Genomic DNA, 67,162 nt, shown 5'->3' with positions numbered 1-67,162 from the left:
AGGGTTATGTTTAGGGTTGTTAGGAAAGAGTGAAGACGCAGAGTCCTGTTGAGTGTGGGGTTGCGTAAAGGCTCCCCCAGGGAGTTCAGGTGTACCCAAAGGCTTCCGCTGAGAGTACTTTTTGATGGCAGAAAGTGGCACCGTACGTGTTTTTTCGGGTCTAACTCGGGTTCAGCTTCTTGTTGCGGTGAGGGTTATGTTTAGGGTTGTTAGGAAAGAGTGAAGACGCAGAGTCCTGTTGAGTGTGGGGATGAGTAAAGGCTCCCCCAGGGAGTTCAGGTGTACCCAAAGGCTTCCGCTGAGAGCACTTTTTGATGGCAGAAAGTGGCACCGTGCGTGTTTTTTCGGGTCTAACTCGGGTTCAGCTTCTTGTTCTGGTTAGGGTTATGTTTAGGGTTGTTAGGAAAGAGTGAAGACGCAGAGTCCTGTTGAGTGTGGGGTTGCGTAAAGGCTCCCCCAGGGAGTTCAGGTGTACCCAAAGGCTTCCGCTGAGAGCACTTTTTGATGGCAGAAAGTGGCACCGTACGTGTTTTTCCGGGTCTAACTCGGGTTCAGCTTCTTGTTCCGGTTAGGGTTATGTTTAGGGTTGTTAGGAAAGAGTGAAGACGCAGAGTCCTGTTGAGTGTGGGGTTGCGTAAAGGCTCCCCCAGGGAGTTCAGGTGTACCCGAAGGCTTCCGCTGAGAGCACTTTTTGATGGCAGAAAGTGGCACCGTACGTGTTTTTTCGGGTCTAACTCAGGTTCATTTTCCTGTTCCGGTTAGGGTTATGTTTAGGGTTGTTAGGAAAGAGTGAAGACGCAGAGTCCTGTTGAGTGTGGGGTTGCGTAAAGGCTCCCCCAGGGAGCTCAGGTGTATCCAAAGGCTTCCGCTGAGAGCACTTTTTGATGGCATAAAGTGGCACCGTGCGTGTTTTTTCGGGTCTAACTCGGGTTCAGCTTCTTGTTGCGGTTAGGGTTATGTTTAGGGTTGTTAGGAAAGAGTGAAGACGCAGAGTCCTGTTGAGTGTGGGGTTGCGTAAAGGCTCCCCCAGGGAATTCAGGTGTACCCGAAGGCTTCCTCTGAGAGCACTTTTTGATGGCAGAAAGTGGCACCGTGCGTGTTTTTCCGGGTCTAACTCGGGTTCAGCTTCTTGTTCCGGTTAGGGTTATGTTTAGGGTTGTTAGGAAAGAGTGAAGACGCAGAGTCCTGTTGAGTGTGGGGTTGCGTAAAGGCTCCCCCAGGGAGTTCAGGTGTACCCGAAGGCTTCCGCTGAGAGCACTTTTTGATGGCAGAAAGTGGCACCGTACGTGTTTTTTCGGGTCTAACTCGGGTTCAGCTTCTTGTTCCGGTTAGGGTTATGTTTAGGGTTGTTAGGAAAGAGTGAAGACGCAGAGTCCTGTTGAGTGTGGGGTTGCGTAAAGGCTCCCCCAGGGAGTTCAGGTGTACCCAAAGGCTTCCGCTGAGAGTACTTTTTGATGGCAGAAAGTGGCACCGTACGTGTTTTTTCGGGTCTAACTCGGGTTCAGCTTCTTGTTGCGGTGAGGGTTATGTTTAGGGTTGTTAGGAAAGAGTGAAGACGCAGAGTCCTGTTGAGTGTGGGGATGAGTAAAGGCTCCCCCAGGGAGTTCAGGTGTACCCAAAGGCTTCCGCTGAGAGCACTTTTTGATGGCAGAAAGTGGCACCGTGCGTGTTTTTTCGGGTCTAACTCGGGTTCAGCTTCTTGTTCTGGTTAGGGTTATGTTTAGGGTTGTTAGGAAAGAGTGAAGACGCAGAGTCCTGTTGAGTGTGGGGTTGCGTAAAGGCTCCCCCAGGGAGTTCAGGTGTACCCAAAGGCTTCCGCTGAGAGCACTTTTTGATGGCAGAAAGTGGCACCGTACGTGTTTTTCCGGGTCTAACTCGGGTTCAGCTTCTTGTTCCGGTTAGGGTTATGTTTAGGGTTGTTAGGAAAGAGTGAAGACGCAGAGTCCTGTTGAGTGTGGGGTTGCGTAAAGGCTCCCCCAGGGAGTTCAGGTGTACCCGAAGGCTTCCGCTGAGAGCACTTTTTGATGGCAGAAAGTGGCACCGTACGTGTTTTTTCGGGTCTAACTCAGGTTCATTTTCCTGTTCCGGTTAGGGTTATGTTTAGGGTTGTTAGGAAAGAGTGAAGACGCAGAGTCCTGTTGAGTGTGGGGTTGCGTAAAGGCTCCCCCAGGGAGCTCAGGTGTACCCAAAGGCTTCCGCTGAGAGCACTTTTTGATGGCATAAAGTGGCACCGTGCGTGTTTTTTCGGGTCTAACTCGGGTTCAGCTTCTTGTTGCGGTTAGGGTTATGTTTAGGGTTGTTAGGAAAGAGTGAAGACGCAGAGTCCTGTTGAGTGTGGGGTTGCGTAAAGGCTCCCCCAGGGAATTCAGGTGTACCCGAAGGCTTCCTCTGAGAGCACTTTTTGATGGCAGAAAGTGGCACCGTGCGTGTTTTTCCGGGTCTAACTCGGGTTCAGCTTCTTGTTCCGGTTAGGGTTATGTTTAGGGTTGTTAGGAAAGAGTGAAGAGACAGAGTCCTGTTGAGTGTGGGGTTGCGTAAAGGCTCCCCCAGGGAGTTCAGGTGTACCCAAAGGCTTCCGCTGAGAGCACTTTTTGATGGCAGAAAGTGGCACCGTACGTGTTTTTTCGGGTCTAACTCGGGTTCAGCTTCTTGTTCCGGTTAGGGTTATGTTTAGGGTTGTTAGGAAAGAGTGAAGACGCAGAGTCCTGTTGAGTGTGGGGTTGCGTAAAGGCTCCCCCAGGGAGTTCAGGTGTACCCGAAGGCTTCCGCTGAGAGCACTTTTTGATGGCAGAAAGTGGCACCGTACATGTTTTTTCGGGTCTAACTCGGGTTCAGCTTCTTGTTCCGGTTAGGGTTATGTTTAGGGTTGTTACGAAAGAGTGAAGACGCAGAGTCCTGTTGAGTGTGGGGTTGCGTAAAGGCTCCCCCAGGGAGTTCAGGTGTACCCAAAGGCTTCCGCTGAGAGCACTTTTTGATGGCAGAAAGTGGCACCGTACGTGTTTTTTCGGGTCTAACTCAGGTTCCTTGTCCTGTTCCGGTTAGGGTTATGTTTAGGGTTGTTAGGAAAGAGTGAAGACGCAGAGTCCTGTTGAGTGTGGGGTTGCGTAAAGGCTCCCCCAGGGAGTTCAGGTGTACCCAAAGGCTTCCGCTGAGAGCACTTTTTGATGGCAGAAAGTGGCACCGTACGTGTTTTTTCGGGTCTAACTCAGGTTCATTTTCCTGTTCCGGTTAGGGTTATGTTTAGGGTTGTTAGGAAAGAGTGAAGACGCAGAGTCCTGTTGAGTGTGGGGTTGCGTAAAGGCTCCCCCAGGGAGCTCAGGTGTACCCAAAGGCTTCCGCTGAGAGCACTTTTTGATGGCATAAAGTGGCACCGTACGTGTTTTTTCGGGTCTAACTCGGGTTCAGCTTCTTGTTCTGGTTAGGGTTATGTTTAGGGTTGTTAGGAAAGAGTGAAGAGGCAGTGTCCTGTTGAGTGTGGGGTTGCGTAAAGGCTCTCCCAGGGAGTTCAGGTGTACCCAAAGGCTTCCGCTGAGAGCACTTTTTGATGGCAGAAAGTGGCACCGTGCGTGTTTTTTCGGGTCTAACTCGGGTCCAGCTTTTTGTTCCGGTTAGGGTTATCTTTAGGGTTGTTAGGAAAGAGTGAAGACGCAGAGTCCTGTTGAGTGTGGGGTTGCGTAAAGGCTCCCCCAGGGAGTTCAGGTGTACCCAAAGGCTTCCGCTGAGAGCACTTTTTGATGGCAGAAAGTGGCACCGTACGTGTTTTTTCGGGTCTAACTCGGGTTCAGCTTCTTGTTCCGGTTAGGGTTATGTTTAGGGTTGTTAGGAAAGAGTGAAGACGCAGAGTCCTGTTGAGTGTGGGGTTGCGTAAAGGCTCCCCCAGGGAGTTCAGGTGTACCCAAAGGCTTCCGCTGAGAGCACTTTTTGATGGCAGAAAGTGGCACCGTGCGTGTTTTTTCGGGTCTAACTCGGGTTCAGCTTCTTGTTCCGGTTAGGGTTATGTTTAGGGTTGTTAGGAAAGAGTGAAGACGCAGAGTCCTGTTGAGTGTGGGGATGTGTAAAGGCTCCCCCAGGGAGTTCAGGTGTACCCAAAGGCTTCCGCTGAGAGCACTTTTTGATGGCAGAAAGTGGCACCGTACGTGATTTTTCGGGTCTAACTCGGGTTCAGCTTCTTGTTCCGGTTAGGGTTATGTTTAGGGTTGTTAGGAAAGAGTGAAGACGCAGAGTCCTGTTGAGTGTGGGGTTGCGTAAAGGCTCCCCCAGGGAGTTCAGGTGTACCCAAAGGCTTCCGCTGAGAGCACTTTTTGATGGCAGAAAGTGGCACCGTACGTGTTTTTTCGGGTCTAACTCGGGTTCAGCTTCTTGTTGCGGTTAGGGTTATGTTTAGGGTTGTTAGGAAAGAGTGAAGACACAGAGTCCTGTTGAGTGTGGGGTTGCGTAAAGGCTCCCCCAGGGAGTTCAGGTGTACCCAAAGGCTTCCGCTGAGAGCACTTTTTGATGGCAGAAAGTGGCACCGTGCGTGTTTTTTCGGGTCTAACTCGGGTTCAGCTTCTTGTTCCGGTTAGGGTTATGTTTAGGGTTGTTAGGAAAGAGTGAAGACGCAGACTCCTGTTGAGTGTGGGATTGCGTAAAGGCTCCCCCAGGGAGTTCAGGTGTACCCAAAGGCTTCCGCTGAGAGCACTTTTTGATGGCAGAAAGTGGCACCGTACGTGTTTTTTCGGGTCTAACTCGGGTTCAGCTTCTTGTTCCGGTTAGGGTTATGTTTCGGGTTGTTAGGAAAGAGTGAAGACGCAGAGTCCTGTTGAGTGTGGGGTTGCGTAAAGGCTCCCCCAGGGAGTTCAGGTGTACCCAAAGGCTTCCGCTGAGAGCACTTTTTGATGGCAGAAAGTGGCACCGTACGTGATTTTTCGGGTCTAACTCGGGTTCAGCTTCTTGTTGCGGTTAGGGTTATGTTTAGGGTTGTTCGGAAAGAGTGAAGACGCAGAGTCCTGTTGAGTGTGGGGTTGCGTAAAGGCTCCCCCAGGGAGTTCAGGTGTACCCAAAGGCTTCCGCTGAGAGCACTTTTTGATGGCAGAAAGTGGCACCGTACGTGTTTTTTCGGGTCTAACTCGGGTTCAGCTTCTTGTTGCGGTGAGGGTTATGTTTAGGGTTGTTAGGAAAGAGTGAAGACGCAGAGTCCTGTTGAGTGTGGGGTTGCGTAAAGGCTCCCCCAGGGAATTCAGGTGTACCCAAAGGCTTCCGCTGAGAGCACTTTTTGATGGCAGAAAGTGGCACCGTACGTATTTTTCCGGGTCTAACTCGGGTTCAGCTTCTCGTTCCGGTGAGGGTTATGTTTAGGGTTGTTAGGAAAGAGTGAAGACGCAGAGTCCTGTTGAGTGTGGGGTTGCGTAAAGGCTCCCCCAGGGAGTTCAGGTGTACCCAAAGGCTTCCGCTGAGAGCACTTTTTGATGGCAGAAAGTGGCACCGTACGTGATTTTTCGGGTCTAACTCGGGTTCAGCTTCTTGTTCCGGTTAGGGTTATGTTTAGGGTTGTTAGGAAAGAGTGAAGACGCAGAGTCCTGTTGAGTGTGGGGTTGCGTAAAGGCTCCCCCAGGGAGTTCAGGTGTACCCAAAGGCTTCCGCTGAGAGCACTTTTTGATGGCAGAAAGTGGCACCGTACGTGTTTTTTCGGGTCTAACTCGGGTTCAGCTTCTTGTTGCGGTTAGGGTTATGTTTAGGGTTGTTAGGAAAGAGTGAAGAGGCAGAGTCCTGTTGAGTGTGGGGTTGCGTAAAGGCTCCCCCATGGAGTTCAGGTGTACCCAAAGGCTTCCGCTGAGAGCACTTTTTGATGGCAGAAAGTGGCACCGTGCGTGTTTTTTCGGGTCTAACACGAATTCAGCTTCTTGTTGCGGTTAGGGTTATGTTTAGGGTTGTTAGGAAAGAGTGAAGACGCAGAGTCCTGTTGAGTGTGGGGTTGCGTAAAGGCTCCCCCAGGGAGTTCAGGTGTACCCAAAGGCTTCCGCTGAGAGCACTTTTTGATGGCAGAAAGTGGCACCGTGCGTGTTTTTTCGGGTCTAACTCGGGTTCAGCTTCTTGTTCCGGTTAGGGTTATGTTTAGGGTTGTTAGGAAAGAGTGAAGACGCAGAGTCCTGTTGAGTGTGGGGTTGCGTAAAGGCTCCCCCAGGGAGTTCAGGTGTACCCAAAGGCTTCCGCTGAGAGCACTTTTTGATGGCAGAAAGTGGCACCGTACGTGATTTTTCGGGTCTAACTCGGGTTCAGCTTCTTGTTCCGGTTAGGGTTATGTTTAGGGTTGTTAGGAAAGAGTGAAGACGCAGAGTCCTGTTGAGTGTGGGATTGCGTAAAGGCTCCCCCAGGGAGTTCAGGTGTACCCAAAGGCTTCCGCTGAGAGCACTTTTTGATGGCAGAAAGTGGCACCGTACGTGTTTTTTCGGGTCTAACTCGGGTTCAGCTTCTTGTTCCGGTTAGGGTTATGTTTAGGGTTGTTAGGAAAGAGTGAAGACGCAGAGTCATGTTGAGTGTGGGGTTGCGTAAAGGCTCCCCCAGGGAGTTCAGGTGTACCCAAAGGCTTCCGCTGAGAGCACTTTTTGATGGCAGAAAGTGGCACCGTGCGTGTTTTTCCGGGTCTAACTCGGGTTCAGCTTCTTGTTCCGGTTAGGGTTATGTTTAGGGTTGTTAGGAAAGAGTGAAGACGCAGACTCCTGTTGAGTGTGGGATTGCGTAAAGGCTCCCCCAGGGAGTTCAGGTGTACCCAAAGGCTTCCGCTGAGAGCACTTTTTGATGGCAGAAAGTGGCACCGTACGTGATTTTTCGGGTCTAACTCGGGTTCAGCTTCTTGTTCCGGTTAGGGTTATGTTTAGGGTTGTTAGGAAAGAGTGAAGACGCAGAGTCCTGTTGAGTGTGGGGTTGCGTAAAGGCTCCCCCAGGGAGTTCAGGTGTCCCCAAAGGCTTCCGCTGAGAGCACTTTTTGATGGCAGAAAGTGGCACCGTGCGTGTTTTTTTGGGTCTAACTCGGGTTCAGCTTCTTGTTCCGGTTAGGGTTATGTTTAGGGTTGTTAGGAAAGAGTGAAGACGCAGAGTCCTGTTGAGTGTGGGGTTGCGTAAAGGCTCCCCCAGGGAGTTCAGGTGTACCCAAAGGCTTCCGCTGAGAGCACTTTTTGATGGCAGAAAGTGGCACCGTACGTGTTTTTTCGGGTCTAACTCGGGTTCAGCTTCTTGTTCCGGTTAGGGTTATGTTTAGGGTTGTTAGGAAAGAGTGAAGACGCAGAGTCCTGTTGAGTGTGGGGTTGCGTAAAGGCTCCCCCAGGGAGTTCAGGTGTACCCAAAGGCTTCCGCTGAGAGCACTTTTTGATGGCAGAAAGTGGCACCGTGCGTGTTTTTTCGGGTCTAACTCGGGTTCAGCTTCTTGTTCCGGTTAGGGTTATGTTTAGGGTTGTTAGGAAAGAGTGAAGACGCAGACTCCTGTTGAGTGTGGGATTGCGTAAAGGCTCCCCCAGGGAGTTCAGGTGTACCCAAAGGCTTCCGCTGAGAGCACTTTTTGATGGCAGAAAGTGGCACCGTACGTGTTTTTTCGGGTCTAACTCGGGTTCAGCTTCTTGTTGCGGTTAGGGTTATGTTTAGGGTTGTTAGGAAAGAGTGAAGACGCAGAGTCCTGTTGAGTGTGGGGTTGCGTAAAGGCTCCCCCAGGGAGTTCAGGTGTACCCAAAGGCTTCCGCTGAGAGCACTTTTTGATGGCAGAAAGTGGCACCGTACGTGATTTTTCGGGTCTAACTCGGGTTCAGCTTCTTGTTGCGGTTAGGGTTATGTTTAGGGTTGTTCGGAAAGAGTGAAGACGCAGAGTCCTGTTGAGTGTGGGGTTGCGTAAAGGCTCCCCCAGGGAGTTCAGGTGTACCCAAAGGCTTCCGCTGAGAGCACTTTTTGATGGCAGAAAGTGGCACCGTACGTGTTTTTTCGGGTCTAACTCGGGTTCAGCTTCTTGTTGCGGTGAGGGTTATGTTTAGGGTTGTTAGGAAAGAGTGAAGACGCAGAGTCCTGTTGAGTGTGGGGTTGCGTAAAGGCTCCCCCAGGGAATTCAGGTGTACCCAAAGGCTTCCGCTGAGAGCACTTTTTGATGGCAGAAAGTGGCACCGTACGTGTTTTTCCGGGTCTAACTCGGGTTCAGCTTCTCGTTCCGGTGAGGGTTATGTTTAGGGTTGTTAGGAAAGAGTGAAGACGCAGAGTCCTGTTGAGTGTGGGGTTGCGTAAAGGCTCCCCCAGGGAGTTCAGGTGTACCCAAAGGCTTCCGCTGAGAGCACTTTTTGATGGCAGAAAGTGGCACCGTACGTGATTTTTCGGGTCTAACTCGGGTTCAGCTTCTTGTTGCGGTTAGGGTTATGTTTAGGGTTGTTAGGAAAGAGTGAAGACGCAGAGTCCTGTTGAGTGTGGGGTTGCGTAAAGGCTCCCCCAGGGAGTTCAGGTGTACCCAAAGGCTTCCGCTGAGAGCACTTTTTGATGGCAGAAAGTGGCACCGTACGTGTTTTTTCGGGTCTAACTCGGGTTCAGCTTCTTGTTCCGGTTAGGGTTATGTTTAGGGTTGTTAGGAAAGAGTGAAGAGGCAGAGTCCTGTTGAGTGTGGGGTTGCGTAAAGGCTCCCCCATGGAGTTCAGGTGTACCCAAAGGCTTCCGCTGAGAGCACTTTTTGATGGCAGAAAGTGGCACCGTGCGTGTTTTTCCGGGTCTAACACGAATTCAGCTTCTTGTTCCGGTTAGGGTTATGTTTAGGGTTGTTAGGAAAGAGTGAAGACGCAGAGTCCTGTTGAGTGTTGGGTTGCGTACAGGCTCCCCCAGGGAGTTCAGGTGTACCCAAAGGCTTCCGCTGAGAGCACTTTTTGATGGCAGAAAGTGGCACCGTACGTGATTTTTCGGGTCTAACTCGGGTTCAGCTTCTTGTTCCGGTTAGGGTTATGTTTAGGGTTGTTAGGAAAGAGTGAAGACGCAGAGTCCTGTTGAGTGTGGGGTTGCGTAAAGGCTCCCCCAGGGAGTTCAGGTGTACCCAAAGGCTTCCGCTGAGAGCACTTTTTGATGGCAGAAAGTGGCACCGTACATGATTTTTCGGGTCTAACTCGGGTTCAGCTTCCTGTTCCGGTTAGGGTTATGTTTAGGGTTGTTAGGAAAGAGTGAAGAGACAGAGTCCTGTTGAGTGTGGGGTTGCGTAAAGGCTCCCCCAGGGAGTTCAGGTGTACCCAAAGGCTTCCGCTGAGAGCACTTTTTGATGGCAGAAAGCGGCACCGTACGTGTTTTTTCGGGTCTAACTCGGGTTCAGCTTCTTGTTCCGGTTAGGGTTATGTTTAGGGTTGTTAGGAAAGAGTGAAGACGCAGAGTCCTGTTGAGTGTGGGGTTGCGTAAAGGCTCCCCCAGGGAGTTCAGGTGTACCCAAAGGCTTCCACTGAGAGCACTTTTTGATGGCAGAAAGTGGCACCGTACGTGATTTTTCGGGTCTAACTCGGGTTCAGCTTCTTGTTCCGGTTAGGGTTATGTTTAGGGTTGTTAGGAAAGAGTGAAGACGCAGAGTCCTGTTGAGTGTGGGGTTGCGTAAAGGCTCCCCCAGGGAGTTCAGGTGTACCCAAAGGCTTCCGCTGAGAGCACTTTTTGAACGCAGAAAGTGGCACCGTACGTGTTTTTTCGGGTCTAACTCGGGTTCAGCTTCTTGTTGCGGTTAGGGTTATGTTTAGGGTTGTTAGGAAAGAGTGAAGACGCAGAGTCCTGTTGAGTGTGGGGTTGCGTAAAGGCTCCCCCAGGGAGTTCAGGTGTACCCAAAGGCTTCCGCTGAGAGCACTTTTTGATGGCAGAAAGTGGCACCGTACGTGATTTTTCGGGTCTAACTCGGGTTCAGCTTCTTGTTCCCTTTAGGGTTATCTTTAGGGTTGTTAGGAAAGAGTGAAGACGCAGAGTCCTGTTGAGTGTGGGGTTGCGTAAAGGCTCCCCCAGGGAGTTCAGGTGTACCCAAAGGCTTCCGCTGAGAGCACTTTTTGATGGCAGAAAGTGGCACCGTACGTGTTTTTTCGGGTCTAACTCGGGTTCAGCTTCTTGTTCCGGTTAGGGTTATGTTTAGGGTTGTTAGGAAAGAGTGAAGAGGCAGAGTCCTGTTGAGTGTGGGGTTGCGTAAAGGCTCCCCCATGGAGTTCAGGTGTACCCAAAGGCTTCCGCTGAGAGCACTTTTTGATGGCAGAAAGTGGCACCGTGCGTGTTTTTTCGGGTCTAACACGAATTCAGCTTCTTGTTCCGGTTAGGGTTATGTTTAGGGTTGTTAGGAAAGAGTGAAGACGCAGAGTCCTGTTGAGTGTTGGGTTGCGTACAGGCTCCCCCAGGGAGTTCAGGTGTACCCAAAGGCTTCCGCTGAGAGCACTTTTTGATGGCAGAAAGTGGCACCGTACGTGATTTTTCGGGTCTAACTCGGGTTCAGCTTCTTGTTCCGGTTAGGGTTATGTTTAGGGTTGTTAGGAAAGAGTGAAGACGCAGAGTCCTGTTGAGTGTGGGGTTGCGTAAAGGCTCCCCCAGGGAGTTCAGGTGTACCCAAAGGCTTCCGCTGAGAGCACTTTTTGATGGCAGAAAGTGGCACCGTGCGTGTTTTTTCGGGTCTAACTCGGGTTCAGCTTCTTGTTCCGGTTAGGGTTATGTTTAGGGTTGTTAGGAAAGAGTGAAGACGCAGAGTCCTGTTGAGTGTGGGGATGTGTAAAGGCTCCCCCAGGGAGTTCAGGTGTACCCAAAGGCTTCCGCTGAGAGCACTTTTTGATGGCAGAAAGTGGCACCGTACGTGATTTTTCGGGTCTAACTCGGGTTCAGCTTCTTGTTCCGGTTAGGGTTATGTTTAGGGTTGTTAGGAAAGAGTGAAGACGCAGAGTCCTGTTGAGTGTGGGGTTGCGTAAAGGCTCCCCCAGGGAGTTCAGGTGTACCCAAAGGCTTCCGCTGAGAGCACTTTTTGATGGCAGAAAGTGGCACCGTACGTGTTTTTTCGGGTCTAACTCGGGTTCAGCTTCTTGTTCCTATGGGTTATGTTTAGGGTTGTTAGGAAAGAGTGAAGACGCAGAGTCATGTTGAGTGTGGGGTTGCGTAAAGGCTCCCCCAGGGAGTTCAGGTGTACCCAAAGGCTTCCGCTGAGAGCACTTTTTGATGGCAGAAAGTGGCACCGTGCGTGGTTTTTCGGGTCTAACTCGGGTTCAGCTTCTTGTTCCGGTTAGGGTTATGTTTAGGGTTGTTAGGAAAGAGTGAAGACGCAGACTCCTGTTGAGTGTGGGATTGCGTAAAGGCTCCCCCAGGGAGTTCAGGTGTACCCAAAGGCTTCCGCTGAGAGCACTTTTTGATGGCAGAAAGTGGCACCGTACGTGTTTTTTCGGGTCTAACTCGGGTTCAGCTTCTTGTTCCGGTTAGGGTTATGTTTAGGGTTGTTAGGAAAGAGTGAAGAGGCAGAGTCCTGTTGAGTGTGGGGTTGCGTAAAGGCTCCCCCAGGGAGTTCAGGTGTACCCAAAGGCTTCCGCTGAGAGCACTTTTTGATGGCAGAAAGTGGCACCGTACGTGATTTTTCGGGTCTAACTCGGGTTCAGCTTCTTGTTGCGGTTAGGGTTATGTTTAGGGTTGTTCGGAAAGAGTGAAGACGCAGAGTCCTGTTGAGTGTGGGGTTGCGTAAAGGCTCCCCCAGGGAGTTCAGGTGTACCCAAAGGCTTCCGCTGAGAGCACTTTTTGATGGCAGAAAGTGGCACCGTACGTGTTTTTTCGGGTCTAACTCGGGTTCAGCTTCTTGTTGCGGTGAGGGTTATGTTTAGGGTTGTTAGGAAAGAGTGAAGACGCAGAGTCCTGTTGAGTGTGGGGTTGCGTAAAGGCTCCCCCAGGGAATTCAGGTGTACCCAAAGGCTTCCGCTGAGAGCACTTTTTGATGGCAGAAAGTGGCACCGTACGTGTTTTTCCGGGTCTAACTCGGGTTCAGCTTCTCGTTCCGGTGAGGGTTATGTTTAGGGTTGTTAGGAAAGAGTTAAGACGCAGAGTCCTGTTGAGTGTGGGGTTGCGTAAAGGCTCCCCCAGGGAGTTCAGGTGTACCCAAAGGCTTCCGCTGAGAGCACTTTTTGATGGCAGAAAGTGGCACCGTACGTGATTTTTCGGGTCTAACTCGGGTTCAGCTTCTTGTTCCCTTTAGGGTTATCTTTAGGGTTGTTAGGAAAGAGTGAAGACGCAGAGTCCTGTTGAGTGTGGGGTTGCGTAAAGGCTCCCCCAGGGAGTTCAGGTGTACCCAAAGGCTTCCGCTGAGAGCACTTTTTGATGGCAGAAAGTGGCACCGTACGTGTTTTTTCGGGTCTAACTCAGGTTCAGCTTCTTGTTCCGGTTAGGGTTATGTTTAGGGTTGTTAGGAAAGAGTGAAGAGGCAGAGTCCTGTTGAGTGTGGGGTTGCGTAAAGACTCCCCCATGGAGTTCAGGTGTACCCAAAGGCTTCCGCTGAGAGCACTTTTTGATGGCAGAAAGTGGCACCGTGCGTGTTTTTCCGGGTCTAACACGAATTCAGCTTCTTGTTCCGGTTAGGGTTATGTTTAGGGTTGTTAGGAAAGAGTGAAGACGCAGAGTCCTGTTGAGTGTGTGGTTGCGTACAGGCTCCCCCAGGGAGTTCAGGTGTACCCAAAGGCTTCCGCTGAGAGCACTTTTTGATGGCAGAAAGTGGCACCGTACGTGTTTTTTCGGGTCTAACTCGGGTTCAGCTTCTTGTTCCGGTTAGGGTTATGTTTAGGGTTGTTAGGAAAGAGTGAAGACGCAGAGTCCTGTTGAGTGTGGGGTTGCGTAAAGGCTCCCCCAGGGAGTTCAGGAGTACCCAAAGGCTTCCGCTGAGAGCACTTTTTGATGGCAGAAAGTGGCACCGTACATGATTTTTCGGGTCTAACTCGGGTTCAGCTTCCTGTTCCGGTTAGGGTTATGTTTAGGGTTGTTAGGAAAGAGTGAAGAGACAGAGTCCTGTTGAGTGTGGGGTTGCGTAAAGGCTCCCCCAGGGAGTTCAGGTGTACCCAAAGGCTTCCGCTGAGAGCACTTTTTGATGGCAGAAAGCGGCACCGTACGTGTTTTTTCGGGTCTAACTCGGGTTCAGCTTCTTGTTCCGGTTAGGGTTATGTTTAGGGTTGTTAGGAAAGAGTGAAGACGCAGAGTCCTGTTGAGTGTGGGGTTGCGTAAAGGCTCCCCCAGGGAGTTCAGGTGTACCCAAAGGCTTCCACTGAGAGCACTTTTTGATGGCAGAAAGTGGCACCGTACGTGATTTTTCGGGTCTAACTCGGGTTCAGCTTCTTGTTCCGGTTAGGGTTATGTTTAGGGTTGTTAGGAAAGAGTGAAGACGCAGAGTCCTGTTGAGTGTGGGGTTGCGTAAAGGCTCCCCCAGGGAGTTCAGGTGTACCCAAAGGCTTCCGCTGAGAGCACTTTTTGAACGCAGAAAGTGGCACCGTACGTGTTTTTTCGGGTCTAACTCGGGTTCAGCTTCTTGTTGCGGTTAGGGTTATGTTTAGGGTTGTTAGGAAAGAGTGAAGACGCAGAGTCCTGTTGAGTGTGGGGTTGCGTAAAGGCTCCCCCAGGGAGTTCAGGTGTACCCGAAGGCTTCCGCTGAGAGCACTTTTTGATGGCAGAAAGTGACACCGTACGTGTTTTTTCGGGTCTAACTCGGGTTCAGCTTCTTGTTGCGGTTAGGGTTATGTTTAGGGTTGTTAGGAAAGAGTGAAGACGCAGAGTCCTGTTGAGTGTGGGGTTGCGTAAAGGCTCCCCCAGGGAGCTCAGGTGTACCCAAAGGCTTCCGCTGAGAGCACTTTTTGATGGCAGAAAGTGGCACCGTACGTGTTTTTTCGGGTCTAACTCGGGTTCAGCTTCTTGTTCCGGTTAGGGTTATGTTTAGGGTTGTTAGGAAAGAGTGAAGACGCAGAGTCCTGTTGAGTGTGGGGTTGCGTAAAGGCTCCCCCAGGGAGTTCAGGTGTACCCAAAGGCTTCCGCTGAGAGCACTTTTTGATGGCAGAAAGTGGCACCGTACGTGTTTTTTCGGGTCTAACTTGGGTTCAGCTTCTTGTTCCGGTTAGGGTTATGTTTAGGGTTGTTAGGAAAGAGTGAAGACGCAGAGTCCTGTTGAGTGTGGGGTTGCGTAAAGGCTCCCCCAGGGAATTCAGGTGTACCCGAAGGCTTCCGCTGAGAGCACTTTTTGATGGCAGAAAGTGGCACCGTGCGTGTTTTTTCGGGTCTAACTCGGGTTCAGCTTCTTGTTCCGGTTAGGGTTATGTTTAGGGTTGTTAGGAAAGAGTGAAGACGCAGAGTCCTGTTGAGTGTTGGGTTGCGTACAGGCTCCCCCAGGGAGTTCAGGTGTACCCAAAGGCTTCCGCTGAGAGCACTTTTTGATGGCAGAAAGTGGCACCGTACGTGATTTTTCGGGTCTAACTCGGGTTCAGCTTCTTGTTCCGGTTAGGGTTATGTTTAGGGTTGTTAGGAAAGAGTGAAGACGCAGAGTCCTGTTGAGTGTGGGGTTGCGTAAAGGCTCCCCCAGGGAGTTCAGGTGTACCCAAAGGCTTCTGCTGAGAGCACTTTTTGATGGCAGAAAGTGGCACCGTACGTGTTTTTTCGGGTCTAACTCGGGTTCAGCTTCTTGTTGCGGTTAGGGTTATGTTTAGGGTTGTTAGGAAAGAGTGAAGACGCAGAGTCCTGTTGAGTGTGGGGTTGCGTAAAGGCTCCCCCAGGGAGTTCAGGTGTACCCAAAGGCTTCCGCTGAGAGCACTTTTTGATGGCAGAAAGTGGCACCGTACGTGTTTTTTCGGGTCTAACTCGGGTTCAGCTTCTTGTTGCGGTTAGGGTTATGTTTAGGGTTGTTAGGAAAGAGTGAAGACGCAGAGTCCTGTTGAGTGTGGGGTTGCGTAAAGGCTCCCCCAGGGAGTTCAGGTGTACCCAAAGGCTTCCACTGAGAGCACTTTTTGATGGCAGAAAGTGGCACCGTACGTGATTTTTCGGGTCTAACTCGGGTTCAGCTTCTTGTTCCGGTTAGGGTTATGTTTAGGGTTGTTAGGAAAGAGTGAAGACGCAGAGTCCTGTTGAGTGTGGGGTTGCGTAAAGGCTCCCCCAGGGAGTTCAGGTGTACCCAAAGGCTTCCGCTGAGAGCACTTTTTGATGGCAGAAAGTGGCACCGTACGTGTTTTTTCGGGTCTAACTCGGGTTCAGCTTCTTGTTCCGGTTAGGGTTATGTTTAGGGTTGTTAGGAAAGAGTGAAGAGGCAGAGTCCTGCTGAGTGTGGGGTTGCGTAAAGGCTGCCCCAGGGAGTTCAGGTGTACCCAAAGGCTTCCACTGAGAGCACTTTTTGATGGCAGAAAGTGGCACCGTACGTGATTTTTCGGGTCTAACTCGGGTTCAGCTTCTTGTTGCGGTTAGGGTTATGTTTAGGGTTGTTAGGAAAGAGTGAAGACGCAGAGTCCTGTTGACTGTGGGGTTGCGTAAAGGCTCCCCCAGGGAGTTCAGGTGTACCCAAAGGCTTCCGCTGAGAGCACTTTTTGATGGCAGAAAGTGGCAACGTACGTGATTTTTCGGGTCTAACTCGGGTTCAGCTTCTTGTTCCGGTTAGGGTTATGTTTAGGGTTGTTAGGAAAGAGTGAAGACGCAGAGTCCTGTTGAGTGTGGGGTTGCGTAAAGGCTCCCCCAGGGAGTTCAGGAGTACCCAAAGGCTTCCGCTGAGAGCACTTTTTGATGGCAGAAAGTGGCACCGTACGTGATTTTTCGGGTCTAACTCGGGTTCAGCTTCTTGTTCCGGTTAGGGTTATGTTTAGGGTTGTTAGGAAAGAGTGAAGACGCAGAGTCCTGTTGAGTGTGGGGTTGCGTAAAGGCTCCCCCAGGGAGTTCAGGTGTACCCAAAGGCTTCTGCTGAGAGCACTTTTTGATGGCAGAAAGTGGCACCGTACGTGTTTTTTCGGGTCTAACTCGGGTTCAGCTTCTTGTTCCAGTTAGGGTTATGTTTAGGGTTGTTAGGAAAGAGTGAAGACGCAGAGTCCTGTTGAGTGTGGGGTTGCGTAAAGGCTCCCCCAGGGAATTCAGGTGTACCCGAAGGCTTCCGCTGAGAGCACTTTTTGATGGCAGAAAGTGGCACCATACGTGTTTTTCCGGGTCTAACTCGAGTTCAGCTTCTTGTTCCGGTGAGGGTTATGTTTAGGGTTGTTAGGAAAGAGTGAAGACGCAGAGTCCTGTTGAGTGTGGGGTTGCGTAAAGGCTCCCCTAGGGAGTTCAGGTGTACCCAAAGGCTTCCGCTGAGAGCACTTTTTGATGGCAGAAAGTGGCACCGTACGTGATTTTTCGGGTCTAACTCGGGTTCAGCTTCTTGTTGCGGTTAGGGTTATGTTTAGGGTTGTTAGGAAAGAGTGAAGACGCAGAGTCCTGTTGAGTGTGGGGTTGCGTAAAGGCTCCCCCAGGGAGTTCAGGTGTACCCAAAGGCTTCCGCTGAGAGCACTTTTTGATGGCAGAAAGTGGCAACGTACGTGATTTTTCGGGTCTAACTCGGGTTCAGCTTCTTGTTCCGGTTAGGGTTATGTTTAGGGTTGTTAGGAAAGAGTGAAGACGCAGAGTCCTGTTGAGTGTGGGGTTGCGTAAAGGCTCCCCCAGGGAGTTCAGGAGTACCCAAAGGCTTCCGCTGAGAGCACTTTTTGATGGCAGAAAGTGGCACCGTACGTGATTTTTCGGGTCTAACTCGGGTTCAGCTTCTTGTTCCGGTTAGGGTTATGTTTAGGGTTGTTAGGAAAGAGTGAAGACGCAGAGTCCTGTTGAGTGTGGGGTTGCGTAAAGGCTCCCCCAGGGAGTTCAGGTGTACCCAAAGGCTTCTGCTGAGAGCACTTTTTGATGGCAGAAAGTGGCACCGTACGTGTTTTTTCGGGTCTAACTCGGGTTCAGCTTCTTGTTCCGGTTAGGGTTATGTTTAGGGTTGTTAGGAAAGAGTGAAGACGCAGAGTCCTGTTGAGTGTGGGGTTGCGTAAAGGCTCCCCCAGGGAATTCAGGTGTACCCGAAGGCTTCCGCTGAGAGCACTTTTTGATGGCAGAAAGTGGCACCATACGTGTTTTTCCGGGTCTAACTCGAGTTCAGCTTCTTGTTCCGGTGAGGGTTATGTTTAGGGTTGTTAGGAAAGAGTGAAGACGCAGAGTCCTGTTGAGTGTGGGGTTGCGTAAAGGCTCCCCTAGGGAGTTCAGGTGTACCCAAAGGCTTCCGCTGAGAGCACTTTTTGAACGCAGAAAGTGGCACCGTACGTGATTTTTCGGGTCTAACTCGGGTTCAGCTTCTTGTTCCGGTTAGGGTTATGTTTAGGGTTGTTAGGAAAGAGTGAAGACGCAGAGTCCTGTTGAGTGTGGGGTTGCGTAAAGGCTCCCCCAGGGAGTTCAGGTGTACCCAAAGGCTTCCGCTGAGAGCACTTTTTGATGGCAGAAAGTGGCACCGTGCGTGTTTTTTCGGGTCTAACTCGGGTTCAGCTTCTTCTTGCGGTTAGGGTTATGTTTAGGGTTGTTAGGAAAGAGTGAAGACGCAGAGTCCTGTTGAGTGTGGGGTTGCGTACAGGCTCCCCCAGGGAGTTCAGGTGTACCCAAAGGCTTCTGCTGAGAGCACTTTTTGATGGCATAAATTGGCACCGTACGTGATTTTTCGGGTCTAACTCGGGTTCAGCTTCTTGTTCCGGTTAGGGTTATGTTTAGGGTTGTTAGGAAAGAGTGAAAACGCAGAGTCCTGTTGAGTGTGGGGTTGCGTAAAGGCTCCCCCAGGGAGTTCAGGTGTATCCAAAGGCTTCCGCTGAGAGCACTTTTTGATGGCAGAAAGTGGCACTGTACGTGTTTTTTCGGGTGTAACTCGGGTTCAGCTTCTTGTTCCGGTTAGGGATATGTTTAGGGTTGTTAGGAAAGAGTGAAGAGGCAGAGTCCTGTTGAGTGTGGGGTTGCGTAAAGGCTCCCCCAGGGAGTTCAGGTGTACCCAAAGGCTTCCGCTGAGAGCACTTTTTGATGGCAGAAAGTGGCACCGTACGTCTTTTTTCGGGTCTAACTCGGGTTCAGCTTCTTGTTGCGGTTAGGGTTATGTTTAGGGTTGTTAGGAAAGAGTGAAGACGCAGAGTCCTGTTGAGTGTGGGGTTGCGTAAAGGCTCCCCCAGGGAGTTCAGGTGTACCCAAAGGCTTCCACTGAGAGCACTTCTTGATGGCAGAAAGTGGCACCGTACGTGATTTTTCGGGTCTAACTCGGGTTCAGCTTCTTGTTGCGGTTAGGGTTATGTTTAGGGTTGTTAGGAAAGAGTGAAGAGACAGAGTCCTGTTGAGTGTGGGGTTGCATAAAGGCTCCCCCAGGGAGTTCAGGTGTACCCAAAGGCTTCCGCTGAGAGCACTTTTTGATGGCAGAAAGTGGCACCGTACGTGTTTTTTCGGGTCTAACTCGGGTTCAGCTTCTTGTTCCGGTTAGGGTTATGTTTAGGGTTGTTAGGAAAGAGTGAAGAGGCAGAGTCCTGTTGAGAGTGGGGTTGCGTAAAGGCTCCCCCAGGGAGTTCAGGTGTACCCAAAGGCTTTTGCTGAGAGCACTTTTTGATGGCAGAAAGTGGCACCGTGCGTGTTTTTTCGGGTCTAACTCGGGTTGAGCTTCTTGTTCCGGTTAGGGTTATGTTTAGGGTTGTTAGGAAAGAGTAAAGAGACAGAGTCCTGTTGAGTGTGGGGTTGCGTAAAGGATCCCCCAGGGAGTTCAGGAGTACCCAAAGGCTTCCGCTGAGAGCACTTTTTGATGGCAGAAAGTGGCACCGTACGTGTTTTTTCGGGTGTAACTCGGGTTCAGCTTCTTGTTGCGGTTAGGGTTATGTTTAGGGTTGTTAGGAAAGAGTGAAGACGCAGAGTCCTGTTGAGTGTGGGGTTGCGTAAAGGCTCCCCCAGGGAGTTCAGGTGTACCCAAAGGCTTCCGCTGAGAGCACTTTTTGATGGCAGAAAGCGGCACCGTGAGTGTTTTTTCGGGTCTAACTCGGGTTCAGCTTCTTGTTGCGGTTAGGGTTATCTTTAGGGTTGTTAGGAAAGAGTGAAGACGCAGAGTCCTGTTGAGTGTGGGGTTGCGTAAAGGCTCCCCCAGGGAGTTCAGGTGTACCCAAAGGCTTCCGCTGAGAGCACTTTTTGATGGCAGAAAGTGGCACCGTATGTGTTTTTTCGGGTCTAACTCGGGTTCAGCTTCTTGTTGCGGTTAGGGTTATGTTTAGGGTTGTTAGGAAAGAGTGAAGACGCAGAGTCCTGTTGAGTGTGGGGTTGCGTAAAGGCTCCCCCAGGGAGTTCAGGTGTACCCAAAGGCTTCCACTGAGAGCACTTCTTGATGGCAGAAAGTGGCACCGTACGTGATTTTTCGGGTCTAACTCGGGTTCAGCTTCTTGTTGCGGTTAGGGTTATGTTTAGGGTTGTTAGGAAAGAGTGAAGACGCAGAGTCCTGTTGAGTGTGGGGTTGCGTAAAGGCTCCCCCAGGGAGTTCAGGTGTACCCAAAGGCTTCCGCTGAGAGCACTTTTTGATGGCATAAAGTGGCACCGTACGTGATTTTTCGGGTCTAACTCGGCTTCAGCTTCTTGTTCCGGTTAGGGTTATGTTTAGGGTTGTTAGGAAAGAGTGAAGACGCAGAGTCCTGTTGAGTGTGGGGTTGCGTAAAGGCTCCCCCAGGGAGTTCAGGAGTACCCAAAGGCTTCCGCTGAGAGCACTTTTTGATGGCAGAAAGTGGCACCGTACGTGTTTTTTCGGGTCTAACTCGGGTTCAGCTTCCTGTTCCGGTTAGGGTTATGTTTAGGGTTGTTAGGAAAGAGTGAAGAGACAGAGTCCTGTTGAGTGTGGGGTTGCGTAAAGGCTCCCCCAGGGAGTTCAGGTATACCCAAAGGCTTCCGCTGAGAGCACTTTTTGATGGCAGAAAGTGGCACCGTGCGTGTTTTTTCGGGTCTAACTCGGGTTCAGCTTCTTGTTCCGGTTAGGGTTCTGTTTAGGGTTGTTAGGAAAGAGTGAAGACGCAGAGTCCTGTTGAGTGTGGGGTTGCGTAAAGGCTCCCCCAGGGAGTTCAGGTGTACCCAAAGGCTTCCGCTGAGAGCACTTTTTGATGGCAGAAAGTGGCACCGTACGTGTTTTTTCGGGTCTAACTCGGGTTCAGCTTCCTGTTCCAGTTAGGGTTATGTTTAGGGTTGTTAGGAAAGAGTGAAGACGCAGAGTCCTGTTGAGTGTGGGGTTGCGTAAAGGCTCCCCCAGGGAGTTCAGGTGTACCCAAAGGCTTCCGCTGAGAGCACTTTTTGATGGCAGAAAGTGGCACCGTACGTGTTTTTTCGGGTCTAACTCGGGTTCAGCTTCTTGTTCCGGTTAGGGTTATGTTTAGGGTTGTTAGGAAAGAGTGAAGAGACAGAGTCTTGTTGAGTGTGGGGTTGCGTAAAGGCTCCCCCAGGGAGTTCAGGTGTACCCAAAGGCTTCCGCTGAGAGCACTTTTTGATGGCAGAAAGTGGCACCGTACGTGTTTTTTCGGGTCTAACTCGGGTTCAGCTTCTTGTTGCGGTTAGGGTTATGTTTAGGGTTGTTAGGAAAGAGTGAAGACGCAGAGTCCTGTTGAGTGTGGGGTTGCGTAAAGGCTCCCCCAGGGAGTTCAGGTGTACCCAAAGGCTTCCACTGAGAGCACTTTTTGATGGCAGAAAGTGGCACCGTACGTGTTTTTTCGGGTCTAACTCGGGTTCAGCTTCTTGTTGCGGTTAGGGTTATGTTTAGGGTTGTTAGGAAAGAGTGAAGACGCAGAGTCCTGTTGAGTGTGGGGTTGCGTAAAGGCTCCCCCAGGGAGTTCAGGTGTAGCAAAAGGCTTCCGCTGAGAGCACTTTTTGATGGCAGAAAGTGGCACCGTACGTGTTTTTTCGGGTCTAACTCGGGTTCAGCTTCTTGTTCCGGTTAGGGTTATGTTTAGGGTTGTTAGGAAAGAGTGAAGACGCAGAGTCCTGTTGAGTGTGGGGTTGCGTAAAGGCTCCCCTAGGGAGTTCAGGTGTACCCAAAGGCTTCCGCTGAGAGCACTTTTTGATGGCAGAAAGTGGCACCGTACGTGATTTTTCGGGTCTAACTCGGGTTCAGCTTCTTGTTCCGGTTAGGGTTATGTTTAGGGTTGTTAGGAAAGAGTGAAGACGCAGAGTCCTGTTGAGTGTGGGGTTGCGTAAAGGCTCCCCCAGGGAGTTCAGGTGTACCCAAAGGCTTCCGCTGAGAGCACTTTTTGATGGCAGAAAGTGGCACCGTACGTGTTTTTTCGGGCCTAACTCGGGTTCAGCTTCTTGTTGCGGTTAGGGTTATGTTTAGGGTTGTTAGGAAAGAGTGAAGAGGCAGAGTCCTGTTGAGTGTGGGGTTGCGTAAAGGCTCCCCCAGGGAGTTCAGGTGTACCCAAAGGCTTCCGCTGAGAGCACTTTTTGATGGCAGAAAGTGGCACCGTGCGTGTTTTTTCGGGTCTAACTCGGGTTCAGCTTCTTGTTGCGGTTAGGGTTATGTTTAGGGTTGTTAGGAAAGAGTGAAGAGGCAGAGTCCTGTTGAGTGTGGGGTTGCGTAAAGGCTCCCCCAGGGAGTTCAGGTGTACCCAAAGGCTTCCGCTGAGAGCACTTTTTGATGGCAGAAAGTGGCACCGTGCGTGTTTTTTCGGGTCTAACTCGGGTTCAGCTTCTTGTTGCGGTTAGGGTTATGTTTAGGGTTGTTAGGAAAGAGTGAAGAGGCAGAGTCCTGTTGAGTGTGGGGTTGCGTAAAGGCTCCCCCAGGGAGTTCAGGTGTACCCAAAGGCTTCCGCTGAGAGCACTTTTTGATGGCAGAAAGTGGCACCGTACGTGTTTTTTCGGGTCTAACTCGGGTTCAGCTTCTTGTTGCGGTTAGGGTTATGTTTAGGGTTGTTAGGAAAGAGTGAAGAGGCAGAGTCCTGTTGAGTGTGGGGTTGCGTAAAGGCTCCCCCAGGGAGTTCAGGTGTACCCAAAGGCTTCCGCTGAGAGCACTTTTTGATGGCAGAAAGTGGCACCGTATGTGATTTTTCGGGTCTAACTCGGGTTCAGCTTCTTGTTGCGGTTAGGGTTATGTTTAGGGTTGTTAGGAAAGAGTGAAGACGCAGAGTCCTGTTGAGTGTGGGGTTGCGTAAAGGCTCCCCCAGGGAGTTCAGGAGTACCCAAAGGCTTCCGCTGAGAGCACTTTTTGATGGCAGAAAGTGGCACCGTACGTGATTATTCGGGTGTAACTCGGGTTCAGCTTCCTGTTCCGGTGAGGGTTATGTTTAGGGTTGTTAGGAAAGAGTGAAGAGAAAGAGTCCTGTTGAGTGTGGGGTTGCGTAAAGGCTCCCCCAGGGAGTTCAGGTGTACCCAAAGGCTTCCGCTGAGAGCACTTTTTGATGGCAGAAAGTGGCACCGTGCGTGTTTTTTCGGGTCTAACTCGGGTTCAGCTTCTTGTTCCGGTTAGGGTTATGTTTAGGGTTGTTAGGAAAGAGTGAAGAGGCAGAGTCCTGTTGAGTGTGGGGTTGCGTAAAGGCTCCCCCAGGGAGTTCAGGTGTACCCAAGGCTTCCGCTGAGAGCACTTTTTGATGGCAGAAAGTGGCACCGTGCGTGTTTTTCCGGGTCTAACTCGGGTTCAGCTTCTTGTTGCGGTTAGGGTTATGTTTAGGGTTGTTAGGAAAGAGTGAAGACGCAGAGTCCTGTTGAGTGTGGGGTTGCGTAAAGGCTCCCCCAGGGAGTTCAGGTGTACCCAAAGGCTTCTGCTGAGAGCACTTTTTGATGGCATAAATTGGCACCGTACGTGTTTTTTCGGGTCTAACTCGGGTTCAGCTTCTTGTTCCGGTTAGGGTTATGTTTAGGGTTGTTAGGAAAGAGTGAAGACGCAGAGTCCTGTTGAGTGTGGGGTTGCGTAAAGGCTCCCCCAGGGAGTTCAGGTGTACCCAAAGGCTTCCGCTGAGAGCACTTTTTGATGGCAGAAAGTGGCACTGTACGTGTTTTTTCGGGTGTAACTCGGGTTCAGCTTCTTGTTCCGGTTAGGGATATGTTTAGGGTTGTTAGGAAAGAGTGAAGACGCAGAGTCCTGTTGAGTGTGGGGTTGCGTAAAGGCTCCCCCAGGGAGTTCAGGTGTACCCAAAGGCTTCCGCTGAGAGCACTTTTTGATGGCAGAAAGTGGCACCGTACGTGTTTTTTCGGGTCTAACTCGGGTTCAGCTTCTTGTTGCGGTTAGGGTTATGTTTAGGGTTGTTAGGAAAGAGTGAAGACGCAGAGTCCTGTTGAGTGTGGGGTTGCGTAAAGGCTCCCCCAGGGAGTTCAGGTGTACCCAAAGGCTTCCACTGAGAGCACTTCTTGATGGCAGAAAGTGGCACCGTACGTGATTTTTCGGGTCTAACTCGGGTTCAGCTTCTTGTTGCGGTTAGGGTTATGTTTAGGGTTGTTAGGAAAGAGTGAAGAGACAGAGTCCTGTTGAGTGTGGGGTTGCATAAAGGCTCCCCCAGGGAGTTCAGGTGTACCCAAAGGCTTCCGCTGAGAGCACTTTTTGATGGCAGAAAGTGGCACCGTACGTGTTTTTTCGGGTCTAACTCGGGTTCAGCTTCTTGTTCCGGTTAGGGTTATGTTTAGGGTTGTTAGGAAAGAGTGAAGAGGCAGAGTCCTGTTGAGAGTGGGGTTGCGTAAAGGCTCCCCCAGGGAGTTCAGGTGTACCCAAAGGCTTCCGCTGAGAGCACTTTTTGATGGCAGAAAGTGGCACCGTGCGTGTTTTTTCGGGTCTAACTCGGGTTCAGCTTCTTGTTCCGGTTAGGGTTATGTTTAGGGTTGTTAGGAAAGAGTAAAGAGACAGAGTCCTGTTGAGTGTGGGGTTGCGTAAAGGATCCCCCAGGGAGTTCAGGAGTACCCAAAGGCTTCCGCTGAGAGCACTTTTTGATGGCAGAAAGTGGCACCGTACGTGTTTTTTCGGGTGTAACTCGGGTTCAGCTTCTTGTTGCGGTTAGGGTTATGTTTAGGGTTGTTAGGAAAGAGTGAAGACGCAGAGTCCTGTTGAGTGTGGGGTTGCGTAAAGGCTCCCCCAGGGAGTTCAGGTGTACCCAAAGGCTTCCGCTGAGAGCACTTTTTGATGGCAGAAAGCGGCACCGTGAGTGTTTTTTCGGGTCTAACTCGGGTTCAGCTTCTTGTTGCGGTTAGGGTTATCTTTAGGGTTGTTAGGAAAGAGTGAAGACGCAGAGTCCTGTTGAGTGTGGGGTTGCGTAAAGGCTCCCCCAGGGAGTTCAGGTGTACCCAAAGGCTTCCGCTGAGAGCACTTTTTGATGGCAGAAAGTGGCACCGTATGTGTTTTTTCGGGTCTAACTCGGGTTCAGCTTCTTGTTGCGGTTAGGGTTATGTTTAGGGTTGTTAGGAAAGAGTGAAGACGCAGAGTCCTGTTGAGTGTGGGGTTGCGTAAAGGCTCCCCCAGGGAGTTCAGGTGTACCCAAAGGCTTCCACTGAGAGCACTTCTTGATGGCAGAAAGTGGCACCGTACGTGATTTTTCGGGTCTAACTCGGGTTCAGCTTCTTGTTGCGGTTAGGGTTATGTTTAGGGTTGTTAGGAAAGAGTGAAGACGCAGAGTCCTGTTGAGTGTGGGGTTGCGTAAAGGCTCCCCCAGGGAGTTCAGGTGTACCCAAAGGCTTCCGCTGAGAGCACTTTTTGATGGCATAAAGTGGCACCGTACGTGATTTTTCGGGTCTAACTCGGCTTCAGCTTCTTGTTCCGGTTAGGGTTATGTTTAGGGTTGTTAGGAAAGAGTGAAGACGCAGAGTCCTGTTGAGTGTGGGGTTGCGTAAAGGCTCCCCCAGGGAGTTCAGGAGTACCCAAAGGCTTCCGCTGAGAGCACTTTTTGATGGCAGAAAGTGGCACCGTACGTGTTTTTTCGGGTCTAACTCGGGTTCAGCTTCCTGTTCCGGTTAGGGTTATGTTTAGGGTTGTTAGGAAAGAGTGAAGAGACAGAGTCCTGTTGAGTGTGGGGTTGCGTAAAGGCTCCCCCAGGGAGTTCAGGTATACCCAAAGGCTTCCGCTGAGAGCACTTTTTGATGGCAGAAAGTGGCACCGTGCGTGTTTTTTCGGGTCTAACTCGGGTTCAGCTTCTTGTTCCGGTTAGGGTTCTGTTTAGGGTTGTTAGGAAAGAGTGAAGACGCAGAGTCCTGTTGAGTGTGGGGTTGCGTAAAGGCTCCCCCAGGGAGTTCAGGTGTACCCAAAGGCTTCCGCTGAGAGCACTTTTTGATGGCAGAAAGTGGCACCGTACGTGTTTTTTCAGGTCTAACTCGGGTTCAGCTTCCTGTTCCAGTTAGGGTTATGTTTAGGGTTGTTAGGAAAGAGTGAAGACGCAGAGTCCTGTTGAGTGTGGGGTTGCGTAAAGGCTCCCCCAGGGAGTTCAGGTGTACCCAAAGGCTTCCGCTGAGAGCACTTTTTGATGGCAGAAAGTGGCACCGTACGTGTTTTTTCGGGTCTAACTCGGGTTCAGCTTCTTGTTGCGGTTAGGGTTATGTTTAGGGTTGTTAGGAAAGAGTGAAGAGACAGAGTCTTGTTGAGTGTGGGGTTGCGTAAAGGCTCCCCCAGGGAGTTCAGGTGTACCCAAAGGCTTCCGCTGAGAGCACTTTTTGATGGCAGAAAGTGGCACCGTACGTGTTTTTTCGGGTCTAACTCGGGTTCAGCTTCTTGTTCCGGTTAGGGTTATGTTTAGGGTTGTTAGGAAAGAGTGAAGACGCAGAGTCCTGTTGAGTGTGGGGTTGCGTAAAGGCTCCCCCAGGGAGTTCAGGTGTACCCAAAGGCTTCCACTGAGAGCACTTTTTGATGGCAGAAAGTGGCACCGTACGTGTTTTTTCGGGTCTAACTCGGGTTCAGCTTCTTGTTGCGGTTAGGGTTATGTTTAGGGTTGTTAGGAAAGAGTGAAGACGCAGAGTCCTGTTGAGTGTGGGGTTGCGTAAAGGCTCCCCCAGGGAGTTCAGGTGTAGCAAAAGGCTTCCGCTGAGAGCACTTTTTGATGGCAGAAAGTGGCACCGTACGTGTTTTTTCGGGTCTAACTCGGGTTCAGCTTCTTGTTCCGGTTAGGGTTATGTTTAGGGTTGTTAGGAAAGAGTGAAGACGCAGAGTCCTGTTGAGTGTGGGGTTGCGTAAAGGCTCCCCTAGGGAGTTCAGGTGTACCCAAAGGCTTCCGCTGAGAGCACTTTTTGATGGCAGAAAGTGGCACCGTACGTGATTTTTCGGGTCTAACTCGGGTTCAGCTTCTTGTTCCGGTTAGGGTTATGTTTAGGGTTGTTAGGAAAGAGTGAAGACGCAGAGTCCTGTTGAGTGTGGGGTTGCGTAAAGGCTCCCCCAGGGAGTTCAGGTGTACCCAAAGGCTTCCGCTGAGAGCACTTTTTGATGGCAGAAAGTGGCACCGTACGTGTTTTTTCGGGCCTAACTCGGGTTCAGCTTCTTGTTGCGGTTAGGGTTATGTTTAGGGTTGTTAGGAAAGAGTGAAGAGGCAGAGTCCTGTTGAGTGTGGGGTTGCGTAAAGGCTGCCCCAGGGAGTTCAGGTGTACCCAAAGGCTTCCGCTGAGAGCACTTTTTGATGGCAGAAAGTGGCACCGTGCGTGTTTTTTCGGGTCTAACTCGGGTTCAGCTTCTTGTTGCGGTTAGGGTTATGTTTAGGGTTGTTAGGAAAGAGTGAAGAGGCAGAGTCCTGTTGAGTGTGGGGTTGCGTAAAGGCTCCCCCAGGGAGTTCAGGTGTACCCAAAGGCTTCCGCTGAGAGCACTTTTTGATGGCAGAAAGTGGCACCGTACGTGTTTTTTCGGGTCTAACTCGGGTTCAGCTTCTTGTTGCGGTTAGGGTTATGTTTAGGGTTGTTAGGAAAGAGTGAAGAGGCAGAGTCCTGTTGAGTGTGGGGTTGCGTAAAGGCTCCCCCAGGGAGTTCAGGTGTACCCAAAGGCTTCCGCTGAGAGCACTTTTTGATGGCAGAAAGTGGCACCGTATGTGATTTTTCGGGTCTAACTCGGGTTCAGCTTCTTGTTGCGGTTAGGGTTATGTTTAGGGTTGTTAGGAAAGAGTGAAGACGCAGAGTCCTGTTGAGTGTGGGGTTGCGTAAAGGCTCCCCCAGGGAGTTCAGGAGTACCCAAAGGCTTCCGCTGAGAGCACTTTTTGATGGCAGAAAGTGGCACCGTACGTGATTATTCGGGTGTAACTCGGGTTCAGCTTCCTGTTCCGGTGAGGGTTATGTTTAGGGTTGTTAGGAAAGAGTGAAGAGAAAGAGTCCTGTTGAGTGTGGGGTTGCGTAAAGGCTCCCCCAGGGAGTTCAGGTGTACCCAAAGGCTTCCGCTGAGAGCACTTTTTGATGGCAGAAAGTGGCACCGTGCATGTTTTTTCGGGTCTAACTCGGGTTCAGCTTCTTGTTCCGGTTAGGGTTATGTTTAGGGTTGTTAGGAAAGAGTGAAGAGGCAGAGTCCTGTTGAGTGTGGGGTTGCGTAAAGGCTCCCCCAGGGAGTTCAGGTGTACCCAAGGCTTCCGCTGAGAGCACTTTTTGATGGCAGAAAGTGGCACCGTGCGTGTTTTTTCGGGTCTAACTCGGGTTCAGCTTCTTGTTGCGGTTAGGGTTATGTTTAGGGTTGTTAGGAAAGAGTGAAGACGCAGAGTCCTGTTGAGTGTGGGGTTGCGTAAAGGCTCCCCCAGGGAGTTCAGGTGTACCCAAAGGCTTCTGCTGAGAGCACTTTTTGATGGCATAAATTGGCACCGTACGTGTTTTTTCGGGTCTAACTCGGGTTCAGCTTCTTGTTGCGGTTAGGGTTATGTTTAGGGTTGTTAGGAAAGAGTGAAGACGCAGAGTCCTGTTGAGTGTGGGGTTGCGTAAAGGCTCCCCCAGGGAGTTCAGGTGTACCCAAAGGCTTCCGCTGAGAGCACTTTTTGATGGCAGAAAGTGGCACTGTACGTGTTTTTTCGGGTGTAACTCGGGTTCAGCTTCTTGTTGCGGTTAGGGTTATGTTTAGGGTTGTTAGGAAAGAGTGAAGACGCAGAGTCCTGTTGAGTGTGGGGTTGCGTAAAGGCTCCCCCAGGGAGTTCAGGTGTACCCAAAGGCTTCCACTGAGAGCACTTCTTGATGGCAGAAAGTGGCACCGTACGTGATTTTTCGGGTCTAACTCGGGTTCAGCTTCTTGTTGCGGTTAGGGTTATGTTTAGGGTTGTTAGGAAAGAGTGAAGAGACAGAGTCCTGTTGAGTGTGGGGTTGCATAAAGGCTCCCCCAGGGAGTTCAGGTGTACCCAAAGGCTTCCGCTGAGAGCACTTTTTGATGGCAGAAAGTGGCACCGTACGTGTTTTTTCGGGTCTAACTCGGGTTCAGCTTCTTGTTCCGGTTAGGGTTATGTTTAGGGTTGTTAGGAAAGAGTGAAGAGGCAGAGTCCTGTTGAGAGTGGGGTTGCGTAAAGGCTCCCCCAGGGAGTTCAGGTGTACCCAAAGGCTTCCGCTGAGAGCACTTTTTGATGGCAGAAAGTGGCACCGTGCGTGTTTTTTCGGGTCTAACTCGGGTTCAGCTTCTTGTTCCGGTTAGGGTTATGTTTAGGGTTGTTAGGAAAGAGTAAAGAGACAGAGTCCTGTTGAGTGTGGGGTTGCGTAAAGGATCCCCCAGGGAGTTCAGGAGTACCCAAAGGCTTCCGCTGAGAGCACTTTTTGATGGCAGAAAGTGGCACCGTGCATGTTTTTTCGGGTGTAACTCGGGTTCAGCTTCTTGTTGCGGTTAGGGTTATGTTTAGGGTTGTTAGGAAAGAGTGAAGACGCAGAGTCCTGTTGAGTGTGGGGTTGCGTAAAGGCTCCCCCAGGGAGTTCAGGTGTACCCAAAGGCTTCCGCTGAGAGCACTTTTTGATGGCAGAAAGTGGCACCGTGAGTGTTTTTTCGGGTCTAACTCGGGTTCAGCTTCTTGTTGCGGTTAGGGTTATGTTTAGGGTTGTTAGGAAAGAGTGAAGACGCAGAGTCCTGTTGAGTGTGGGGTTGCGTAAAGGCTCCCCCAGGGAGTTCAGGTGTACCCAAAGGCTTCCGCTGAGAGCACTTTTTGATGGCAGAAAGTGGCACCGTATGTGTTTTTTCGGGTCTAACTCGGGTTCAGCTTCTTGTTGCGGTTAGGGTTATGTTTAGGGTTGTTAGGAAAGAGTGAAGACGCAGAGTCCTGTTGAGTGTGGGGTTGCGTAAAGGCTCCCCCAGGGAGTTCAGGTGTACCCAAAGGCTTCCACTGAGAGCACTTCTTGATGGCAGAAAGTGGCACCGTACGTGATTTTTCGGGTCTAACTCGGGTTCAGCTTCTTGTTGCGGTTAGGGTTATGTTTAGGGTTGTTAGGAAAGAGTGAAGACGCAGAGTCCTGTTGAGTGTGGGGTTGCGTAAAGGCTCCCCCAGGGAGTTCAGGTGTACCCAAAGGCTTCCGCTGAGAGCACTTTTTGATGGCATAAAGTGGCACCGTACGTGATTTTTCGGGTCTAACTCGGCTTCAGCTTCTTGTTCCGGATAGGGTTATGTTTAGGGTTGTTAGGAAAGAGTGAAGACGCAGAGTCCTGTTGAGTGTGGGGTTGCGTAAAGGCTCCCCCAGGGAGTTCAGGAGTACCCAAAGGCTTCCGCTGAGAGCACTTTTTGATGGCAGAAAGTGGCACTGTACGTGTTTTTTCGGGTCTAACTCGGGTTCAGCTTCCTGTTCCGGTTAGGGTTATGTTTAGGGTTGTTAGGAAAGAGTGAAGAGACAGAGTCCTGTTGAGTGTGGGGTTGCGTAAAGGCTCCCCCAGGGAGTTCAGGTATACCCAAAGGCTTCCGCTGAGAGCACTTTTTGATGGCAGAAAGTGGCACCGTGCGTGTTTTTTCGGGTCTAACTCGGGTTCAGCTTCTTGTTCCGGTTAGGGTTATGTTTAGGGTTGTTAGGAAAGAGTGAAGACGCAGAGTCCTGTTGAGTGTGGGGTTGCGTAAAGGCTCCCCCAGGGAGTTCAGGTGTACCCAAAGGCTTCCGCTGAGAGCACTTTTTGATGGCAGAAAGTGGCACCGTACGTGTTTTTTCAGGTCTAACTCGGGTTCAGCTTCCTGTTCCGGTTAGGGTTATGTTTAGGGTTGTTAGGAAAGAGTGAAGACGCAGAGTCCTGTTGAGTGTGGGGTTGCGTAAAGGCTCCCCCAGGGAGTTCAGGTGTACCCAAAGGCTTCCGCTGAGAGCACTTTTTGATGGCAGAAAGTGGCACCGTACGTGTTTTTTCGGGTCTAACTCGGGTTCAGCTTCTTGTTCCGGTTAGGGTTATGTTTAGGGTTGTTAGGAAAGAGTGAAGAGACAGAGTCTTGTTGAGTGTGGGGTTGCGTAAAGGCTCCCCCAGGGAGTTCAGGTGTACCCAAAGGCTTCCGCTGAGAGCACTTTTTGATGGCAGAAAGTGGCACCGTACGTGTTTCTTCGGGTCTAACTCGGGTTCAGCTTCTTGTTCCGGTTAGGGTTATGTTTAGGGTTGTTAGGAAAGAGTGAAGACGCAGAGTCCTGTTGAGTGTGGGGTTGCGTAAAGGCTCCCCCAGGGAGTTCAGGTGTACCCAAAGGCTTCCACTGAGAGCACTTTTTGATGGCAGAAAGTGGCACCGTACGTGTTTTTTCGGGTCTAACTCGGGTTCAGCTTCTTGTTGCGGTTAGGGTTATGTTTAGGGTTGTTAGGAAAGAGTGAAGACGCAGAGTCCTGTTGAGTGTGGGGTTGCGTAAAGGCTCCCCCAGGGAGTTCAGGTGTAGCAAAAGGCTTCCGCTGAGAGCACTTTTTGATGGCAGAAAGTGGCACCGTACGTGTTTTTTCGGGTCTAACTCGGGTTCAGCTTCCTGTTCCGGTTAGGGTTATGTTTAGGGTTGTTAGGAAAGAGTGAAGACGCAGAGTCCTGTTGAGTGTGGGGTTGCGTAAAGGCTCCCCCAGGGAGTTCAGGTGTACCCAAAGGCTTCCGCTGAGAGCACTTTTTGATGGCAGAAAGTGGCACCGTGCGTGTTTATTCGGGTCTAACTCGGGTTCAGCTTCTTGTTCCGGTTAGGGTTATGTTTAGGGTTGTTAGGAAAGAGTGAAGAGACAGAGTCCTGTTGAGTGTGGGGTTGCGTAAAGGCTCCCCCAGGGAGTTCAGGTGTACCCAAAGGCTTCCGCTGAGAGCACTTTTTGATGGCAGAAAGTGGCACCGTACGTGATTTTTCGGGTCTAACTCGGGTTCAGCTTCTTGTTCCGGTTAGGGTTATGTTTAGGGTTGTTAGGAAAGAGTGAAGAGGCAGAGTCCTGTTGAGTGTGGGGTTGCGTAAAGGCTCCCCCAGGGAGTTCAGGTGTACCCAAAGGCTTCCGCTGAGAGCACTTTTTGATGGCAGAAAGTGGCACCGTGAGTGTTTTTTCGGGTCTAACTCGGGTTCAGCTTCTTGTTGCGGTTAGGGTTATGTTTAGGGTTGTTAGGAAAGAGTGAAGACGCAGAGTCCTGTTGAGTGTGGGGTTGCGTAAAGGCTCCCCCAGGGAGTTCAGGTGTACCCAAAGGCTTCCGCTGAGAGCACTTTTTGATGGCAGAAAGTGGCACCGTATGTGTTTTTTCGGGTCTAACTCGGGTTCAGCTTCTTGTTGCGGTTAGGGTTATGTTTAGGGTTGTTAGGAAAGAGTGAAGACGCAGAGTCCTGTTGAGTGTGGGGTTGCGTAAAGGCTCCCCCAGGGAGTTCAGGTGTACCCAAAGGCTTCCACTGAGAGCACTTCTTGATGGCAGAAAGTGGCACCGTACGTGATTTTTCGGGTCTAACTCGGGTTCAGCTTCTTGTTGCGGTTAGGGTTATGTTTAGGGTTGTTAGGAAAGAGTGAAGACGCAGAGTCCTGTTGAGTGTGGGGTTGCGTAAAGGCTCCCCCAGGGAGTTCAGGTGTACCCAAAGGCTTCCGCTGAGAGCACTTTTTGATGGCATAAAGTGGCACCGTACGTGATTTTTCGGGTCTAACTCGGCTTCAGCTTCTTGTTCCGGTTAGGGTTATGTTTAGGGTTGTTAGGAAAGAGTGAAGACGCAGAGTCCTGTTGAGTGTGGGGTTGCGTAAAGGCTCCCCCAGGGAGTTCAGGAGTACCCAAAGGCTTCCGCTGAGAGCACTTTTTGATGGCAGAAAGTGGCACTGTACGTGTTTTTTCGGGTCTAACTCGGGTTCAGCTTCCTGTTCCGGTTAGGGTTATGTTTAGGGTTGTTAGGAAAGAGTGAAGAGACAGAGTCCTGTTGAGTGTGGGGTTGCGTAAAGGCTCCCCCAGGGAGTTCAGGTATACCCAAAGGCTTCCGCTGAGAGCACTTTTTGATGGCAGAAAGTGGCACCGTGCGTGTTTTTTCGGGTCTAACTCGGGTTCAGCTTCTTGTTCCGGTTAGGGTTATGTTTAGGGTTGTTAGGAAAGAGTGAAGACGCAGAGTCCTGTTGAGTGTGGGGTTGCGTAAAGGCTCCCCCAGGGAGTTCAGGTGTACCCAAAGGCTTCCGCTGAGAGCACTTTTTGATGGCAGAAAGTGGCACCGTACGTGTTTTTTCAGGTCTAACTCGGGTTCAGCTTCCTGTTCCGGTTAGGGTTATGTTTAGGGTTGTTAGGAAAGAGTGAAGACGCAGAGTCCTGTTGAGTGTGGGGTTGCGTAAAGGCTCCCCCAGGGAGTTCAGGTGTACCCAAAGGCTTCCGCTGAGAGCACTTTTTGATGGCAGAAAGTGGCACCGTACGTGTTTTTTCGGGTCTAACTCGGGTTCAGCTTCTTGTTCCGGTTAGGGTTATGTTTAGGGTTGTTAGGAAAGAGTGAAGAGACAGAGTCTTGTTGAGTGTGGGGTTGCGTAAAGGCTCCCCCAGGGAGTTCAGGTGTACCCAAAGGCTTCCGCTGAGAGCACTTTTTGATGGCAGAAAGTGGCACCGTACGTGTTTTTTCGGGTCTAACTCGGGTTCAGCTTCTTGTTCCGGTTAGGGTTATGTTTAGGGTTGTTAGGAAAGAGTGAAGACGCAGAGTCCTGTTGAGTGTGGGGTTGCGTAAAGGCTCCCCCAGGGAGTTCAGGTGTACCCAAAGGCTTCCACTGAGAGCACTTTTTGATGGCAGAAAGTGGCACCGTACGTGTTTTTTCAGGTCTAACTCGGGTTCAGCTTCTTGTTGCGGTTAGGGTTATGTTTAGGGTTGTTAGGAAAGAGTGAAGACGCAGAGTCCTGTTGAGTGTGGGGTTGCGTAAAGGCTCCCCCAGGGAGTTCAGGTGTAGCAAAAGGCTTCCGCTGAGAGCACTTTTTGATGGCAGAAAGTGGCACCGTACGTGTTTTTTCGGGTCTAACTCGGGTTCAGCTTCCTGTTCCGGTTAGGGTTATGTTTAGGGTTGTTAGGAAAGAGTGAAGACGCAGAGTCCTGTTGAGTGTGGGGTTGCGTAAAGGCTCCCCCAGGGAGTTCAGGTGTACCCAAAGGCTTCCGCTGAGAGCACTTTTTGATGGCAGAAAGTGGCACCGTGCGTGTTTATTCGGGTCTAACTCGGGTTCAGCTTCTTGTTCCGGTTAGGGTTATGTTTAGGGTTGTTAGGAAAGAGTGAAGAGACAGAGTCCTGTTGAGTGTGGGGTTGCGTAAAGGCTCCCCCAGGGAGTTCAGGTGTACCCAAAGGCTTCCGCTGAGAGCACTTTTTGATGGCAGAAAGTGGCACCGTACGTGATTTTTCGGGTCTAACTCGGGTTCAGCTTCTTGTTCCGGTTAGGGTTATGTTTAGGGTTGTTAGGAAAGAGTGAAGAGGCAGAGTCCTGTTGAGTGTGGGGTTGCGTAAAGGCTCCCCCAGGGAGTTCAGGTGTACCCAAAGGCTTCCACTGAGAGCACTTTTTGATGGCAGAAAGTGGCACCGTACGTGATTTTTCGGGTCTAACTCGGGTTCAGCTTCTTGTTGCGGTTAGGGTTATGTTTAGGGTTGTTAGGAAAGAGTGAAGACGCAGAGTCCTGTTGAGTGTGGGGTTGCGTAAAGGCTCCCCCAGGGAGTTCAGGTGTACCCAAAGGCTTCCGCTGAGAGCACTTTTTGATGGAAGAAAGTGGCACCGTACGTGTTTTTTTGGGTCTAACTCGGGTTCAGCTTCTTGTTGCGGTTAGGGTTATGTTTAGGATTGTTAGGAAAGAGTGAAGACGCAGAGTCCTGTTGAGTGTGGGGTTGCGTAAAGGCTCCCCCGGGGAATTCAGGTGTACCCGAAGGCTTCCGCTGAGAGCACTTTTTGATGGCAGAAAGTGGCACCGTACGTGTTTTTCCGGGTCTAACTCGGGTTCAGCTTCTTGTTGCGGTTAGGGTTATGTTTCGGGTTGTTAGGAAAGAGTGAAGACGCAGAGTCCTGTTGAGTGTGGGGTTGCGTAAAGGCTCCCCCAGGGAGTTCAGGTGTACCCAAAGGCTTCCGCTGAGAGCACTTTTTGATGGCAGAAAGTGGCACCGTACGTGTTTTTTCGGGTCTAACTCGGGTTCAGCTTCTTGTTCCGGTGAGGGTTATGTTTAGGGTTGTTAGGAAAGAGTAAAGAGACAGAGTCCTGTTGAGTGTGGGGTTGCGTAAAGGCTCCCCCAGGGAGTTCAGGTGTACCCAAAGGCTTCCGCTGAGAGCACTTTTTGATGGCAGAAAGTGGCACCGTGCGTGTTTTTTCGGGTCTAACTCGGGTTCAGCTTCTTGTTCCGGTTAGGGTTATGCTTAGGGTTGTTAGGAAAGAGTGAAGACGCAGAGTCCTGTTGAGTGTGGGGTTGCGTAAAGGCTCCCCCAGGGAGTTCAGGTGTACCCAAAGGCTTCCGCTGAGAGCACATTTTGATGGCAGAAAGTTGCACCGTACGTGTTTTTTCGGGTCTAACTCGGGTTCAGCTTCTTGTTGCGGTTAGGGTTATGTTTAGGGTTGTTAGGAAAGAGTGAAGACGCAGAGTCCTGTTGAGTGTGGGGTTGCGTAAAGGCTCCCCCAGGGAGTTCAGGTGTACCCAAAGGCTTCCGCTGAGAGCACTTTTTGATGGCAGAAAGTGGCACCGTATGTGTTTTTTCGGGTCTAACTCGGGTTCAGCTTCTTGTTGCGGTTAGGGTTATGTTTAGGGTTGTTAGGAAAGAGTGAAGACGCAGAGTCCTGTTGAGTGTGGGGTTGCGTAAAGGCTCCCCCAGGGAGTTCAGGTGTACCCAAAGGCTTCCACTGAGAGCACTTCTTGATGGCAGAAAGTGGCACCGTACGTGATTTTTCGGGTCTAACTCGGGTTCAGCTTCTTGTTGCGGTTAGGGTTATGTTTAGGGTTGTTAGGAAAGAGTGAAGACGCAGAGTCCTGTTGAGTGTGGGGTTGCGTAAAGGCTCCCCCAGGGAGTTCAGGTGTACCCAAAGGCTTCCGCTGAGAGCACTTTTTGATGGCATAAAGTGGCACCGTACGTGATTTTTCGGGTCTAACTCGGCTTCAGCTTCTTGTTCCGGTTAGGGTTATGTTTAGGGTTGTTAGGAAAGAGTGAAGACGCAGAGTCCTGTTGAGTGTGGGGTTGCGTAAAGGCTCCCCCAGGGAGTTCAGGAGTACCCAAAGGCTTCCGCTGAGAGCACTTTTTGATGGCAGAAAGTGGCACTGTACGTGTTTTTTCGGGTCTAACTCGGGTTCAGCTTCCTGTTCCGGTTAGGGTTATGTTTAGGGTTGTTAGGAAAGAGTGAAGAGACAGAGTCCTGTTGAGTGTGGGGTTGCGTAAAGGCTCCCCCAGGGAGTTCAGGTATACCCAAAGGCTTCCGCTGAGAGCACTTTTTGATGGCAGAAAGTGGCACCGTGCGTGTTTTTTCGGGTCTAACTCGGGTTCAGCTTCTTGTTCCGGTTAGGGTTATGTTTAGGGTTGTTAGGAAAGAGTGAAGACGCAGAGTCCTGTTGAGTGTGGGGTTGCGTAAAGGCTCCCCCAGGGAGTTCAGGTGTACCCAAAGGCTTCCGCTGAGAGCACTTTTTGATGGCAGAAAGTGGCACCGTACGTGTTTTTTCAGGTCTAACTCGGGTTCAGCTTCCTGTTCCGGTTAGGGTTATGTTTAGGGTTGTTAGGAAAGAGTGAAGACGCAGAGTCCTGTTGAGTGTGGGGTTGCGTAAAGGCTCCCCCAGGGAGTTCAGGTGTACCCAAAGGCTTCCGCTGAGAGCACTTTTTGATGGCAGAAAGTGGCACCGTACGTGTTTTTTCGGGTCTAACTCGGGTTCAGCTTCTTGTTCCGGTTAGGGTTATGTTTAGGGTTGTTAGGAAAGAGTGAAGAGACAGAGTCTTGTTGAGTGTGGGGTTGCGTAAAGGCTCCCCCAGGGAGTTCAGGTGTACCCAAAGGCTTCCGCTGAGAGCACTTTTTGATGGCAGAAAGTGGCACCGTACGTGTTTTTTCGGGTCTAACTCGGGTTCAGCTTCTTGTTGCGGTTAGGGTTATGTTTAGGGTTGTTATGAAAGAGTGAAGACGCAGAGTCCTGTTGAGTGTGGGGTTGCGTAAAGGCTCCCCCAGGGAGTTCAGGTGTACCCAAAGGCTTCCACTGAGAGCACTTTTTGATGGCAGAAAGTGGCACCGTACGTGTTTTTTCGGGTCTAACTCGGGTTCAGCTTCTTGTTGCGGTTAGGGTTATGTTTAGGGTTGTTAGGAAAGAGTGAAGACGCAGAGTCCTGTTGAGTGTGGGGTTGCGTAAAGGCTCCCCCAGGGAGTTCAGGTGTAGCAAAAGGCTTCCGCTGAGAGCACTTTTTGATGGCAGAAAGTGGCACCGTACGTGTTTTTTCGGGTCTAACTCGGGTTCAGCTTCCTGTTCCGGTTAGGGTTATGTTTAGGGTTGTTAGGAAAGAGTGAAGACGCAGAGTCCTGTTGAGTGTGGGGTTGCGTAAAGGCTCCCCCAGGGAGTTCAGGTGTACCCAAAGGCTTCCGCTGAGAGCACTTTTTGATGGCAGAAAGTGGCACCGTGCGTGTTTATTCGGGTCTAACTCGGGTTCAGCTTCTTGTTCCGGTTAGGGTTATGTTTAGGGTTGTTAGGAAAGAGTGAAGAGACAGAGTCCTGTTGAGTGTGGGGTTGCGTAAAGGCTCCCCCAGGGAGTTCAGGTGTACCCAAAGGCTTCCGCTGAGAGCACTTTTTGATGGCAGAAAGTGGCACCGTACGTGATTTTTCGGGTCTAACTCGGGTTCAGCTTCTTGTTCCGGTTAGGGTTATGTTTAGGGTTGTTAGGAAAGAGTGAAGAGGCAGAGTCCTGTTGAGTGTGGGGTTGCGTAAAGGCTCCCCCAGGGAGTTCAGGTGTACCCAAAGGCTTCCACTGAGAGCACTTTTTGATGGCAGAAAGTGGCACCGTACGTGATTTTTCGGGTCTAACTCGGGTTCAGCTTCTTGTTGCGGTTAGGGTTATGTTTAGGGTTGTTAGGAAAGAGTGAAGACGCAGAGTCCTGTTGAGTGTGGGGTTGCGTAAAGGCTCCCCCAGGGAGTTCAGGTGTACCCAAAGGCTTCCGCTGAGAGCACTTTTTGATGGCAGAAAGTGGCACCGTACGTGTTTTTTTGGGTCTAACTCGGGTTCAGCTTCTTGTTGCGGTTAGGGTTATGTTTAGGATTGTTAGGAAAGAGTGAAGACGCAGAGTCCTGTTGAGTGTGGGGTTGCGTAAAGGCTCCCCCGGGGAATTCAGGTGTACCCGAAGGCTTCCGCTGAGAGCACTTTTTGATGGCAGAAAGTGGCACCGTACGTGTTTTTCCGGGTCTAACTCGGGTTCAGCTTCTTGTTGCGGTTAGGGTTATGTTTCGGGTTGTTAGGAAAGAGTGAAGACGCAGAGTCCTGTTGAGTGTGGGGTTGCGTAAAGGCTCCCCCAGTGAGTTCAGGTGTACCCAAAGGCTTCCGCTGAGAGCACTTTTTGATGGCAGAAAGTGGCACCGTACGTGTTTTTTCGGGTCTAACTCGGGTTCAGCTTCTTGTTCCGGTGAGGGTTATGTTTAGGGTTGTTAGGAAAGAGTAAAGAGACAGAGTCCTGTTGAGTGTGGGGTTGCGTAAAGGCTCCCCCAGGGAGTTCAGGTGTACCCAAAGGCTTCCGCTGAGAGCACTTTTTGATGGCAGAAAGTGGCACCGTGCGTGTTTTTTCGGGTCTAACTCGGGTTCAGCTTCTTGTTCCGGTTAGGGTTATGCTTAGGGTTGTTAGGAAAGAGTGAAGACGCAGAGTCCTGTTGAGTGTGGGGTTGCGTAAAGGCTCCCCCAGGGAGTTCAGGTGTACCCAAAGGCTTCCGCTGAGAGCACATTTTGATGGCAGAAAGTTGCACCGTACGTGTTTTTTCGGGTCTAACTCGGGTTCAGCTTCTTGTTGCGGTTAGGGTTATGTTTAGGGTTGTTAGGAAAGAGTGAAGAGGCAGAGTCCTGTTGAGTGTGGGGTTGCGTAAAGGCTCCCCCAGGGAGTTCAGTTGTCCCCAAAGGCTTCCGCTGAGAGCACTTTTTGATGGCAGAAAGTGGCACCGTACGTGTTTTTTCGGGTCTAACTCGGGTTCAGCTTCCTGTTACGGTTAGGGTTATGTTTAGGGTTGTTAGGAAAGAGTGAAGACGCAGAGTCCTGTTGAGTGTGGGGTTGCGTAAAGGCTCCCCCGGGGAATTCAGGTGTACCCGAAGGCTTCCGCTGAGAGCACTTTTTGATGGCAGAAAGTGGCACCGTGCGTGTTTTTCCGGGTCTAACTCGGGTTCAGCTTCCTGTTCCGGTTAGGGTTATGTTTAGGGTTGTTAGGAAAGAGTGAAGAGACAGAGTCCTGTTGAGTGTGGGGTTGCGTAAAGGCTCCCCCAGGGAGTTCAGGTGTACCCAAAGGCTTCCGCTGAGAGCACTTTTTGATGGCAGAAAGTGGCACCGTGCGTGTTTTTTCGGGTCTAACTCGGGTTCAGCTTCTTGTTGCGGTTAGGGTTATGTTTAGGGTTGTTAGGAAATAGTAAAGAGACAGAGTCCTGTTGAGTGTGGGGTTGCGTAAAGGCTCCCCCAGGGAGTTCAGGTGTCCCCAAAGGCTTCCGCTGAGAGCACTTTTTGATGGCAGAAAGTGGCACCGTGCGTGTTTTTTCGGGTCTAACTCGGGTTCAGCTTCTTCTTCCGGTTAGGGTTATGTTTAGGGTTGTTAGGAAAGAGTGAAGACGCAGAGTCCTGTTGAGTGTGGGGTTGCGTAAAGGCTCCCCCAGGGAGTTCAGGTGTACCCAAAGGCTTCCGCTGAGAGCACTTTTTGATGGCAGAAAGTGGCACCGTACGTGTTTTTTCGGGTCTAACTCGGGTTCAGCTTCTTGTTGCGGTTAGGGTTATGTTTAGGGTTGTTAGGAAAGAGTGAAGACGCAGAGTCCTGTTGAGTGTGGGGTTGCGTAAAGGCTCCCCCAGGGAGTTCAGGTGTACCCAAAGGCTTCCGCTGAGAGCACTTTTTGATGGCAGAAAGTGGCACCGTACGTGTTTTTTCGGGTCTAACTCAGGTTCAGCTTCTTGTTGCGGTTAGGGTTATGTTTAGGGTTGTTATGAAAGAGTGAAGACGCAGAGTCCTGTTGAGTGTGGGGTTGCGTAAAGGCTCCCCCAGGGAGTTCAGGTGTACCCAAAGGCTTCCGCTGAGAGCACTTTTTGATGGCAGAAAGTGGCACCGTACGTGTTTTTTCGGGTCTAACTCGGGTTCAGCTTCTTGTTCCGGTTAGGGTTATGTTTAGGGTTGTTAGGAAAGAGTGAAGAGACAGAGTCCTGTTGAGTGTGGGGTTGCGTAAAGGCTCCCCCAGGGAGTTCAGGTGTACCCAAAGGCTTCCGCTGAGAGCAGTTTTTGATGGCAGAAAGTGGCACCGTACGTGTTTTTTTCGGGTCTAACTCGGGTTCAGCTTCTTGTTCCGGTTAGGGTTATGTTTAGGGTTGTTAGGAAAGAGTGAAGACGCAGAGTCCTGTTGAGTGTGGGGTTGCGTAAAGGCTCCCCCAGGGAGTTCAGGAGTACCCAAAGGCTTCCGCTGAGAGCACTTTTTGATGGCAGAAAGTGGCACCGTACGTGTTTTTTCGGGTCTAACTCGGGTTCAGCTTCCTGTTCCGGTTAGGGTTATGTTTAGGGTTGTTAGGAAAGAGTGAAGACGCAGAGTCATGTTGAGTGTGGGGTTGCGTAAAGGCTCCCCCAGGGAGTTCAGGTGTACCCAAAGGCTTCCGCTGAGAGCACTTTTTGATGGCAGAAAGTGGCACCGTACGTGTTTTTTCGGGTCTGACTCGGGTTCAGCTTCTTGTTGCGGTTAGGGTTATGTTTAGGGTTGTTAGGAAAGAGTGAAGACGCAGAGTCCTGTTGAGTGTGGGGTTGCGTAAAGGCTCCCCCAGGGAGTTCAGGTGTACCCAAAGGCTTCCGCTGAGAGCACTTTTTGATGGCAGAAAGTGGCACCGTACGTGTTTTTTCGGGTCTAACTCGGGTTCAGCTTCTTGTTGCGGTTAGGGTTATGTTTAGGGTTGTTAGGAAAGAGTGAAGACGCAGAGTCCTGTTGAGTGTGGGGTTGCGTAAAGGCTCCCCCAGGGAGTTCAGGTGTACCCAAAGGCTTCCGCTGAGAGCACTTTTTGATGGCAGAAAGTGGCACCGTACGTGTTTTTTCGGGTCTAACTCGGGTTCAGCTTCCTGTTCCGGTTAGGGTTATGTTTAGGGTTGTTAGGAAAGAGTGAAGACGCAGAGTCCTGTTGAGTGTGGGGTTGCGTAAAGGCTCCCCCAGGGAGTTCAGGTGTACCCAAAGGTTTCCGCTGAGAGCACTTTTTGATGGCAGAAAGTGGCACCGTACGTGATTTTTCGGGTCTAACTCGGGTTCATTTTCCTGTTCCGGTTAGGGTTATGTTTAGGGTTGTTAGGAAAGAGTGAAGACGCAGAGTCCTGTTGAGTGTGGGGTTGCGTAAAGGCTCCCCCAGGGAGTTCAGGTGTACCCAAAGGCTTCCGCTGAGAGCACTTTTTGATGGCAGAAAGTGGCACCGTACGTGTTTTTTCGGGTCTAACTCGGGTTCAGCTTCTTGTTCCGGTTAGGGTTATGTTTAGGGTTGTTAGGAAAGAGTGAAGAGACAGAGTCCTGTTGAGTGTGGGGTTGCGTAAAGGCTCCCCCAGGGAGTTCAGGTGTACCCAAAGGCTTCCGCTGAGAGCACTTTTTGATGGCAGAAAGTGGCACCGTGCGTGTTTATTCGGGTCTAACTCGGGTTCAGCTTCTTGTTCCGGTTAGGGTTATGTTTAGGGTTGTTAGGAAAGAGTGAAGAGACAGAGTCCTGTTGAGTGTGGGGTTGCGTAAAGGCTCCCCCAGGGAGTTCAGGTGTACCCAAAGGCTTCCGCTGAGAGCACTTTTTGATGGCAGAAAGTGGCACCGTACGTGATTTTTCGGGTCTAACTCGGGTTCAGCTTCTTGTTCCGGTTAGGGTTATGTTTAGGGTTGTTAGGAAAGAGTGTAGAGGCAGAGTCCTGTTGAGTGTGGGGTTGCGTAAAGGCTCCCCCAGGGAGTTCAGGTGTACCCAAAGGCTTCCACTGAGAGCACTTTTTGATGGCAGAAAGTGGCACCGTACGTGATTTTTCGGGTCTAACTCGGGTTCAGCTTCTTGTTGCGGTTAGGGTTATGTTTAGGGTTGTTAGGAAAGAGTGAAGACGCAGAGTCCTGTTGAGTGTGGGGTTGCGTAAAGGCTCCCCCAGGGAGTTCAGGTGTACCCAAAGGCTTCCGCTGAGAGCACTTTTTGATGGCAGAAAGTGGCACCGTACGTGTTTTTTCGGGTCTAACTCGGGTTCAGCTTCTTGTTGCGGTTAGGGTTATGTTTAGGATTGTTAGGAAAGAGTGAAGACGCAGAGTCCTGTTGAGTGTGGGGTTGCGTAAAGGCTCCCCCGGGGAATTCAGGTGTACCCGAAGGCTTCCGCTGAGAGCACTTTTTGATGGCAGAAAGTGGCACCGTACGTGTTTTTCCGGGTCTAACTCGGGTTCAGCTTCTTGTTGCGGTTAGGGTTATGTTTCGGGTTGTTAGGAAAGAGTGAAGACGCAGAGTCCTGTTGAGTGTGGGGTTGCGTAAAGGCTCCCCCAGGGAGTTCAGGTGTACCCAAAGGCTTCCGCTGAGAGCACTTTTTGATGGCAGAAAGTGGCACCGTACGTGTTTTTTCGGGTCTAACTCGGGTTCAGCTTCTTGTTCCGGTGAGGGTTATGTTTAGGGTTGTTAGGAAAGAGTAAAGAGACAGAGTCCTGTTGAGTGTGGGGTTGCGTAAAGGCTCCCCCAGGGAGTTCAGGTGTACCCAAAGGCTTCCGCTGAGAGCACTTTTTGATGGCAGAAAGTGGCACCGTGCGTGTTTTTTCGGGTCTAACTCGGGTTGAGCTTCTTGTTCCGGTTAGGGTTATGCTTAGGGTTGTTAGGAAAGAGTGAAGACGCAGAGTCCTGTTGAGTGTGGGGTTGCGTAAAGGCTCCCCCAGGGAGTTCAGGTGTACCCAAAGGCTTCCGCTGAGAGCACTTTTTGATGGCAGAAAGTGGCACCGTACGTGTTTTTCCGGGTCTAACTCGGGTTCAGCTTCCTGTTCCGGTTAGGGTTATGTTTAGGGTTGTTAGGAAAGAGTGAAGAGACAGAGTCCTGTTGAGTGTGGGGTTGCGTAAAGGCTCCCCCAGGGAGTTCAGGTGTACCCAAAGGCTTCCGCTGAGAGCACTTTTTGATGGCAGAAAGTGGCACCGTGCGTGTTTTTTCGGGTCTAACTCGGGTTCAGCTTCTTGTTGCGGTTAGGGTTATGTTTAGGGTTGTTAGGAAAGAGAAAAGAGACAGAGTCCTGTTGAGTGTGGGGTTGCGTAAAGGCTCCCCCAGGGAGTTCAGGTGTACCCGAAGGCTTCCGCTGAGAGCACTTTTTGATGGCAGAAAGTGGCACCGTACGTGTTTTTCCGGGTCTAACTCGGGTTCAGCTTCCTGTTCCGGTTAGGGTTATGTTTAGGGTTGTTAGGAAAGAGTGAAGAGACAGAGTCCTGTTGAGTGTGGGGTTGCGTAAAGGCTCCCCCAGGGAGTTCAGGTGTACCCAAAGGCTTCCGCTGAGAGCACTTTTTGATGGCAGAAAGTGGCACCGTGCGTGTTTTTTCGGGTCTAACTCGGGTTCAGCTTCTTGTTGCGGTTAGGGTTATGTTTAGGGTTGTTAGGAAAGAGAAAAGAGACAGAGTCCTGTTGAGTGTGGGGTTGCGTAAAGGCTCCCCCAGGGAGTTCAGGTGTCCCCAAAGGCTTCCGCTGAGAGCACTTTTTGATGGCAGAAAGTGGCACCGTGCGTGTTTTTTCGGGTCTAACTCGGGTTCAGCTTCTTCTTCCGGTTAGGGTTATGTTTAGGGTTGTTAGGAAAGAGTGAAGACGCAGAGTCCTGTTGAGTGTGGGGTTGCGTAAAGGCTCCCCCAGGGAGTTCAGGTGTACCCAAAGGCTTCCGCTGAGAGCACTTTTTGATGGCAGAAAGTGGCACCGTACGTGTTTTTTCGGGTCTAACTCGGGTTCAGCTTCTTGTTGCGGTTAGGGTTATGTTTAGGGTTGTTAGGAAAGAGTGAAGACGCAGAGTCCTGTTGAGTGTGGGGTTGCGTAAAGGCTCCCCCAGGGAGTTCAGGTGTACCCAAAGGCTTCCGCTGAGAGCACTTTTTGATGGCAGAAAGTGGCACCGTACGTGTTTTTTCGGGTCTAACTCGGGTTCAGCTTCTTGTTCCGGTTAGGGTTATGTTTAGGGTTGTTATGAAAGAGTGAAGACGCAGAGTCCTGTTGAGTGTGGGGTTGCGTAAAGGCTCCCCCAGGGAGTTCAGGTGTACCCAAAGGCTTCCGCTGAGAGCACTTTTTGATGGCAGAAAGTGGCACCGTACGTGTTTTTTCGGGTCTAACTCGGGTTCAGCTTCTTGTTCCGGTTAGGGTTATGTTTAGGGTTGTTAGGAAAGAGTGAAGAGACAGAGTCCTGTTGAGTGTGGGGTTGCGTAAAGGCTCCCCCAGGGAGTTCAGGTGTACCCAAAGGCTTCCGCTGAGAGCAGTTTTTGATGGCAGAAAGTGGCACCGTACGTGTTTTTTTCGGGTCTAACTCGGGTTCAGCTTCTTGTTCCGGTTAGGGTTATGTTTAGGGTTGTTAGGAAAGAGTGAAGACGCAGAGTCCTGTTGAGTGTGGGGTTGCGTAAAGGCTCCCCCAGGGAGTTCAGGAGTACCCAAAGGCTTCCGCTGAGAGCACTTTTTGATGGCAGAAAGTGGCACCGTACGTGTTTTTTCGGGTCTAACTCGGGTTCAGCTTCCTGTTCCGGTTAGGGTTATGTTTAGGGTTGTTAGGAAAGAGTGAAGACGCAGAGTCCTGTTGAGTGTGGGGTTGCGTAAAGGCTCCCCCAGGGAGTTCAGGTGTACCCAAAGGCTTCCGCTGAGAGCACTTTTTGATGGCAGAAAGTGGCACCGTACGTGTTTTTTCGGGTCTAACTCGGGTTCAGCTTCTTGTTCCGGTTAGGGTTATGTTTAGGGTTGTGAGGAAAGAGTGAAGACGCAGAGTCCTGTTGAGTGTGGGGTTGCGTAAAGGCTCCCCCAGGGAGTTCAGGTGTACCCAAAGGCTTCCGCTGAGAGCACTTTTTGATGGCAGAAAGTTGCACCGTACGTGTTTTTCCTGGTCTAACTCGGGTTCAGCTTCTTGTTCCGGTTAGGGTTATGTTTAGGGTTGTTAGGAAAGAGTGAAGGCGCAGAGTCCTGTTGAGTGTGGGGTTGCGTAAAGGCTCCCCCAGGGAGTTCAGGTGTACCCAAAGGCTTCCGCTGAGAGCACTTTTTGATGGCAGAAAGTGGCACCGTACGTGTTTTTTCAGGTCTAACTCGGGTTCAGCTTCCTGTTCCGGTTAGGGTTATGTTTAGGGTTGTTAGGAAAGAGTGAAGAGACAGAGTCCTGTTGAGTGTGGGGTTGCGTAAAGGCTCCCCCAGGGAGTTCAGGTGTACCCAAAGGCTTCCGCTGAGAGCACTTTTTGATGGCAGAAAGTGGCACCGTACGTGATTTTTCGGGTCTAACTCGGGTTCAGCTTCTTGTTCCGGTTAGGGTTATGTTTAGGGTTGTTAGGAAAGAGTGAAGAGGCAGAGTCCTGTTGAGTGTGGGGTTGCGTAAAGGCTCCCCCAGGGAGTTCAGGTGTACCCAAAGGCTTCCGCTGAGAGCAGTTTTTGATGGCAGAAAGTGGCACCGTACGTGTTTTTTTCGGGTCTAACTCGGGTTCAGCTTCCTGTTCCGGTTAGGGTTATGTTTAGGGTTGTTAGGAAAGAGTGAAGAGACAGAGTCCTGTTGAGTGTGGGGTTGCGTAAAGGCTCCCCCAGGGAGTTCAGGTGTACCCAAAGGCTTCCGCTGAGAGCACTTTTTGATGGCAGAAAGTGGCACCGTGCGTGTTTTTTCGGGTCTAACTCGGGTTGAGCTTCTTGTTCCGGTTAGGGTTATGTTTAGGGTTGTTAGGAAAGAGTGAAGACGCAGAATCCTGTTGAGTGTGGGGTTGCGTAAAGGCTCCCCCAGGGAGTTCAGGTGTACCCAAAGGCTTCCGCTGAGAGCACTTTTTGATGGCAGAAAGTGGCACCGTACGTGTTTTTCCGGGTCTAACTCGGGTTCAGCTTCCTGTTCCGGTTAGGGTTATGTTTAGGGTTGTTAGGAAAGAGTGAAGAGGCAGAGTCCTGTTGAGTGTGGGGTTGCGTAAAGGCTCCCCCAGGGAGTTCAGGTGTACCCAAAGGCTTCCGCTGAGAGCACTTTTTGATGGCAGAAAGTGGCACCGTACCTGTTTTTTCGGGTCTAACTCGGGTTCAGCTTCTTGTTCCGGTTAGGGTTATGTTTAGGGTTGTTAGGAAAGAGTGAAGAGACAGAGTCCTGTTGAGTGTGGGGTTGCGTAAAGGCTCCCCCAGGGAGTTCAGGTGTACCCAAAGGCTTCCGCTGAGAGCACTTTTTGATGGCAGAAAGTGGCACCGTACGTGTTTTTTCGGGTCTAACTCGGGTTGAGCTTCTTGTTCCGGTTAGGGATATGTTTAGGGTTGTTAGGAAAGAGTGAAGACGCAGAGTCCTGTTGAGTTTTGGGTTGCGTAAAGGCTCCCCCAGGGAGTTCAGGTGTACCCAAAGGCTTCCGCTGAGAGCAGTTTTTGATGGCAGAAAGTGGCACCGTACGTGTTTATTTCGGGTCTAACTCGGGTTCAGCTTCTTGTTGCGGTTAGGGTTATGTTTAGGGTTGTTAGGAAAGAGTGAAGACGCAGAGTCCTGTTGAGTGTGGGGTTGCGTAAAGGCTCCCCCAGGGAGTTCAGGAGTACCCAAAGGCTTCCGCTGAGAGCACTTTTTGATGGCAGAAAGTGGCACCGTGCGTGTTTTTTCGGGTCTAACTCGGGTTCAGCTTCTTGTTCCGGTTAGGGTTATGTTTAGGGTTGTTAGGAAAGAGTAAAGAGACAGAGTCCTGTTGAGTGTGGGGTTGCGTAAAGGCTCCCCCAGGGAGTTCAGGTGTACCCAAAGGCTTCCGCTGAGAGCACTTTTTGATGGCAGAAAGTGGCACCGTACGTGATTTTTCGGGTCTAACTCGGGTTCAGCTTCTTGTTCCGGTTAGGGTTATGTTTAGGGTTGTTAGGAAAGAGTGAAGAGGCAGAGTCCTGTTGAGTGTGGGGTTGCGTAAAGGCTCCCCCAGGGAGTTCAGGTGTACCCAAAGGCTTCCGCTGAGAGCACTTTTTGATGGCAGAAAGTTGCACCGTGCGTGTTTTTTCGGGTCTAACTCGGGTTCAGCTTCTTGTTCCGGTTAGGGTTATGTTTAGGGTTGTTAGGAAAGAGTGAAGAGGCAGAGTCCTGTTGAGTGTGGGGTTGCGTAAAGGCTCCCCCAGGGAGTTCAGGTGTACCCAAAGGCTTCCGCTGAGAGCACTTTTTGATGGCATAAAGTGGCACCGTACGTGATTTTTCGGGTGTAACTCGGGTTCAGCTTCTTGTTCCGGTTAGGGTTATGTTTAGGGTTGTTAGGAAAGAGTGAAGACGCAGAGTCCTGTTGAGTGTGGGGTTGCGTAAAGGCTCCCCCAGGGAGTTCAGGAGTACCCAAAGGCTTCCGCTGAGAGCACTTTTTGATGGCAGAAAGTGGCACCGTACGTGTTTTTTCGGGTCTAACTCGGGTTCAGCTTCCTGTTCCGGTTAGGGTTATGTTTAGGGTTGTTAGGAAAGAGTGAAGAGACAGAGTCCTGTTGAGTGTGGGGTTGCGTAAAGGCTCCCCCAGGGAGTTCAGGTGTACCCAAAGGCTTCCGCTGAGAGCACTTTTTGATGGCAGAAAGTGGCACCGTGCGTGTTTTTTCGGGTCTAACTCGGGTTCAGCTTCTTGTTCCGGTTAGGGTTATGTTTAGGGTTGTTAGGAAAGAGTGAAGAGACAGAGTCCTGTTGAGTGTGGGGTTGCGTAAAGGCTCCCCCAGGGAGTTCAGGTGTACCCAAAGGCTTCCGCTGAGAGCACTTTTTGATGGCAGAAAGTGGCACCGTACGTGTTTTTTCGGGTCTAACTCGGGTTCAGCTTCTTGTTCCGGTTAGGGATATGTTTAGGGTTGTTAGGAAAGAGTGAAGACGCAGAGTCCTGTTGAGTGTTGGGTTGCGTAAAGGCTCCCCCAGGGAGTTCAGGTGTACCCAAAGGCTTCCGCTGAGAGCAGTTTTTGATGGCAGAAAGTGGCACCGTACGTGTTTTTTTCGAGTCTAACTCGGGTTCAGATTCTTGTTCCGGTTAGGGTTATGTTTAGGGTTGTTAGGAAAGAGTGAAGAGACAGAGTCCTGTTGAGTGTCGGGTTGCGTAAAGGCTCCCCCAGGGAGTTCAGGTGTACCCAAAGGCTTCCGCTGAGAGCACTTTTTGATGGCAGAAAGTGGCACCGTACGTGTTTTTTCGGGTCTAACTCGGGTTCAGCTTCTTGTTCCGGTTAGGGATATGTTTAGGGTTGTTAGGAAAGAGTGAAGACGCAGAGTCCTGTTGAGTGTTGGGTTGCGTAAAGGCTCCCCCAGGGAGTTCAGGTGTACCCAAAAACTTCCGCTGAGAGCAGTTTTTGATGGCAGAAAGTGGCACCGTACGTGTTTTTTTCGGGTCTAACTCGGGTTCAGCTTCCTGTTCCGGTTAGGGTTATGTTTAGGGTTGTTAGGAAAGAGTGAAGAGACAGAGTCCTGTTGAGTGTGGGGTTGCGTAAAGGCTCCCCCAGGGAGTTCAGGAGTACCCAAAGGCTTCCGCTGAGAGCACTTTTTGATGGCAGAAAGTGGCACCGTACGTGTTTTTTCGGGTCTAACTCGGGTTCAGCTTCTTCTTGCGGTTAGGGTTATGTTTAGGGTTGTTAGGAAAGAGTGAAGAGGCAGAGTCCTGTTGAGTGTGGGGTTGCGTAAAGGCTCCCCCAGGGAGTTCAGGTGTACCCAAAGGCTTCCGCTGAGAGCAGTTTTTGATGGCAGAAAGTGGCACCGTACGTGTTTTTTTCGGGTCTAACTCGGGTTCAGCTTCTTGTTCCGGTTATGGTTATGTTTAGGGTTGTTAGGAAAGAGTGAAGACGCAGAGTCCTGTTGAGTGTGGGGTTGTGTAAAGGCTCCCCCAGGGAGTTCAGGTGTACCCAAAGGCTTCCGCTGAGAGCACTTTTTGATGGCAGAAAGTGGCACCGTACGTGTTTTTTCGGGTCTAACTCGGGTTCAGCTTCTTGTTCCGGTTAGGGTTATGTTTAGGGTTGTTAGGAAAGAGTGAAGACGCAGAGGCCTGTTGAGTGTGGGGTTGCGTAAAGGCTCCCCCAGGGAGTTCAGGTGTACCCAAAGGCTTCCACTGAGAGCACTTTTTGATGGCAGAAAGTGGCACCGTACGTGATTTTTCGGGTCTAACTCGGGTTCAGCTTCTTGTTCCGGTTAGGGTTATGTTTAGGGTTGTGAGGAAAGAGTGAAGACGCAGAGTCCTGTTGAGTGTGGGGTTGCGTAAAGGCTCCCCCAGGGAGTTCAGGTGTACCCAAAGGCTTCCGCTGAGAGCACTTTTTGATGGCAGAAAGTTGCACCGTACGTGTTTTTCCGGGTCTAACTCGGGTTCAGCTTCTTGTTCCGGTTAGGGTTATGTTTAGGGTTGTTAGGAAAGAGTGAAGGCGCAGAGTCCTGTTGAGTGTGGGGTTGCGTAAAGGCTCCCCCAGGGAGTTCAGGCGTACCCAAAGGCTTCCGCTGAGAGCACTTTTTGATGGCAGAAAGTGGCACCGTGCGTGTTTTTTCGGGTCTAACTCGGGTTCAGCTTCTTGTTCCGGTTAGGGTTATCTTTAGGGTTGTTAGGAAAGAGTGAAGACGCAGAGTCCTGTTGAGTGTGGGGTTGCGTAAAGGCTCCCCCAGGGAGTTCAGGTGTACCCAAAGGCTTCCGCTGAGAGCACTTTTTGATGGCAGAAAGTGGCACCGTACGTGATTTTTCGGGTCTAACTCGGCTTCAGCTTCTTGTTGCGGTTAGGGTTATGTTTAGGGTTGTTAGGAAAGAGTGAAGACGCAGAGTCCTGTTGAGTGTGGGGTTGCGTAAAGGCTCCCCCAGGGAGTTCAGGTGTACCCAAAGGCTTCCGCTGAGAGCACTTTTTGATGGCAGAAAGTGGCACCGTACGTGTTTTTTCAGGTCTAACTCGGGTTCAGCTTCCTGTTCCGGTTAGGGTTATGTTTAGGGTTGTTAGGAAAGAGTGAAGAGACAGAGTCCTGTTGAGTGTGGGGTTGCGTAAAGGCTCCCCCAGGGAGTTCAGGTGTACCCAAAGGCTTCCGCTGAGAGCACTTTTTGATGGCAGAAAGTGGCACCGTACGTGATTTTTCGGGTCTAACTCGGGTTCAGCTTCTTGTTCCGGTTAGGGTTATGTTTAGGGTTGTTAGGAAAGAGTGAAGAGGCAGAGTCCTGTTGAGTGTGGGGTTGCGTAAAGGCTCCCCCAGGGAGTTCAGGTGTACCCAAAGGCTTCCGCTGAGAGCACTTTTTGATGGCAGAAAGTGGCACCGTGCGTGTTTTTTCGGGTCTAACTCGGGTTCAGCTTCTTGTTGCGGTTAGGGTTATGTTTAGGGTTGTTAGGAAAGAGTGAAGACGCAGAGTCCTGTTGAGTGTGGGGTTGCGTAAAGGCTCCCCCAGGGAGTTCAGGTGTACCCAAAGGCTTCCGCTGAGAGCACTTTTTGATGGCAGAAAGTGGCACCGTACGTGTTTTTTCGGGTCTAACTCGGGTTCAGCTTCTTGTTGCGGTTAGGGATATGTTTAGGGTTGTTAGGAAAGAGTGAAGACGCAGAGTCCTGTTGAGTGTTGGGTTGCGTAAAGGCTCCCCCAGGGAGTTCAGGTGTACCCAAAGGCTTCCGCTGAGAGCACTTTTTGATGGCAGAAAGTGGCACCGTACGTGTTTTTTTCGGGTCTAACTCGGGTTCAGCTTCTTGTTCCGGTTAGGGTTATGTTTAGGGTTGTTAGGAAAGAGTGAAGAGACAGAGTCCTGTTGAGTGTGGGGTTGCGTAAAGGCTCCCCCAGGGAGTTCAGGTGTACCCAAAGGCTTCCGCTGAGAGCACTTTTTGATGGCAGAAAGTGGCACCGTACGTGTTTTTTCGGGTCTAACTCGGGTTCAGCTTCTTGTTCCGGTTAGGGATATGTTTAGGGTTGTTAGGAAAGAGTGAAGACGCAGAGTCCTGTTGAGTTTTGGGTTGCGTAAAGGCTCCCCCAGGGAGTTCAGGTGTACCCAAAGGCTTCCGCTGAGAGCAGTTTTTGATGGCAGAAAGTGGCACCGTACGTGTTTATTTCGGGTCTAACTCGGGTTCAGCTTCTTGTTGCGGTTAGGGTTATGTTTAGGGTTGTTAGGAAAGAGTGAAGACGCAGAGTCCTGTTGAGTGTGGGGTTGCGTAAAGGCTCCCCCAGGGAGTTCAGGTGTACCCAAAGGCTTCCGCTGAGAGCACTTTTTGATGGCAGAAAGTGGCACCGTACGTAATTTTTCGGGTCTAACTCGGCTTCAGCTTCTTGTTCCGGTTAGGGTTATGTTTAGGGTTGTTAGGAAAGAGTGAAGACGCAGAGTCCTGTTGAGTGTGGGGTTGCGTAAAGGCTCCCCCAGGGAGTTCAGGAGTACCCAAAGGCTTCCGCTGAGAGCACTTTTTGATGGCAGAAAGTGGCACCGTGCGTGTTTTTTCGGGTCTAACTCGGGTTCAGCTTCTTGTTCCGGTTAGGGTTATGTTTAGGGTTGTTAGGAAAGAGTAAAGAGACAGAGTCCTGTTGAGTGTGGGGTTGCGTAAAGGCTCCCCCAGGGAGTTCAGGTGTACCCAAAGGCTTCCGCTGAGAGCACTTTTTGATGGCAGAAAGTGGCACCGTACGTGATTTTTCGGGTCTAACTCGGGTTCAGCTTCTTGTTCCGGTTAGGGTTATGTTTAGGGTTGTTAGGAAAGAGTGAAGAGGCAGAGTCCTGTTGAGTGTGGGGTTGCGTAAAGGCTCCCCCAGGGAGTTCAGGTGTACCCAAAGGCTTCCGCTGAGAGCACTTTTTGATGGCAGAAAGTGGCACCGTGCGTGTTTTTTCGGGTCTAACTCGGGTTCAGCTTCTTGTTCCGGTTAGGGTTATGTTTAGGGTTGTTAGGAAAGAGTGAAGAGGCAGAGTCCTGTTGAGTGTGGGGTTGCGTAAAGGCTCCCCCAGGGAGTTCAGGTGTACCCAAAGGCTTCCGCTGAGAGCACTTTTTGATGGCATAAAGTGGCACCGTACGTGATTTTTCGGGTCTAACTCGGGTTCAGCTTCTTGTTCCGGTTAGGGTTATGTTTAGGGTTGTTAGGAAAGAGTGAAGACGCAGAGTCCTGTTGAGTGTGGGGTTGCGTAAAGGCTCCCCCAGGGAGTTCAGGAGTACCCAAAGGCTTCCGCTGAGAGCACTTTTTGATGGCAGAAAGTGGCACCGTACGTGTTTTTTCGGGTCTAACTCGGGTTCAGCTTCCTGTTCCGGTTAGGGTTATGTTTAGGGTTGTTAGGAAAGAGTGAAGAGACAGAGTCCTGTTGAGTGTGGGGTTGCGTAAAGGCTCCCCCAGGGAGTTCAGGTGTACCCAAAGGCTTCCGCTGAGAGCACTTTTTGATGGCAGAAAGTGGCACCGTGCGTGTTTTTTCGGGTCTAACTCGGGTTCAGCTTCTTGTTCCGGTTAGGGTTATGTTTAGGGTTGTTAGGAAAGAGTGAAGAGACAGAGTCCTGTTGAGTGTGGGGTTGCGTAAAGGCTCCCCCAGGGAGTTCAGGAGTACCCAAAGGCTTCCGCTGAGAGCACTTTTTGATGGCAGAAAGTGGCACCGTACGTGTTTTTTCGGGTCTAACTCGGGTTCAGCTTCTTGTTCCGGTTAGGGATATGTTTAGGGTTGTTAGGAAAGAGTGAAGACGCAGAGTCCTGTTGAGTGTTGGGTTGCGTAAAGGCTCCCCCAGGGAGTTCAGGTGTACCCAAAGGCTTCCGCTGAGAGCAGTTTTTGATGGCAGAAAGTGGCACCGTACGTGTTTTTTTCGGGTCTAACTCGGGTTCAGCTTCTTGTTCCGGTTAGGGTTATGTTTAGGGTTGTTAGGAAAGAGTGAAGAGACAGAGTCCTGTTGAGTGTCGGGTTGCGTAAAGGCTCCCCCAGGGAGTTCAGGTGTACCCAAAGGCTTCCGCTGAGAGCACTTTTTGATGGCAGAAAGTGGCACCGTACGTGTTTTTTCGGGTCTAACTCGGGTTCAGCTTCTTGTTCCGGTTAGGGATATGTTTAGGGTTGTTAGGAAAGAGTGAAGACGCAGAGTCCTGTTGAGTGTGGGGTTGCGTAAAGGCTCCCCCAGGGAGTTCAGGTGTACCCAAAAACTTCCGCTGAGAGCAGTTTTTGATGGCAGAAAGTGGCACCGTACGTGTTTTTTTCGGGTCTAACTCGGGTTCAGCTTCCTGTTCCGGTTAGGGTTATGTTTAGGGTTGTTAGGAAAGAGTGAAGAGACAGAGTCCTGTTGAGTGTGGGGTTGCGTAAAGGCTCCCCCAGGGAGTTCAGGAGTACCCAAAGGCTTCCGCTGAGAGCACTTTTTGATGGCAGAAAGTGGCACCGTACGTGTTTTTTCGGGTCTAACTCGGGTTCAGCTTCTTGTTGCGGTTAGGGTTATGTTTAGGGTTGTTAGGAAAGAGTGAAGAGGCAGAGTCCTGTTGAGTGTGGGGTTGCGTAAAGGCTCCCCCAGGGAGTTCAGGTGTACCCAAAGGCTTCCGCTGAGAGCAGTTTTTGATGGCAGAAAGTGGCACCGTATGTGTTTTTTTCGGGTCTAACTCGGGTTCAGCTTCTTGTTCCGGTTATGGTTATGTTTAGGGTTGTTAGGAAAGAGTGAAGACGCAGAGTCCTGTTGAGTGTGGGGTTGTGTAAAGGCTCCCCCAGGGAGTTCAGGTGTACCCAAAGGCTTCCGCTGAGAGCACTTTTTGATGGCAGAAAGTGGCACCGTACGTGATTTTTCGGGTCTAACTCGGGTTCAGCTTCTTGTTCCGGTTAGGGTTATGTTTGGGGTTGTTAGGAAAGAGTGAAGACGCAGAGGCCTGTTGAGTGTGGGGCTGCGTAAAGGCTCCCCCAGGGAGTTCAGGTGTACCCAAAGGCTTCCGCTGAGAGCACTTTTTGATGGCAGAAAGTGGCACCGTATGTGTTTTTTCGGGTCTAACTCGGGTTCAGCTTCTTGTTCCGGTTAGGGTTATGTTTAGGGTTGTTAGGAAAGAGTGAAGACGCAGAGTCCTGTTGAGTGTGGGGTTGCGTAAAGGCTCCCCCAGGGAGTTCAGGTGTACCCAAAGGCTTCCACTGAGAGCACTTTTTGATGGCAGAAAGTGGCACCGTACGTGATTTTTCGGGTCTAACTCGGGTTCAGCTTCTTGTTCCGGTTAGGGTTATGTTTAGGGTTGTGAGGAAAGAGTGAAGACGCAGAGTCCTGTTGAGTGTGGGGTTGCGTAAAGGCTCCCCCAGGGAGTTCAGGTGTACCCAAAGGCTTCCGCTGAGAGCACTTTTTGATGGCAGAAAGTTGCACCGTACGTGTTTTTCCGGGTCTAACTCGGGTTCAGCTTCTTGTTCCGGTTAGGGTTACGTTTAGGGTTGTTAGGAAAGAGTGAAGGCGCAGAGTCCTGTTGAGTGTGGGGTTGCGTAAAGGCTCCCCCAGGGAGTTCAGGTGTACCCAAAGGCTTCCGCTGAGAGCACTTTTTGATGGCAGAAAGTGGCACCGTGCGTGTTTTTTCGGGTCTAACTCGGGTTCAGCTTCTTGTTCCGGTTAGGGTTATCTTTAGGGTTGTTAGGAAAGAGTGAAGACGCAGAGTCCTGTTGAGTGTGGGGTTGCGTAAAGGCTCCCCCAGGGAGTTCAGGTGTACCCAAAGGCTTCCGCTGAGAGCAGTTTTTGATGGCAGAAAGTGGCACCGTACGTGATTTTTCGGGTCTAACTCGGGTTCAGCTTCTTGTTCCGGTTAGGGTTATGTTTAGGGTTGTTAGGAAAGAGTGAAGACGCAGAGTCCTGTTGAGTGTGGGGTTGCGTAAAGGCTCCCCCAGGGAGTTCAGGTGTACCCAAAGGCTTCCGCTGAGAGCACTTTTTGATGGCAGAAAGTGGCACCGTACGTGTTTTTTCGGGTCTAACTCGCGTTCAGCTTCCTGTTCCGGTTAGGGTTATGTTTAGGGTTGTTAGGAAAGAGTGAAGAGGCAGAGTCCTGTTGAGTGTGGGGTTGCGTAAAGGCTCCCCCAGGGAGTTCAGGTGTACCCAAAGGCTTCCGCTGAGAGCACTTTTTGATGGCAGAAAGTGGCACCGTGCGTGTTTTTTCGGGTCTAACTCGGGTTCAGCTTCTTGTTCCGGTTAGGGTTATGTTTAGGGTTGTTAGGAAAGAGTAAAGAGACAGAGTCCTGTTGAGTGTGGGGTTGCGTAAAGGCTCCCCCAGGGAGTTCAGGTGTACCCAAAGGCTTCCGCTGAGAGCACTTTTTGATGGCAGAAAGTGGCACCGTACGTGTTTTTTCAGGTCTAACTCGGGTTCAGCTTCCTGTTCCGGTTAGGGTTATGTTTAGGGTTGTTAGGAAAGAGTGAAGACGCAGAGTCCTGTTGAGTGTGGGGTTGCGTAAAGGCTCCCCCAGGGAGTTCAGGTGTACCCAAAGGCTTCCGCTGAGAGCACTTTTTGATGGCACAAAGTGGCACCGTACGTGTTTTTTCGGGTCTAACTCGGGTTCAGCTTCTTGTTCCGGTTAGGGATATGTTTAGGGTTGTTAGGAAAGAGTGAAGACGCAGAGTCCTGTTGAGTGTGGGGTTGCGTAAAGGCTCCCCCAGGGAGTTCAGGTGTACCCAAAGGCTTCCGCTGAGAGCAGTTTTTGATGGCAGAAAGTGGCACCGTACGTGTTTTTTTCGGGTCTAACTCGGGTTCAGCTTCTTGTTCCGGTTAGGGTTATGTTTAGGGTTGTTAGGAAAGAGTGAAGAGACAGAGTCCTGTTGAGTGTCGGGTTGCGTAAAGGCTCCCCCAGGGAGTTCAGGTGTACCCAAAGGCTTCCGCTGAGAGCACTTTTTGATGGCAGAAAGTGGCACCGTACGTGTTTTTTCGGGTCTAACTCGGGTTCAGCTTCTTGTTCCGGTTAGGGATATGTTTAGGGTTGTTAGGAAAGAGTGAAGACGCAGAGTCCTGTTGAGTGTGGGGTTGCGTAAAGGCTCCCCCAGGGAGTTCAGGTGTACCCAAAAACTTCCGCTGAGAGCAGTTTTTGATGGCAGAAAGTGGCACCGTACGTGTTTTTTTCGGGTCTAACTCGGGTTCAGCTTCCTGTTCCGGTTAGGGTTATGTTTAGGGTTGTTAGGAAAGAGTGAAGAGACAGAGTCCTGTTGAGTGTGGGGTTGCGTAAAGGCTCCCCCAGGGAGTTCAGGAGTACCCAAAGGCTTCCGCTGAGAGCACTTTTTGATGGCAGAAAGTGGCACCGTACGTGTTTTTTCGGGTCTAACTCGGGTTCAGCTTCTTGTTGCGGTTAGGGTTATGTTTAGGGTTGTTAGGAAAGAGTGAAGAGGCAGAGTCCTGTTGAGTGTGGGGTTGCGTAAAGGCTCCCCCAGGGAGTTCAGGTGTACCCAAAGGCTTCCGCTGAGAGCAGTTTTTGATGGCAGAAAGTGGCACCGTATGTGTTTTTTTCGGGTCTAACTCGGGTTCAGCTTCTTGTTCCGGTTATGGTTATGTTTAGGGTTGTTAGGAAAGAGTGAAGACGCAGAGTCCTGTTGAGTGTGGGGTTGTGTAAAGGCTCCCCCAGGGAGTTCAGGTGTACCCAAAGGCTTCCGCTGAGAGCACTTTTTGATGGCAGAAAGTGGCACCGTACGTGATTTTTCGGGTCTAACTCGGGTTCAGCTTCTTGTTCCGGTTAGGGTTATGTTTAGGGTTGTTAGGAAAGAGTGAAGACGCAGAGGCCTGTTGAGTGTGGGGCTGCGTAAAGGCTCCCCCAGGGAGTTCAGGTGTACCCAAAGGCTTCCGCTGAGAGCACTTTTTGATGGCAGAAAGTGGCACCGTATGTGTTTTTTCGGGTCTAACTCGGGTTCAGCTTCTTGTTCCGGTTAGGGTTATGTTTAGGGTTGTTAGGAAAGAGTGAAGACGCAGAGTCCTGTTGAGTGTGGGGTTGCGTAAAGGCTCCCCCAGGGAGTTCAGGTGTACCCAAAGGCTTCCACTGAGAGCACTTTTTGATGGCAGAAAGTGGCACCGTACGTGATTTTTCGGGTCTAACTCGGGTTCAGCTTCTTGTTCCGGTTAGGGTTATGTTTAGGGTTGTGAGGAAAGAGTGAAGACGCAGAGTCCTGTTGAGTGTGGGGTTGCGTAAAGGCTCCCCCAGGGAGTTCAGGTGTACCCAAAGGCTTCCGCTGAGAGCACTTTTTGATGGCAGAAAGTTGCACCGTACGTGTTTTTCCGGGTCTAACTCGGGTTCAGCTTCTTGTTCCGGTTAGGGTTATGTTTAGGGTTGTTAGGAAAGAGTGAAGGCGCAGAGTCCTGTTGAGTGTGGGGTTGCGTAAAGGCTCCCCCAGGGAGTTCAGGTGTACCCAAAGGCTTCCGCTGAGAGCACTTTTTGATGGCAGAAAGTGGCACCGTGCGTGTTTTTTCGGGTCTAACTCGGGTTCAGCTTCTTGTTCCGGTTAGGGTTATCTTTAGGGTTGTTAGGAAAGAGTGAAGACGCAGAGTCCTGTTGAGTGTGGGGTTGCGTAAAGGCTCCCCCAGGGAGTTCAGGTGTACCCAAAGGCTTCCGCTGAGAGCAGTTTTTGATGGCAGAAAGTGGCACCGTACGTGATTTTTCAGGTCTAACTCGGGTTCAGCTTCTTGTTCCGGTTAGGGTTATGTTTAGGGTTGTTAGGAAAGAGTGAAGACGCAGAGTCCTGTTGAGTGTGGGGTTGCGTAAAGGCTCCCCCAGGGAGTTCAGGTGTACCCAAAGGCTTCCGCTGAGAGCACTTTTTGATGGCAGAAAGTGGCACCGTACGTGTTTTTTCGGGTCTAACTCGCGTTCAGCTTCCTGTTCCGGTTAGGGTTATGTTTAGGGTTGTTAGGAAAGAGTGAAGAGGCAGAGTCCTGTTGAGTGTGGGGTTGCGTAAAGGCTCCCCCAGGGAGTTCAGGTGTACCCAAAGGCTTCCGCTGAGAGCACTTTTTGATGGCAGAAAGTGGCACCGTGCGTGTTTTTTCGGGTCTAACTCGGGTTCAGCTTCTTGTTCCGGTTAGGGTTATGTTTAGGGTTGTTAGGAAAGAGTAAAGAGACAGAGTCCTGTTGAGTGTGGGGTTGCGTAAAGGCTCCCCCAGGGAGTTCAGGTGTACCCAAAGGCTTCCGCTGAGAGCACTTTTTGATGGCAGAAAGTGGCACCGTACGTGTTTTTTCAGGTCTAACTCGGGTTCAGCTTCCTGTTCCGGTTAGGGTTATGTTTAGGGTTGTTAGGAAAGAGTGAAGACGCAGAGTCCTGTTGAGTGTGGGGTTGCGTAAAGGCTCCCCCAGGGAGTTCAGGTGTACCCAAAGGCTTCCGCTGAGAGCACTTTTTGATGGCACAAAGTGGCACCGTACGTGTTTTTTCGGGTCTAACTCGGGTTCAGCTTCTTGTTCCGGTTAGGGATATGTTTAGGGTTGTTAGGAAAGAGTGAAGACGCAGAGTCCTGTTGAGTGTGGGGTTGCGTAAAGGCTCCCCCAGGGAGTTCAGGTGTACCCAAAGGCTTCCGCTGAGAGCACTTTTTGATGGCAGAAAGTGGCACCGTACGTGTTTTTCCGGGTCTAACTCGGGTTCAGCTTCTTGTTGCGGTTAGGGTTATGTTTAGGGTTGTTAGGAAAGAGTGAAGACGCAGAGTCCTGTTGAGTGTGGGGTTGCGTAAAGGCTCCCCCAGGGAGTTCAGGTGTACCCAAAGGCTTCCGCTGAGAGCACTTTTTGATGGCGTAAAGTGGCACCGTACGTGTTTTTTCGGGTCTAACTCGGGTTCAGCTTCTTGTTCCGGTTAGGGTTATGTTTAGGGTTGTTAGGAAAGAGTGAAGACGCAGAGTCCTGTTGAGTGTGGGGTTGCGTAAAGGCTCCCCCAGGGAGTTCAGGAGTACCCAAAGGCTTCCGCTGAGAGCACTTTATGATGGCAGAAAGTGGCACCGTACGTGTTTTTTCGGGTCTAACTCGGGTTCAGCTTCCTGTTCCGGTTAGGGTTATGTTTAGGGTTGTTAGGAAAGAGTGAAGACGCAGAGTCCTGTTGAGTGTGGGGTTGCGTAAAGGCTCCCCCAGGGAGTTCAGGTGTACCCAAAGCTTCCGCTGAGAGCACTTTTTGATGGCAGAAAGTGGCACCGTGCGTGTTTTTTCAGGTCTAACTCGGGTTCAGCTTCCTGTTCCGGTTAGGGTTATGTTTAGGGTTGTTAGGAAAGAGTGAAGACGCAGAGTCCTGTTGAGTGTGGGGTTGCGTAAAGGCTCCCCCAGGGAGTTCAGGTGTACCCAAAGGCTTCCGCTGAGAGCACTTTTTGATGGCACAAAGTGGCACCGTACGTGTTTTTTCGGGTCTAACTCGGGTTCAGCTTCTTGTTCCGGTTAGGGATATGTTTAGGGTTGTTAGGAAAGAGTGAAGACGCAGAGTCCTGTTGAGTGTTGGGTTGCGTAAAGGCTCCCCCAGGGAGTTCAGGTGTACCCAAAGGCTTCCGCTGAGAGCAGTTTTTGATGGCAGAAAGTGGCACCGTACGTGTTTTTTTCGGGTCTAACTCGGGTTCAGCTTCTTGTTCCGGTTAGGGTTATGTTTAGGGTTGTTAGGAAAGAGTGAAGACGCAGAGTCCTGTTGAGTGTGGGGTTGCGTAAAGGCTCCCCCAGGGAGTTCAGGTGTACCCAAAGGCTTCCGCTGAGAGCACTTTTTGATGGCAGAAAGTGGCACCGTACGTGTTTTTTCGGGTCTAACTCAGGTTCAGCTTCTTGTTCAGGTTAGGGTTATGTTTAGGGTTGTTAGGAAAGAGTGAAGAGACAGAGTCCTGTTGAGTGTGGGGTTGCGTAAAGGCTCCCCCAGGGAGTTCAGGTGTACCCAAAGGCTTCCGCTGAGAGCAGTTTTTGATGGCAGAAAGTGGCACCGTACGTGTTTTTTTCGGGTCTAACTCGGGTTCAGCTTCTTGTTCCGGTTAGGGTTATGTTTAGGGTTGTTAGGAAAGAGTGAAGACGCAGAGTCCTGTTGAGTGTGGGGTTGTGTAAAGACTCCCCCAGGGAGTTCAGGTGTACCCAAAGGCTTCCGCTGAGAGCACTTTTTGATGGCAGAAAGTGGCACCGTACGTGATTTTTCGGGTCTAACTCGGGTTCAGCTTCTTGTTCCGGTTAGGGTTATGTTTAGGGTTGTTAGGAAAGAGTGAAGAGGCAGAGTCCTGTTGAGTGTGGGGCTGCGTAAAGGCTCCCCCAGGGAGTTCAGGTGTACCCAAAGGCTTCCGCTGAGAGCACTTTTTGATGGCAGAAAGTGGCACCGTACGTGTTTTTTCGGGTCTAACTCGGGTTCAGCTTCTTGTTCCGGTTAGGGTTATGTTTAGGGTTGTTAGGAAAGAGTGAAGACGCAGAGTCCTGTTGAGTGTGGGGTTGCGTAAAGGCTCCCCCAGGGAGTTCAGGTGTACCCAAAGGCTTCCACTGAGAGCACTTTTTGATGGCAGAAAGTGGCACCGTACGTGATTTTTCGGGTCTAACTCGGGTTCAGCTTCTTGTTCCGGTTAGGGTTATGTTTAGGGTTGTTAGGAAAGAGTGAAAACGCAGAGTCCTGTTGAGTGTGGGGTTGCGTAAAGGCTCCCCCAGGGAGTTCAGGTGTACCCAAAGGCTTCCGCTGAGAGCACTTTTTGATGGCAGAAAGTGGCACCGTGCGTGTTTTTTCGGGTGTAACTCGGGTTCAGCTTCTTGTTCCGGTTAGGGATATGTTTAGGGTTGTTAGGAAAGAGTGAAGACGCAGAGTCCTGTTGAGTGTGGGGTTGCGTAAAGGCTCCCCCAGGGAGTTCAGGTGTACCCAAAGGCTTCCGCTGAGAGCACTTTTTGATGGCAGAAAGTGGCACCGTACGTGTTTTTTCGGGTCTAACTCGGGTTCAGCTTCTTGTTCCGGTTAGGGTTATGTTTAGGGTTGTTAGGAAAGAGTGAAGACGCAGAGTCCTGTTGAGTGTGGGGTTGCGTAAAGGCTCCCCCAGGGAGTTCAGGTGTACCCAAAGGCTTCCGCTGAGAGCACGTTTTGATGGCAGAAAGTGGCACCGTACGTGTTTTTTCGGGTCTAACTCGGGTTCAGCTTCTTGTTGCGGTTAGGGTTATGTTTAGGGTTGTTAGGAAAGAGTGAAGACGCAGAGTCCTGTTGAGTGTTGGGTTGCGTAAAGGCTCCCCCAGGGAGTTCAGGTGTACCCAAAGGCTTCCGCTGAGAGCACTTTTTGATGGCAGAAAGTGGCACCGTACGTGTTTTTTCGGGTCTAACTCGGGTTGAGCTTCTTGTTGCGGTTAGGGTTATGTTTAGGGTTGTTAGGAAAGAGTGAAGACGCAGAGTCCTGTTGAGTGTGGGGTTGCGTAAAGGCTCCCCCAGGGAGTTCAGGTGTACCCAAAGGCTTCCGCTGAGAGCACTTTTTGATGGCAGAAAGTGGCACCGTACGTGTTTTTTCGGGTCTAACTCGGGTTCAGCTTCTTGTTGCGGTTAGGGTTATGTTTAGGGTTGTTAGGAAAGAGTGAAGACGCAGAGTCCTGTTGAGTGTGGGGTTGCGTAAAGGCTCCCCCAGGGAGTTCAGGTGTACCCAAAGGCTTCCGCTGAGAGCACTTTTTGATGGCAGAAAGTGGCACCGTACGTGTTTTTTCGGGTCTAACTCGGGTTCAGCTTCTTGTTCCGGTTAGGGTTATGTTTAGGGTTGTTAGGAAAGAGTGAAAACGCAGAGTCCTGTTGAGTGTGGGGTTGCGTAAAGGCTCCCCCAGGGAGTTCAGGTGTACCCAAAGGCTTCCGCTGAGAGCACTTTTTGATGGCAGAAAGTGGCACCGTGCGTGTTTTTTCGGGTCTAACTCGGGTTCAGCTTCTTGTTGCGGTTAGGGTTATGTTTAGGGTTGTTAGGAAAGAGTGAAGACGCAGAGTCCTGTTGAGTGTGGGGTTGCGTAAAGGCTCCCCCAGGGAGTTCAGGTGTACCCAAAGGCTTCCGCTGAGAGCACTTTTTGATGGCAGAAAGTGGCACCGTACGTGTTTTTTCGGGTCTAACTCGGGTTCAGCTTCTTGTTGCGGTTAGGGTTATGTTTAGGGTTGTTAGGAAAGAGTGAAGACGCAGAGTCCTGTTGAGTGTGGGGTTGCGTAAAGGCTCCCCCAGGGAGTTCAGGTGTACCCAAAGGCTTCCGCTGAGAGCACTTTTTGATGGCAGAAAGTGGCACCGTACGTGTTTTTTCGGGTCTAACTCGGGTTCAGCTTTTTGTTGCGGTTAGGGTTATGTTTAGGGTTGTTAGGAAAGAGTGAAGACGCAGAGTCCTGTTGAGTGTGGGGTTGCGTAAAGGCTCCCCCAGGGAGTTCAGGTGTACCCAAAGGCTTCCGCTGAGAGCACTTTTTGATGGCAGAAAGTGGCACCGTACGTGTTTTTTCGGGTCTAACTCGGGTTCAGCTTCTTGTTGCGGTTAGGGTTATGTTTAGGGTTGTTAGGAAAGAGTGAAGACGCAGAGTCCTGTTGAGTGTGGGGTTGCGTAAAGGCTCCCCCAGGGAGTTCAGGTGTACCCAAAGGCTTCCGCTGAGAGCACTTTTGGATGGCAGAAAGTGGCACCGTACGTGTTTTTTCGGGTCTAACTCGGGTTCAGCTTCTTGTTGCGGTTAGGGTTATGTTTAGGGTTGTTAGGAAAGAGTGAAGACGCAGAGTCCTGTTGAGTGTGGGGTTGCGTAAAGGCTCCCCCAGGGAGTTCAGGTGTACCCAAAGGCTTCCGCTGAGAGCACTTTTTGATGGCAGAAAGTGGCACCGTACGTGTGTTTTCGGGTCTAACTCGGGTTCAGCTTCTTGTTGCGGTTAGGGTTATGTTTAGGGTTGTTAGGAAAGAGTGAAGACGCAGAGTCCTGTTGAGTGTGGGGTTGCGTAAAGGCTCCCCCAGGGAGTTCAGGTGTACCCAAAGGCTTCCGCTGAGAGCACTTTTTGATGGCAGAAAGTGGCACCGTACGTGTTATTTCGGGTCTAACTCGGGTTCAGCTTCTTGTTGCGGTTAGGGTTATGTTTAGGGTTGTTAGGAAAGAGTGAAGACGCAGAGTCCTGTTGAGTGTGGGGTTGCGTAAAGGCTCCCCCAGGGAGTTCAGGTGTACCCAAAGGCTTCCGCTGAGAGCACTTTTTGACGGCAGAAAGTGGCACCGTACGTGTTTTTTCGGGTCTAACTCGGGTTGAGCTTCTTGTTGCGGTTAGGGTTATGTTTAGGGTTGTTAGGAAAGAGTGAAGACGCAGAGTCCTGTTGAGTGTGGGGTTGCGTAAAGGCTCCCCCAGGGAGTTCAGGTGTACCCAAAGGCTTCCGCTGAGAGCACTTTTTGATGGCAGAAAGTGGCACCGTACGTGTTTTTTCGGGTCTAACTCGGGTTCAGCTTCTTGTTGCGGTTAGGGTTATGTTTAGGGTTGTTAGGAAAGAGTGAAGACGCAGAGTCCTGTTGAGTGTGGGGTTGCGTAAAGGCTCCCCCAGGGAGTTCAGGTGTACCCAAAGGCTTCCGCTGAGAGCACTTTTTGATGGCAGAAAGTGGCACCGTACGTGTTTTTTCGGGTCTAACTCGGGTTGAGCTTCTTGTTCCGGTTAGGGTTATGTTTAGGGTTGTTAGGAAAGAGTGAAGACGCAGAGTCCTGTTGAGTGTGGGGTTGCGTAAAGGCTCCCCCAGGGAGTTCAGGTGTACCCAAAGGCTTCCGCTGAGAGCACTTTTTGATGGCAGAAAGTGGCACCGTACGTGTTTTTTCGGGTCTAACTCGGGTTCAGCTTCTTGTTGCGGTTAGGGTTATGTTTAGGGTTGTTAGGAAAGAGTGAAGACGCAGAGTCCTGTTGAGTGTGGGGTTGCGTAAAGGCTCCCCCAGGGAGTTCAGGTGTACCCAAAGGCTTCCGCTGAGAGCACTTTTTGATGGCAGAAAGTGGCACCGTACGTGTTTTTTCGGGTCTAACTCGGGTTGAGCTTCTTGTTCCGGTTAGGGTTATGTTTAGGGTTGTTAGGAAAGAGTGAAGACGCAGAGTCCTGTTGAGTGTGGGGTTGCGTAAAGGCTCCCCCAGGGAGTTCAGGTGTACCCAAAGGCTTCCGCTGAGAGCACTTTTTGATGGCAGAAAGTGGCACCGTACGTGTTTTTTCGGGTCTAACTCGGGTTCAGCTTCTTGTTGCGGTTAGGGTTATGTTTAGGGTTGTTAGGAAAGAGTGAAGACGCAGAGTCCTGTTGAGTGTGGGGTTGCGTAAAGGCTCCCCCAGGGAGTTCAGGTGTACCCAAAGGCTTCCGCTGAGAGCACTTTTTGATGGCAGAAAGTGGCACCGTACGTGTTTTTTCGGGTCTAACTCGGGTTGAGCTTCTTGTTGCGGTTAGGGTTATGTTTAGGGTTGTTAGGAAAGAGTGAAGACGCAGAGTCCTGTTGAGTGTGGGGTTGCGTAAAGGCTCCCCCAGGGAGTTCAGGTGTACCCAAAGGCTTCCGCTGAGAGCACTTTTTGATGGCAGAAAGTGGCACCGTACGTGTTTTTTCGGGTCTAACTCGGGTTCAGCTTCTTGTTGCGGTTAGGGTTATGTTTAGGGTTGTTAGGAAAGAGTGAAGATGCAGAGTCCTGTTGAGTGTGGGGTTGCGTAAAGGCTCCCCCAGGGAGTTCAGGTGTACCCAAAGGCTTCCGCTGAGAGCACTTTTTGATGGCAGAAAGTGGCACCGTACGTGTTTTTTCGGGTCTAACTCGGGTTCAGCTTCTTGTTGCGGTTAGGGTTATGTTTAGGGTTGTTAGGAAAGAGTGAAGACGCAGAGTCCTGTTGAGTGTGGGGTTGCGTAAAGGCTCCCCCAGGGAGTTCAGGTGTACCCAAAGGCTTCCGCTGAGAGCACTTTTTGATGGCAGAAAGTGGCACCGTACGTGTTTTTTCGGGTCTAACTCGGGTTCAGCTTCTTGTTCCGGTTAGGGTTATGTTTAGGGTTGTTAGGAAAGAGTGAAGACGCAGAGTCCTGTTGAGTGTGGGGTTGCGTAAAGGCTCCCCCAGGGAGTTCAGGTGTACCCAAAGGCTTCCGCTGAGAGCACTTTTTGATGGCAGAAAGTGGCACCGTACGTGATTTTTCGGGTCTAACTTGGGTTGAGCTTGTTGTTGCGGTTAGGGTTATGTTTAGGGTTGTTAGGAAAGAGTGAAGACGCAGAGTCCTGTTGAGTGTGGGGTTGCGTAAAGGCTCCCCCAGGGAGTTCAGGTGTACCCAAAGGCTTCCGCTGAGAGCACTTTTTGACGGCAGAAAGTGGCACCGTACGTGTTTTTTCGGGTCTAACTCGGGTTGAGCTTCTTGTTGCGGTTAGGGTTATGTTTAGGGTTGTTAGGAAAGAGTGAAGACGCAGAGTCCTGTTGAGTGTGGGGTTGCGTAAAGGCTCCCCCAGGGAGTTCAGGTGTACCCAAAGGCTTCCGCTGAGAGCACTTTTTGATGGCAGAAAGTGGCACCGTACGTGTTTTTTCGGGTCTAACTCGGGTTCAGCTTCTTGTTGCGGTTAGGGTTATGTTTAGGGTTGTTAGGAAAGAGTGAAGACGCAGAGTCCTGTTGAGTGTGGGGTTGCGTAAAGGCTCCCCCAGGGAGTTCAGGTGTACCCAAAGGCTTCCGCTGAGAGCACTTTTTGATGGCAGAAAGTGGCACCGTACGTGTTTTTTCGGGTCTAACTCGGGTTGAGCTTCTTGTTCCGGTTAGGGTTATGTTTAGGGTTGTTAGGAAAGAGTGAAGACGCAGAGTCCTGTTGAGTGTGGGGTTGCGTAAAGGCTCCCCCAGGGAGTTCAGGTGTACCCAAAGGCTTCCGCTGAGAGCACTTTTTGATGGCAGAAAGTGGCACCGTACGTGTTTTTTCGGGTCTAACTCGGGTTCAGCTTCTTGTTGCGGTTAGGGTTATGTTTAGGGTTGTTAGGAAAGAGTGAAGACGCAGAGTCCTGTTGAGTGTGGGGTTGCGTAAAGGCTCCCCCAGGGAGTTCAGGTGTACCCAAAGGCTTCCGCTGAGAGCACTTTTTGATGGCAGAAAGTGGCACCGTACGTGTTTTTTCGGGTCTAACTCGGGTTGAGCTTCTTGTTCCGGTTAGGGTTATGTTTAGGGTTGTTAGGAAAGAGTGAAGACGCAGAGTCCTGTTGAGTGTGGGGTTGCGTAAAGGCTCCCCCAGGGAGTTCAGGTGTACCCAAAGGCTTCCGCTGAGAGCACTTTTTGATGGCAGAAAGTGGCACCGTACGTGTTTTTTCGGGTCTAACTCGGGTTCAGCTTCTTGTTGCGGTTAGGGTTATGTTTAGGGTTGTTAGGAAAGAGTGAAGACGCAGAGTCCTGTTGAGTGTGGGGTTGCGTAAAGGCTCCCCCAGGGAGTTCAGGTGTACCCAAAGGCTTCCGCTGAGAGCACTTTTTGATGGCAGAAAGTGGCACCGTACGTGTTTTTTCGGGTCTAACTCGGGTTGAGCTTCTTGTTGCGGTTAGGGTTATGTTTAGGGTTGTTAGGAAAGAGTGAAGACGCAGAGTCCTGTTGAGTGTGGGGTTGCGTAAAGGCTCCCCCAGGGAGTTCAGGTGTACCCAAAGGCTTCCGCTGAGAGCACTTTTTGATGGCAGAAAGTGGCACCGTACGTGTTTTTTCGGGTCTAACTCGGGTTCAGCTTCTTGTTGCGGTTAGGGTTATGTTTAGGGTTGTTAGGAAAGAGTGAAGATGCAGAGTCCTGTTGAGTGTGGGGTTGCGTAAAGGCTCCCCCAGGGAGTTCAGGTGTACCCAAAGGCTTCCGCTGAGAGCACTTTTTGATGGCAGAAAGTGGCACCGTACGTGTTTTTTCGGGTCTAACTCGGGTTCAGCTTCTTGTTGCGGTTAGGGTTATGTTTAGGGTTGTTAGGAAAGAGTGAAGACGCAGAGTCCTGTTGAGTGTGGGGTTGCGTAAAGGCTCCCCCAGGGAGTTCAGGTGTACCCAAAGGCTTCCGCTGAGAGCACTTTTTGATGGCAGAAAGTGGCACCGTACGTGTTTTTTCGGGTCTAACTCGGGTTCAGCTTCTTGTTCCGGTTAGGGTTATGTTTAGGGTTGTTAGGAAAGAGTGAAGACGCAGAGTCCTGTTGAGTGTGGGGTTGCGTAAAGGCTCCCCCAGGGAGTTCAGGTGTACCCAAAGGCTTCCGCTGAGAGCACTTTTTGATGGCAGAAAGTGGCACCGTACGTGATTTTTCGGGTCTAACTTGGGTTGAGCTTCTTGTTGCGGTTAGGGTTATGTTTAGGGTTGTTAGGAAAGAGTGAAGACGCAGAGTCCTGTTGAGTGTGGGGTTGCGTAAAGGCTCCCCCAGGGAGTTCAGGTGTACCCAAAGGCTTCCGCTGAGAGCACTTTTTGATGGCAGAAAGTGGCACCGTGCGTGTTTTTTCGGGTCTAACTCGGGTTCAGCTTCTTGTTCCGGTTAGGGTTATGTTTAGGGTTGTTAGGAAAGAGTAAAGAGACAGAGTCCTGTTGAGTGTGGGGTTGCGTAAAGGCTCCCCCAGGGAGTTCAGGTGTACCCAAAGGCTTCCGCTGAGAGCACTTTTTTATGGCAGAAAGTGGCACCGTACGTGATTTTTCGGGTCGAACTCGGGTTCAGCTTCTTGTTGCGGTTAGGGTTATGTTTAGGGTTGTTAGGAAAGAGTGAAGACGCAGAGTCCTGTTGAGTGTGGGGTTGCGTAAAGGCTCCCCCAGGGAGCTCAGGTGTACCCAAAGGCTTCCGCTGAGAGCACTTTTTGATGGCAGAAAGTGGCACCGTGCGTGTTTTTTCGGGTCTAACTCGGGTTCAGCTTCTTGTTGCGGTTAGGGTTATGTTTAGGGTTGTTAGGAAAGAGTGAAGACGCAGAGTCCTGTTGAGTGTGGGGTTGTGTAAAGGCTCCCCCAG

This window comes from Anser anser (assembly GCF_964211835.1).
Source record: "Anser anser genome assembly, contig: HAP1_SCAFFOLD_120, whole genome shotgun sequence".
Classification (NCBI taxonomy): Eukaryota; Metazoa; Chordata; class Aves; order Anseriformes; family Anatidae; genus Anser; species Anser anser.
The sequence above is the reverse complement of the archived record's forward strand: the minus strand, read 5'-3'. Positions refer to the sequence as shown.